The 71,655-nt window shown below is 44.8% G+C and overlaps 2 protein-coding genes across 2 annotated transcripts; both read right to left on the bottom strand.

Moving 5' to 3' along the window:
• Positions 1-32,747: 32,747 nt before the first annotated feature.
• Positions 32,748-34,913, bottom strand: LOC129206127 (homeobox protein HMX2-like). The gene is made up of 2 exons (XM_054824841.1): positions 34,718-34,913; positions 32,748-34,129 (listed from the first exon to the last, which is right to left on the bottom strand). Exons 1-2 carry the CDS (start codon positions 34,911-34,913, stop codon positions 33,546-33,548), a joined length of 780 nt encoding a protein of 259 aa, XP_054680816.1. The 3' UTR covers positions 32,748-33,545.
• Positions 34,914-42,783: 7,870 nt separating this feature from the next.
• HMX1 (H6 family homeobox 1) lies at positions 42,784-45,752 on the bottom strand. The gene is made up of 2 exons (XM_054824422.1): positions 45,230-45,752; positions 42,784-43,513 (listed from the first exon to the last, which is right to left on the bottom strand). The coding sequence occupies exons 1-2, from the start codon at positions 45,489-45,491 to the stop codon at positions 42,939-42,941; spliced, it is 837 nt and encodes a 278-aa protein (XP_054680397.1). The 5' UTR covers positions 45,492-45,752; the 3' UTR covers positions 42,784-42,938.
• Positions 45,753-71,655: the final 25,903 nt, after the last annotated feature.

Here is a 71,655-nt window from a genome sequence, read left to right as displayed (position 1 = left end):
GAAGAGACCAGAGTAATTCATTACAAATCTGCCAGGAATCCCTGAGTAAGTAACCAGCAGGAGCATCCACTAACGTATCCAGCATGAGCATCCACTAACGTATCCAAGGCTGGCTGTAACCCATCCTTTTGTTTGAGAGGAGGAGAGTGGCTCGTGCTCTAGAACAGCCTTCACGCCTTAGGAAAGCTATAAAGTTTCTCAGATACTCAGCCATATATATAAAAGCAGAATTTGGCTTGCTAACATTGCCTTCAAGCCTCAGCCTGTAAGAACAGACACATTTAAGTCGTTGGAGAGCTAAGTCGCAAGCTAAGATCACACTGGTTTTATATTTGTGACTGAAGCACACCAATATCTTCAGTGTACAAATTAAGCCATAACTGACTGAAGGGACCACTGAGACCATTACAAAAGCTCATGGGAAGACACGGTCCCAGCGTATCAGCCACTTAATCAATGGCAGTGTTTCATTTGTATGCACCACTGAAAAGAAATATTTTAAGGAAGGCTGATATGGAAGACAGTAACTGGGCACATATTTTACAGAAGGACCCTAGAATCCAAAAGGGTTCCATTTCACTGGTGTTTGCCATTACATCCTTTGCCATCAGAGTTGCAAAACACTTTCAGGAAATTCGAAATATATGCCACGGAAGAAAGGAAACTGGGACTGGGGATAGAGTTTGGAAATGAGAACATGTCTTACAAATTGTCAGCTCAGACTAAAGGGCGTGGAGACCGTAACAGTGGAAATCCTGAAAGAATCATGTTTCCATAAAAAGAACATACAACAGATTTAAGTTAGAAAAAGGCATTTAGAAATGTGGCGTACCTGTGCTGAGGAAAGGTATAATCATGTTCTTCCTACGTAACTTCCCACTTACTCAGTACCCTGCAGAGGATGCATTTGAAAAATACATTCTTTTAAGTATTGGATTCTGATTAAAGTCTCTCACACATGAAAAAAAATAAGTGATTTCTAATTTTGAAAGTATTTGAGGTATCTGAAGTTTTTTTGTAAAGGGACAATAATAACAGTCCATAAGCAGCACATCATCATTTGTCACTAATCAGCAAATTCAGCTGGCACATAAATTGACAAGAAATGTCATCAATGTAAATTAACGTTTTCAGCCCATTGGAAAAGAGCACCAGCTTCGTGTTACAACTGAAAGAATGGCTCCGTTTTGGAAAGTCATTCACTATCATACTATAGACAATGACCCCTGTCAAAAGATTTAACAAAGTTCACAGGTCAATGCAGTGGGAGGATCTCTGCTGTTCTGACTCTTAGTAATAGTCTAATCATGCAGAAAAAGTTTTAAGTGTTGATAATTTAGTGAATGAAATTCATGCCTTTTGACCCTGAATGAAGAGACAAGAGAGATTCGTCTTGTCTTCAATTAAGTTTAAAGCTATTTTTAAACACCCTATCTGAGCCAAGCATCACAGGATCTCAGTATTTTTAATGCAGTTTCCAAGCTGCATCATAAATTAAATCTGCAGACGCTGGGTGTTGGGAAAACTTTTTCAAATAACAGCTGTGAAATCCTGATCCCGCTGAAGTCAATGGGAGTGCTGCCATTTCTTCAACAGGGTCTGGATTTCAGCCGTATGGTTTAAAGTCTCTGAGCGCTGTCTTGGCTATGCTGCCCACATGCTGTTCCCAATGGGTTCACTGGCAGAAAAAAACCAAAACCCAAAAAAATCCCAAACCAACGTAAATGCTGAACGTTTCAGCTGAAGAAGGGACAGTATCACAATCTGAAGTATATGTCTGACTTCAGTTATGAAATTGCTAAGATGCAGAAACCATTTCATAAGGTTAAATTAATCGATACATGGCGCACAACCCATCAGCATTGAAATTATTGTCAGTTTGTGTTAAGATACTACATGAGGGCTTCATAGCACCCTAAATGTCAGTAACCACATGGGTTAGTAGTTAGCACAGCAGAAAACTATAAAGCTAGTTTACTCTGCAAACTGCATAGATGAGAGTCAGACCCAGAAATTGCTGCCCTAAAAATCTATGGTGAAGATACTCTAAAACCAGAGAGTGCCTATCTGAGATTTCAGTAAAGACATTATAGTTAGTTGTCCATACACCTTTTCCTTGCGAGTGAGATCAGGGAGCTATACTGAATGTATGCAAAGCCATAACCAAGACTTTTGCAGACTTCAGACCACAGCAGTGCTGTGTCCCTGAAACACCATAGCCAGAGCCACAGCAAGGGGACAAGAGTGGAAGGGAACAGTGTACCAGCTCTGCTGCCCTTGAGCTTGTGGGCAAAAGCAGACAACTAGAGGGCAACAGGGACTAGAATATCTCTCTAAAGTCTTTCCTTATAGCTTAGACAAATTTGGGCCAGCAAAAATTGCCTTTGTGATTGAGTTTGTTTGGCCCTTAGGGGTGTTTTTACTCTGCCAGTGTTTCTATGCTAGCTGGTGTATTCCACTAGAGCTGCATCTGCAGAAAAGGAGATCTGCCAGGCTAGTGATCTTGTGTTCCTGTACGGGAAAGCATTCTTAGTGTAGTCAAAATCTTACTCACATGCTCATTTTAAACAGGTCCCCAGTTTCAGTGGAACTATGTCTCTATGCAAAATTAAATACTTATGTCAAGTGTTTGCAGAACAGAGCCTAAAGGTAGAAGAAAAGCTTATACTGGAAATAGGTGTGACATAAATTGTTTATATTTTGCCTTTAGCTAGAGTAGCGTGTCTCTATTATCATTATTTTTTCATCTTAACTATACCACTGAAGACTTAGGGTAGCATACCTATTAATTATATTATTACATTACTCTGTGGCTCTGAGTATGGCCCAGGTTTGCCCTGCCAGAAGTAACAGCCCTCCAGCTACCATCGACCTCCCAGCCATCCCATACAGCTTGCCAGTGGTTTGCCTGTCCTGCGCATCATCACCTGCTGTGTCACTGGTCACAGCAAGCCTCCTGCCCCCAGATGTCGGAGAACAACAAGTTCTAGCTTGTACTATTCCTTCCCTGAGACCAGCAAGCATCCCTGGGCCAAAGCCCAGCCACGTGTTAGCTGTTAGCCAAGGCTGCTTATAAATAACATAGTAATAGCTGTAAAGTTTTTCCTGGGCTAGGCTTCCTGCTTTCCGCTTTGATAGGAGCATGGTTTTGTTCGGGGAGGTTCCTCAAGTGTATGTTGGGATCTGCTGGCTGAGCCAAACTACATCAAGCTCATGACCTCTGTGTGTGTGTATCTGTGTGCGCACACGTGTGCATGTGTAACAGGCAGCAGCAGTTTAAAGCCCCAATCTGGCACACCCTCTTCAGATCATTTTCCCCTTGAAGTCTGCCTCCTCTTTGTATCCTGTCCTCTTTATTTCTTGCATGGAAAAAATATCTTCCTGACTCAATTTCCTACAGGGGAAATTAATTAGAAGTGGCTGTTGGTTCCCCCAGAGTGCATGTAACATGAAGGAAACTCTGAATGTGACATTAAAGACAAAAAAGGCCAGAATTTCGAAGGCTTTTTGATACACTGTTTTTTAAGAGAACTAACAAAGATACATCTGATCTTGCTCCATAAAAATTGGGGGGGCTGCACTGGAAGGGTCCATACTCTCAGCTTCCCAGGGCACATCTGTAGCGGGTACGGGGTGCTCTGCAGCGGTGTCCTGGGTGCGGCTGGGGGAGCACACCTGGGGGCTACGTGCTTCACCCCTTCCCCAAGCAATGCCTCCAGCACAGCGGGGCGAGGAGCTTCAAGCAGCATCCCTGGCTGTGAGAAAATCATTGCCTTCAGGCAGCGTGGGCCTGACACGGGTGGTTGTACACATCAAATCACAGGCCTTCATGGGATCATTTCCAAAACCATTTCCAGCATTGGCCTTTCTGAGAGCACAGGCTAGGCTGCAGCAAACACTGCATGCAAACATTAGGCCCTGAAATCTTACAGATGGGTGACTTCTTCACTGAGGTTTACCAGTGGGCTGCATCATCTTCGGGCAGTACACTGCCTGTCAGGACAGTTACTTCTCCATCCTGCTTTGGGAGGAGACAATTTGGGTTACGGCTGTTTCTCAGGGGCTCAAACAACCTGAGTGCCAAGAGCTGCCAGCAGGAAGTCATGGCCAGAGGAGCTCTGCTCGATGTTGTCTGTTCCACAGCCAGGAGCCAGTGCTGCCTTGGGGATACAGCTTTGTGAGGGCTTTTTTGGGTTGTGCCAGTGGAGCAGGGCACTGCCATATGGGGCAGTGAGTGCTCCTGGCTCATTAGGATTAAGGTGCTTACAAGACAGAGCCTGCTTCCTAACCCCCAAGGAATCGCCCTGCCTACCCCACAGTCCCGCTGACAGACTGACCTGCCCCGTGCCCTGGGCTACTTCGCTTTCACACCAGCACCTCTGCCCCGTTAGCCAGGCCGTGGCAGCGGCAGAAAAGCCAGCACCCCTGCGGTGGCACAGGGAAGGGAAGCCAGGCTCATCCGTGTGAGTCACCAGCCACCCGTTGCTTGTGCTGGGGAGAACAGGAGCAGCGTCCCTACGCCACCCGTTCATCGAGAATAACCTCTCTCTCACTGGCGAGATGCTCCCCTTCCTGAATATATCAGGCTTCTAGGAAAAAGCTCCTCGACAAAAGTTACGAAATGTACCCTGGCCTTCAGGCTCCTCCTTGGGCTTTGTCATTAGCCAGTGACAAGCAACTCATTAAGAAATACTCTGTATTTTTTCTGTAGGTTCCTGTCTTGGCACTTGTAAGATTACAGCATGTGACAGAGCGGATGGGCGTTAGCCTTTTCGGCCTGACAGCTACGCATAGAGATTGCTGCTTGAGCCACAGGGCATCTTCCAAAAGAAATCATCCTCACAGAGCGTGATAGATGGACAGAAACTTGAAACATCTGCGAAGGCTGTAAAAATCCTATGTTAGGAGCCCGTTCAGAGTGACGAAACGCGGTGTCCGTGAGACAGTGATCTATAGGGGCTGCCCTCTCCACGCTGCTCTGCCGTGCTGAGTCGGGGTTCAGCTGTCCCTCTCCACACTTACTTGTTTCTTTACATTAGTATGACTGAGACAAACTGGAAACAACAAGTGGAAGTTTATTCTGTCTTTTACTGTAGCCCAGGCAAATTCAAAATGCCAACTGATTTCAAAGGAGACTTTCCTTCTAGGGACTGGGCTTCCATATAATATATTTAGTATTAAAAAAAAAAAAAATTGGTCACAGCTGTGGGAGCTTAATAGATGTCTGCCATGTAGATTTCTACTGCCCTTCCATATTTTTAGCACTTTAAAATATGTTTGCCATCTGTTCCTGCCACAGCATTAAAAACAATCACAGTGACTCTTTACACAGAGGCCTTAGGAGGGAAGTTGAATGGAGCCCACTAGATCACAAGTGACATGATGCCAAGTACAGTGAATATAACGAGTGTGTGGCCAGATTTTTAAAGAGTGCTGTTTGTAACCTTCTTCCCTCCAGTGCTAAGGGTCATTTATATACATGTGTCAGTACAAAAAAGTGCCTCTAAGAACCGGGCTCAGAATGCAAATAGTTGAAGCAACTGGTGAAAAGGCCTGAAGTTCAATGCTGTGTTTTACCCTATTACACACATCTCAATTTCTAAGCTGTCAATAGGCAAAAAGACAGAAAACAGATCAGAAACAGAGGACATGTACTATGGCAATGTAGAAATGAACTTGTATCATGAGAAGAATTTTTCCTTCCCCAGCTCCGCAGAGGATAACAGCTGATACCTCGTTAGGTCTTTGCCAAACGCGCTGCACTAAGCTAATATTGATGAAGTGGCTTTCTGTCTCCTCCAAGTTAAACACCATGCTCCTGGCCAAAATATTTGTTATTACTCAAAGACGAGGTTCTCAATTTCCTTTGATTTTTAACATACAGGCAATCATCCTCTTCCATTTTTTAATTGCTCTCATTTCTCATTTTGTTGGAAAACTGGCTCTCAGCCGGGTCCTTAAAGATCCCTCAATGATGACAAACAAGTAACAGCGAAGTGAAAGCAGATGACCTCTTACCATTATCTAAATAGTGTTAGATGGCAGTTGAATGCTATTTTATTTGGAGTTGCTTGTTTGTTTTTCTACTTCTAGGTGCAACTACATTTTCAGGTAGGTCAACAACATTGAACGAACTTGCTTAACACAGAGAATACCTTTAGTCTTCATCCCTGTTGTCTTCCCAGAGTTACATATTAGCATTTCCATTCATTTTAACTGCCCATGTTTTTAAACATCTGCCACTCCCTCTTGTAGGCTGGATGATGGAGCATGCAATCATGCTGTTCAGTTCTGAGCACTCTGCAAAAAATTCCTCCCTAATTTGACATTAATGTGAATATAGAGTAATTATAATCACAGCTCTGAAGTTTCGTTGTGGGAACTAGGCAAAGATAAGAATCAGACTCAGAACTGAGGTATTTCAAGCCAAAACCTACCTTCCCCAGTTGTTTTTTGCTGTTCCAAGAGGTGATAAGCTTTTAAAGGTTCAGGGTCTGTGCTGGGTTGTTCTTCACACCGTGCACAAATGTTTTATACAAATGTACAGAAACCGTGGGAGACAGAGACTTGCTATTTGTCTGGCAATATAATATCTACTCACAAACATCTCACACCACAGAAACACAGAAATACCACATCTTACCATAACAATGTATCTACCACGATAAACACAACTGGGCTTGTGGCCCAATTCCATCTCTCTTACAACCCATGTAAAATCCGCTGTAAACAAGACCGTTAGGTTTTACCACTGAGGACCAGGAGACTTGGGTCTGACTCCAAGGCCAAGACCCTCAGCTGGTATCAACAGAATTATAGAATATTAACTAGCTCTCCAGATTTTAACAGAACTATATCATTTCCAACATTTTTTTTTCCAGTCCTAATTGTCTCAGGTGCTTATTTGGACCACACCTATTACAATCACATAATACACAATATATCTGCTTCATTCATATTACACATGATTTATTTGACGTTTTATCAATCGCTTTGTATACACTATGGAAAACACTCCCAAGGCAAATTCCCAGTGTTTGAAGCCTTGCAAACACCCATCCCACGTTTGGAGATGTCTTGAACATGACTCCACATTTCAACCATCCCTTTCTGGACATTTAAACTACTCTGACACTGCACTGGAAGTATACAGGCCATGCATATAATTTTAAAAGGCTCTGGAAAGTTTCTTGATGAGAAAATCTTGATCTCAATCATTTTTTTAGACATGAGGTTTGAGGAATGTAAAAGTACTGAGCAAATCTGTCACTTAAAGCCGCAGATCAAGAAATGCATTCGTCCTCCAAAATTCACTGGCATGTTGCACCATGGCATCACTCCTGACCACGGACTGCACTCTGTGCTATCACAGAGTCCTAACCACCCAGCGGCGCACACAGCTCATTCCGTAGGTAACTTTCCCATGCAATGCCTGTATTTACTTTTTGAAAATTGTTCACAAGCTATTTCCAAATTTGTGTCTTCATAGTTCCATGTTTAAAAAAAAAATTGGTAAAGACTTATGTTCAGCAAAGCAGTGATGTTTGTGAAATGGCTTAGAGCCTACTTTTTTTGCAAGATAAATTTCCTAACATGTTCAATTCTTCCATTTTGCTGAAGGAACCAGCCATTTCTTTTTAATGCTTTTTTAAGTGGTCTTTTCCTGGTGGTCAACAGAGGGGAAGTATGAGTCCAAGTAGTGTGCAATCATATCATTATTTTGGTACTCCCCTGCATATGGGAATTGTGGATGTGCCAGATTTTGTACGGACAGAAAACAAAATTCTTGCAGCCATATGTTAGACATGATGTGTTTTGAACTAAGTGCTGGGCCTTTGGTGTGAATACTGATGCTGATGGACGAGTCCTTTTCTCTGCATGCTTTGCTTGCCAGTATGGACTCCCATTTGCAAGGGCATCCTTGTGTATGGGGTTTTTTTTCTCCCAGGTGTTTACTATTAACTCCTCCAGATTTTTTGCTAGAAGTTTTACTCTAGTGCAAAACATCACTTATTAGAAATGTAGACTTCTTTATTCGGGAAAAAAGGAAAAAAAGCAGAGAATGGAAATAAAAGTTATTTTCATAGCTCTCTATGGTTTGCATGAATCCAAAAGACATTTGCCTGCAAAATATCACTGCTGAATCCCCCAATAAATTATATGTAGCCTGATTTATTCTTCCAGTCTCAGGCAACTTGAGTGCTATTTTTAGTTGAAGCTCAAGTCTGGAATCTCATCTGTCCAGGAAGACTTTCACGTTTTTGCAATGACATAAGCCTTATTTAAATCAACAGTATCAAAATAGATGCTCAACTGGTTTTGGACATTCCTTGATAAATTTTATCTTTTTGCAGAGAATAATCTGTTGCAAACCTTTACTATGCAGTTTTGTTCTTTACAGAATGATGCAGCACACTTAAGGGAAAACCTAATCTTTTCATTGGTATTTGAAGATCTGTTTCTTGTTTTTGTCATTACTGTGTCAAAGGTTATTAAAATGCGTACAGGTAGCGTTAACTTATTGCTGTAAAGTCACCCTCCTACCATCCATCCCCCTTTAAAGAGCAGCAGTGAGAACAAAATCTGCTCTCTGTTATGCAGATATGGCTTTTACCCAAATAGCTCACCCAGCTGAGGCATCTGGTTGCTGCCTGCACTAAATTTCATTTTACAGGCCAGGTGCCTGATAATTAATAAATCAAATCTTTACTAAATCTTTCAGTTGATTTTTTGTCTTTTTCTGAAAATTGAGCTGTTTAAGCCTGAAGTTCATTCAAGCCATTAAAATGGAGGACTTGCCGTTTCTACTTCATACTCCAGCGGGTTTTTAATCAGCCATGAAGGTAGCGAGGAGCCAGTGCTAGAAGCAGACCTTTCTGCACAACGTCTGCTGTTCGTTTTGGGATGGGGTCCTCTGCAGATGCTCCAGAAGGGACTGCCCAGAGTGCTGCCAGAGGCAGCAGATTTACAGGCATGGTTGTACTCTCACTTCTGCCAAAGACACTGAAAGAACAGACACCTTCCACTTCTGCTGTCACCACAGGGCAAGCTTTCATTTACTCCAGTTGCTTCAAAAAACCCCAACCTATTGCACATATCAGTGTGTGAGTTCACCATTATCAAACAGTTTTCTGAACTGCTCTCTCTTCCCTGTCTCCACACCCCAGACACAGAGCACTGCACCTTGCGATGTGCAGGCAGGTACATGAGCACGACAAGAGGAAGATGAATGAAAAAGCTGCCAGCCCAAAGTCAGGCTAGAGAGAGTGGGGTGGAAACCTGTATGCCTTCCACTGATTTGAAAAGGAGAGTTGTTAATGCTCTGAAGTACTCTGAGAACATCCACTTGTTCCTGTTACTATTGGGAATTGTTTATGTTTTCCCCCGGTTTCGTAAAGCACCTCTGACAGCTGCAGCTTCCAAGTCTTTGCTGCTTCGGGTACTGTCTCACCCCCAAGGTCAGTGACAGAAACCCTGTCTGTGATCACACAGCCACTGCCCTTCCCAGCCTTCCTGCCTCATTTCTTATCTTGACATTTTGTAATTTTAAATAGGTCCTCATGGACCTAACACCTGTTTTATCTTAGTGTGGGTGATGGCCTGTTTTTTGGAAGAGATATGAATCTATCCATAGGTCTAAACCTGAGTCTGTGCTTAAATACATTTCTGGGCCAGGTTCTGATTAACACTTGCAGAAAGTTCTGCTGAAAGGTAACAGGCAGCAACAATAAAATCCATTAATAATTTTCATTAATTTTATAACTTTTTCTTTTTGAACATTTTCTACCAAAACCAGTTGGTTTCATCTTCTTAGGCTTAACCAGGAAAAGAGTTTTCCTTTTTAGCTGATATGCTTAAGTGTAAAACCCATGTCTGCTGAAAATATCCCATGTATTAGGTCTGTTCATCTGCAAAGTGTGGAATTATTATCTTTTCCTTTAGCTCTGACATATATTTCCATGGCCAAAACTCACCTAAATACTTGTCAGTTAGGCTGGCTTTGAGCACCTACTCATACCAAGATGCAAATAGACAGGGCTGTGATGATGCTGTCAACTCTGAAGCAGGAGCTGAACAGGAGTAGAACAAAAATACAGTGCTTAACTAATAGACATCTACTCCATAATAACACTCTAAAAGTGATGCAAAATGTACAGCTACCAGTAATAGTAGCAACCAAGTGCAAACAGACTCATATGGGAGATGTGAATAAAATTATAGGTTTAAACACCTTTCTTCCGTTAGAGGGGTTGGGACACTTCACCAATATAACAATATATGAAATTGTGAGAAGATAACTATAACGTATAACAAGTGGCACTATTTCAATCATTTTAAAGGAAGCTTGCTCAAACGGAGCCTTTGAAAGCTACTGTGGAAGCAGAGGGGTGGGAAGAGAACGCCTGGAGATTGCAGATGGGAAATCTGATGCTCAGGTTTAAGAGTGAACAGTGTCCGGTGTCTATAATAGCTACAAATGAAGGCAATCAATACTACGTACGAAATACCACCATAATGCTCTGTAGTCTTAGATATCGCTAAATGAATACAGATGGCATGTCTTCATCTGAAGTACTTTGATCGGATGGAATATAACATAGATTTTTGTCCCTAACAGAGCTCGACTCAAAACAAGACACAAAATGGAATGGGCCAGAAGGTCATGTTAACCTTGTGGTTTTATAGCAAAGTGCAGTGGGAGACAAAAATGGGCCAATGTTTAGAAGTTTTGCACATGGGTAGAGCCAGAAAGTCTGGCAGCTATCTGTTATCCTAGCATTAGCAGGCAAAGGAAGAAGCATTAATGGGAGTTTAAGGCAAAGATTGGTAACCTAATATTAGTGAACCAATATGTCTGTCACTTTTGTGTTCATTAGTTTGATCAAGCTGTCAAAACTTTAGGAGACTGAATGATGGAAATAAATCTAGCAATTCCCATTTAACAGCCAGCACTATTTCTATGTGCGTACAGCCCGTTTCAGCATTCTCCACCAGTGTGGGACCGCAGCAGTGTGTCAGATGCTGCCGCATTTCATACACAGGCTATGACAGCCTGTTGAGTACTTTGAAGACAGCAGAAAAAGACTGATCAGTAGGCTGTATGTTATGTAGGGAAAACATTGAGAATTCAGATATATCTTCTGAAAACATCAGTAAGTTTAATAGGAGTATTTCTGTTCAGTGCAAACTCTAGCAATAACACAGCTACTTTAGTTTCATATCGCTTTACAACCATCAGTGGATGTACTTTCTCAGCAGCCTTTCAGGATAAATCAGAGACATATTTATGGTTCTCTGGCAAACACAAGCAGGATTCATTTTGCCAAAGACAGCAGTCCACGCTTGAGCTTACGCCACCCCCCATTTTTGTACCAATCCAACAGCGAAGTGCCTGGCAGAGCCTGCTGTCTGCTTGCAGGTGCAAGGCTGGGGTCTGGAGACTCCTCTCATCCCAACGTTCATTTCCAAATCAGGATACTTTGCAAATGGGATTTATTCTTCCAAATGAAAGGCCAGCCTTCACCGGAGGATATAAGTACCATCAACTATGACCTTGATGCTTAGGTCTGCCATGTGTATCAGACCCTCTTACTGTCCCTGATTGGGATCGAGTAAGGTATTTCTGTATAAATACCATCATTATGGTCCTGTGAAAATCAGTCCCCTGCACTCCACAACTTGATGATCTTTGAAAACAGGTTTTCCCTACTTTTTGTGGAAACCCATAGATGTCAACAAGCCTTGGTGCTTCCACAGAGTGTCATTATCACTGCTATAATAAACAATCTTTATGGCCTTGAGCTAAATGTAATATTTCAAAGTTAAAGAGCCCCGATCAATACTTTCATTATCTGCGCTATAAATTATCCATTAATGGAAGCTCATTAGGAAAGGCACTGTCTTTTTCTCCTGCACCTCCGAGTGTTGCTCTGGGCTCGCAGCTGGCATCGCAGGCTGTACAGCTTTATGGAGAATGTCTTCCTCAGGAATGGCCGGGAACCCTGCTGGTTCAGGGCTTCGGAAAGCAAGCAGGGAAGAAAGCAAGGGAGCAGCCAGAGCTCTTTTCGTCTTTCCTTTAGGCCCAGCAGGAAGATAAGAAATAGATCATGGCAGACTACTCACCTGCTTTGCAAGCTTCTAGCAAGAATGAAGCTGATTTGGACATTTCTCTTTGAAAAGGAGCGAGTGCACCGGGAGCACATTCTTCCTCCTCGTTCAGACAAGTACTTAACTCAATTGCCTCTAAGAAGCAGAATTTGGAGCTTGAAATCCACGAACTGGTCACCATGGCTAGATTAAAATACCAGAGGATATTTAATTCTGCTGATTTTACTGAATCGTTTCTCAGATCTCTGAGGTACCCACTAATTCCACCAGAAAAGCAAACAATAGCCAAAGTTGGTAGATTTGAGTATCAGATGACTTTTTATGCACATTGAGTTAATTAAGGTAAAAGGGGAAGTAGATTACCTTAATCAGCTATTTTCCCGACATGAAGAACCCCAATATTTCATCTACATTAATAATTTAGCTGAATTTTAAAAAAAAGTTTAAAGTTTATTGGGATTAAACTAGTTTATTTAGTAAAGGAAGATAAATCCAGAATATAACGATGTTAGTTCAAACCACAGTATTGAAGGGAGCCTTTGCTTCCTGAAGCCTCCTTTGCTGGTACCCATGGGCACATTAGTTTGAGAGTTCAAACCCTTCATAGCTCTGACGCATTCAAGAAAACTGGAAACAAGTAATATCACGTAACCATATAATCGGATATTTTGCATTACCTTCATCTGTGCTTGACCTCATCCTGACTGGTCATATACCAGCTAAACAGAAAAAAAAAAACATGTAAAAGGAAAAAGTAGCAGATAACACAAAGCTGGGGAAGTGACAGGAAAACTCACTTCAGCAAGTTGTATTGCCTGGTTAAGACACAATGAGAAAATGTGGGAGCAAGTCTGCATTTTTTAGCCATCCATGTGCTGCCCAGACAGCATACAAATGTGCAAGTTCATGGTCTGTAAAAATGTTCCTAGGAAGCATTTGTATTTGGTTTGGGTTTTTTTCCAACTTGCTATCCATGAATGTGACTTTTAACATATTGCTGATGGAGAAACTGGAGAAAATAGCTGTAATACAGTATGAAAGGCCTCTGCACCCCCCAGAGCATCCCAAAGGATGGGTTTCTAGGACTGTCAAAAGGAGAAGCACAGCAATGGACATTCCTCTGGAGCGGAGGACCATGGCTTCTTCAGAGCCAGCGCAGGCTTCAAGGATGTGGCTTCCAGAAAGCCACAAGCTCCGAAAGACTCGGAGAAGCACATCAAAGGTATTTATAACTGTTCGACATTTGACTGCAAGTCAGAGATGCAGCACGTTTGTTTCAGCTGCTCTCCTCGGAGCGAGGGGTGTGAGAGATGCTCCTGCTGCCATGTCCCCTTGGAGAGCTGCCCCAAGGACAGCCAAAACTGCAGCTGCACAAGTCCCCGGACTCTGTTCTCCCTTATGCAAAAAATAATTGATGGAGGTGGGGGATCAACTTCTTTTTTTTTTTCTTATGATATTAATAAAATGTTTTACTTTCTTAAACTGCTGCACCATCCAAGGCAACTCAGACATTTTAAAAGTCTCTTAATTCTCGGCAAACTCTTCAGCCTAGACTTGATGCCAAATGGCCTGACTATATCTAGGAGTAGATTTCCTAACTATGACATGACAAATCCATAATTTATTTATATTGTCATAGCGCTTACAGTTATGTCCTTTGTGCCAAGCAAAGAGAGAAACAAAAGTGCCACAGAAGATTTTAATTTGAATGTCGAAAATAGAGCTGAGTCACCTCTGAAATTGAGTTTCTAAGATAACAATTTCTTGGTTTATGTCAGTGACATACCAAACTTTCGATCAATCTTCTTGACTGTGTTTCAAGTGTTTCTCAGGAAAAAAGTGCTAAAATTTTTCTTTGTGCAGAAATCCATGTTGAATGGAAAAATGCTTTTCTCAAAGTCATTCACCCCAAACTTCTTCATTTTACTTGTATCAAAAGTAAAAATGAATTGCAGATCCGCTTCTCTAATCTAGCTGCTCAAACCTGCCTTTTTGGTTCCACTCTCTGTTTGTCATCATAGCCTTCAACTTAAGTTAAATCAAAGGCAATTTGAAGCAAATACGGTCACTGTGTGATACATCTGTGCAATTACAGTCCAGCCATAATGCATAGAAGGGATACTTCCAAACACATATTCAGACTGAAGTCAGGAAGACAGGATGTGCAGAGGTCCAAGCTCTTTAGAAAGTTCGTTCCCGGTGACGGAGGGGCACTCCAGAGGACTGCCATGGGGTGCATATTCACCCATGGACAGGGAGGACAGGAGCTGAGCAATTTGTCCTCCTTCCCCGTGAGTAAGCGGCAAAGCCAGAGCCTGCCTTCAGCCTCTCACCTCCGGAGCTCGCTGCCAGCTGCCAAAGTCATACCTTTCTTCCTGGTGACACAGAAAGTCTTCAAAGTATTCAGTGTTCATATTTACCATGGGTAAAGAAAAACAACTGGGAGGAAAACCCGTCAGATTTGGTTCTTATGTCCAAACTCGCTCTTTCGTCCTCTGTCTATGCCTCAGTGACATCAATGAGTTGAATATGGACTTTATGGGAACCTGGGTCAGTGAGGTCATAAATACCCCTGGAGCAGTTTGAGTAAGTCAGGTTAAGAGCTAAGAGTGCTCAGCACCTTTGCAGGAGTCTCAGCATGCTGCCAAATTTAGTCTTCTCTTTTTTAATTTCCACCTTCAGCTATTTCAAACTATTCTTAGCTGCATCCATGCTTCACACCACAGTTTTACTGTTATTCTGCAGCCTCAGAATATTCTGGATATCTGTGTGTTGATCTGTCAGCTCCCTTTCTGCTTGGTTTAATATTTCCTTTCCTTGGTGGTAGTATTTCATAACTTTTCTCCCATCATTTCCTTTGGTTCTGAATGGGCTTAAAGTTCACAGGGTTATCAGTACAATCAAAAGATTTGAATCTAGCTACCATCTCTCCAGCAGGAATGTTTCCTCTGCAGTTGACCACCCAAGCTGGATCTTCATTGCTGTCCTATGGCACTCCAGTCACCACCCTGATTTCACTCTCACTGTAGGAAATTCTTACATGCTTACATCCAGCTATTTCAGAATCGATCTATACCTTCAGGTTTCATGAGCAGAGACACTCTGGGGAAACAAATGCTGAGAATCACCATGAGTGCTTGTGGGAGCCAAGTTTTCTATTTGCATTCATAAATCTTCACTGGCGTACACAACCATGAGCTCAGTATTACATTACTCACCTGAGTAATTAGCACTGATCAGCACAGATTCTGTGGAGAATTATTGTGTACGTGTGAACTGAACACAACGCATGAACCAAAAGCCTCCAAAGTATTTATTTAGATGGGAATAGCAGATTTCTTACAATGAATTTTGAGGAAATCATGGTGTCTTTCTATACATCCCTCTTAAAGGAAAAATACGTAAATTGTCTTGAGATATTTGTGAGTTTCTCTCTGTTACATTTGGAAGTACATCAGGAGGACGTTGTGGTAAAAACACATTACATCTTCATTCCATAATTCAAACCTGAAGAAGCAGAGCCAGATGGGAAAAATTTTCTATCATGCACTGCTAAATTGTATAAACTCAGTATTAATCACAATAAAAGGGAACACTGTAAAAGGGAAAGTAGTAATGGCAGCTACAAGTTGCATCAACCCACAAGCCTTGTCTATTTTATTACTTCCTTAGCATAAGACAGTAAGAAATATATATTTCATTCGCTGCTGCTCTTGCTATTATGGTCAGCATTACAGATGGGAGGTCTGTCATTGAGAGAAGTTGATGAAGGTGGTAAAATACCAGTCTTGGCTGGCAAATGTGAGAAAAAACTAACCTCTTATTGAATAACTCTGGTAATAGCTTGACTCATCTATCCCCAGTAAAAAAACTAGCACCAGGAAAAACTGCTAGGTGGATAAGAACATGATAATTTGAGACGTAGACTATAACTTTTCTGTTATGATTAAACTATTTCATATTCCTTCATGCTCTTATCTTCTCCTTGACTCAAAGTATGACATAGTGAGAGGCCAGAACAATGTCAGTGGAAATGTGCATTATGCAGACCATCACAGCCTCTCAGCTTTCTCGCAAATAATAAATCACTGCAAAAGGTAGATGAGAGAGGATGGGGAATCCAAATGAAGAGTATTCTCCTGCACCCATGAAAAGCAAAAAGCCACCTACAAATGACAAACTTAAGGATGAGGGTGGGCTGGAGGTTAAGGCACAGCTTGGTATTCACAGGGCTTGTTTCGACTCTTAGTTTTGGCAGAAATCTTCTTTGTTCCTCACCCCCTTACAGATTAAGGAAAACACTATTTGTCTCACTTATTTAGATCGACAGTGATGAGCAGTAAAATCTGTTTTATGCTGTGAGCACAAAGCCACACAATTGAATCCCTTGGGTAGGCTAGTGCCTTTAGATATGCTGTAATACAAACACATCGCTGTGCTTTAAAAAAAAAAAAAAAAGAAAAAGAAAAAGAAAAAAGACAGTCTCTTATATTCAACTGTGGGGAATAAAACCCCAAAACTCAGCAACAGTAGCTGTTTTTTGAAACATCTTCCAGGAGAAATAGCAGGCCTGCAACCATTTTGTTATTATTTGTATTATTTTCATTGTGCAAAGAACAAAATATTAAGAGAAAGATAGAAGTGGTGCCTGCCACCAAGCTATCACTTCACTGACATCACCACAGAAGACAAATTAACCAAACAAAACACACTTTATTGTGGTAGGTTGAGTTTTGAGTCAATTTTCCAGTTGAAACACTTGTATGGAAGCAACTACTGGCCTGCCTCGGAGGGCACAGTCCGGTGCACACGGAAGGAGGGTGAGCTCAAGACAGGACTAACAGGGCTGCACTGAATAGGCTGAGAACAAAACCAGGCAATCCTGTAAACTGCACTCTGCTTTCAGCATCGAGACACAGGAGAACTTTTTCTAGGAAGCTTGACTGGGAGTCAATGTGAAGAGCATCTCATGGCTTTAAGGCACAGCAAGAGCAGAGCAACACAAAAATGAACATTTACTCAGTGGATAAATGGGTGAACCAGATTAGATGGAAAGAAAGATAAGGGGGAAAGAGCATATAAGTCATAGCAAGATCTTTAGAGTCTGTGCAGCCTCTGGAGCATGGCAAATATACCAGATCTCATGTGAACTGAGACTTTCGGGATTTGTCTCATTAGATACCACCAAGTTGTGTGAAAATAAGGCCTGAAATCGTTCCACAATTGGTCACATTATACAGAGGAATATGACAAAATGGCACAAAAGGATCTTGATGCCATGCAAAAACAAAGGGACTTCTAAAAGTTATCTGAATGGAAGCTGTTTAGGACTTGATCCGGTCCTTTAGCCATGAAAATGGGAAAGAAAAAAATATGCATACACTTTCTCTGATGTCTTTAGTAAGACATTAGGGCTTTAACTGGTGAATGGACAACACTGATATGGCACCACATGTCTCATTCAGCTTCAACATAAGACACAAGTTATTTTTGTTTGTATTGGGTTGGCAGATGCATCCATTTGAAAAAATATGCAATGGGAAACCTGCACACGATGTGCAGTGCCAAAGCAAACTTTATGTCTGTTTCTTTTCACAATGACATTAAATGAATTGGAAATAAATCCACTGAATTGACTGGAAATACACTCATCTAGAAACCAAGCTCAAGTGAGTCTCCCACATAGCATCTTTGCACAAGCGGGGAAGCCAAGAGGTGCTTATTCTGCAGGTCTTCTTTTTCCCTGCCTCATTAGGAGTTTTGGACAGCGCTATGCCACTAAGCATCACCAAAGCATATTCTCCTGCCTTTGAACATCCTGACTTTCACAGGAAGGAGATGATAGGGTACTTTACTCTCTTAGAATGGTTTTTACTCAAAGCGATGTACACTAAAACAACATAGAATATAACCCACAAACTTTCCAAGTCTTACGCAAGAAATCTAAAAAGTAAAGCACCTTTAGACTCCTTTCTTTGTCACAAACTTTCTCCCTTTAGCTATTTCAAAGTAGCCACTATCAACATCATGTGTGCATGGAGGGCCCTCCAGCCAAGAGATGGAAAGACCTGCCGCTATAACTCACCCTCAGCAAGGCTCTACACCAGCGAACTTCCCCTCACCCAGGACCTGGCTTCGCTCACCTCTCAGAAATAACAGAGCTGTACAGTTCCTATGCTTTCTACCCAGGAAACTTCCCTGCAGAGCCCCTGTCAGCAGAGGCCTTTACACTTCACTAAAGCACACAAGAGTCTTTTCCCCTCTCTAAAGCTTGGCACAAGTGTGTTTATTAGATGGCTACTACAAATGCTACTGAGTCCCTGGAGAGGTAGTTTAAGATTATTCAAATGTATAACCAATTTGTAGGGCTTTTGCCTTTCTTGCAGACATTTAGCAATTACAGTTGCTTCTTCTTTTGGGAAGCATGCAAAGATGATCCATATGAAGCTTTATCTTGTGCTGTTTGGGGCTTTTTTCTGTTATTGCCAGTCAGAACACTGAGCCAGAGCTAAAGAAACGTGAGCAGAGCTGAGTATTTTTGTAGGATAATGGTTGGATCATGTAGGATAATGGTTCATGTATGCTGTGAATCTCCTTGATGTATCTTCTTATTCAGGATGAAGTTAATTTATAAAATCTGTAAAAATCTTATTGTAGACTTTTTCCAAGCCAATTTCAGGCTGTGAATCTAAAACCACTTATTCATATGTTTAACTTGATACACATGAGCAGTTCTATTGATTTCTCTTTATACTGAGTTCAGTGGAGCTACTCACATGTATCAGGGTAAGCAAAAGCATAAGTGTTTGTGGGACAGTGATTTAATTGCTCTGATCTCTCTCTCTCTTTTTTTTTTTTTTAAGCTATTATTTGTGAAGAATTGACTGCTAGAGGAAAGCGCCAAAGGAGAGGATAGTCAATTTTCCAGCTCTGGTATTTGCAAATTAAGTTTCCAAGCAAGCATCTCCTGAAAATATGTTTTAACTAGCTCAAGACAACCTAACTGAGAGGTAACTGGGTGAAAGAGAACATCCTGAAACAGGCAGAAAATCAGACTAATGGAGTACTCTTTTCGTCTTAAACATAGTGATTCTCTGAAAAAAGTCTTCATCACTAAACATCTCTCTCTAGCATCCTTTTCAATCTAACTAATATCTTTATGTTTTATACCTATATGTGCACATATATGCAGTATATAGTGAAATATATGATGTGATTGCACACATATTTCTACATAGTTACGTACGTACTATGTATATTTGCTTTGGACTGGAGGTAAGAGGCAGAATATTGCACATATTAAAGAATAATCTGGTAAATATTTATGCCTTTGATTTTTCTTTCCTCTTTCAAAGCAATTACATATTTGCTGTCACAAAATATTGATAATCCAGCACAAAGTTCTACCTTGCCCCCATTCCCTTATAACATCAAAGACTGCTGATGGCTTTTTCTCCCCCCTCACTAGTTTGAACATTAAGGGGAAAGACTGAACACTGAATCTATTTCTCAGTGTGTACCAGCCTACCCTCATGCTGACCATGTTCAAGAAACTGCACTAGGAATTTTCTTTTTTCTGCTGAGAAGGAGAGGATGAAGGAGGAAAGAATGACCAATTATAAACTCTGTTGTCTTTAGATGAAAGAACCTTTTTGTGGTATTCTTCAATCTCTTGTTTGGGCTGTCAACAGCAATTTGATAAAGAATGTTCCTATGTCTGACCTGTTTTTTCAAGATAGTAACCTATATTGTGTATCATCTAAAGCCAGGGGATAATCATCCATTATACTCTGTACTGCTGTTCCTGCAAGCTGAGCATAGCCTTTAAAACCCAGATAAGTTGATTGATAGTTGTGTTGAGAAAGCTGCTGCTAACGATATTTTAGTTAAAGGGGGAAAAAAATTAAAGTTTCTTTAATCTGATTCTCCCCCACCCCCAACACCACACTTCAGAGGCCAAAGCTCATGATAACTGTTTTGTGGTGAATGGTCAATTGTTACAAAATTCTAATTGGTTCTGGGTCAGTCCCTTTGAAATGGCTGCTGTGCTCTAGTAATTTTTTCAATTAATTCTTAACAACTGACAAAACTTTGGATCTTGTCAAAAATCGTTCAGATTTTTATAGTAGGTAAGAACACGGAACAAGATTAGCCTGGATTAAGAAAGATTCCTACATACATTATCACCAAGGTTATAATTATAGTTTAGCTCTCTTTTTTTCTTTGCTCTCAAAATAATGATTAACTAGCTCAGCAGGGTTTTCTTCCCTGTAAGTACTTACTGAATACTTTTATAAGGATAAATTGTAGAAATGCATATGTGTATTCCTTGGTTGATTTATGAATAAATTGGGCAAATGCAAGGTTCAGCTAAGAATCTTATCAGACATATTTTCACAGAAGTAGATTTTTGGACAGAGACAAGTCCCGTGCAGAACAGAACCTGTGTTAGTCAATCTTATGCCATCACTGACATAAGTCAAGAAGTGACCCAGGACCGGTTCTCCAGCAGTGTTACTTAGAGAAGCCTCAAGACTAACTTTTTTTCTGCTGAGTTCAGAGTTCAAAGAGGTGGAGCATGCTGAAGGACAAAGTCAGACCGCATCTTCTTGTTTCACCAGAAAGTCCCCAGACAATGAAATTATCTTTAAGGTCTCTTTTCTACAGCAAAAATTAGCTCTGAGTCTAGGGGCTGATTATATCAATTGTTTGCCTGTGAAACAAGCAGATAAGTATGAACGGCTGTCTGATTGTTTTGTATTGGTCCTTCCTTCAGCAGAAATCTTAAAAATATACAGACGGACATATCAAATCACAAGAGACATTAAATCAAGAGTTAATTAGTAAATCAGATGATAGACACCAAATTATCTAACTATTTTCACAGTTTTTCTAAATTCTCAGCAAAGCTTAATCATTTACACAGGATCTAGTTCATAGCTCTGTCATTTGTTTATGAAGCCTGAAGAAACGAAGTTTGGGGCTTCTGCAACTCCGGACTCTGCTGCAAATCCTTCTGCCATAACTCAGGCACAGACACATTGGCTTAACTGACCTTATCACAGCTTTACGTCCTTCCACCTGATCATAACTGGTCATCCACTACACTGAGAAGAGATCATCTTTTAATCCACTTCACACATTTTCAGCCAGCTTGACCTGCTCCACACTGTCTGGACAAAGGTTTCATTTTAATCACATTCATTTAAAACCAGAATCTCACCATTGGTAATATCTAATACATAGGTTATTATGTAAATTAAACATGTTTTAATCTAACAAGAAACAAAGGTCATTGACAATTCTGTTAACTGGTAACATTCACTGAATCCTTATTCTCCAAATGCTGTAACTACTCTGTTCCCTTTCCCTACCTTGGGTTCTCTTTCCATTCTTACAGACCCAATCAAAAAAAATTGTGAATTTCTGGCTTCTTTTTCAGGGCTCAATTATTTCCTTGGTTCCTGGTGGAATCACTACTTTACTGTTGATAGTAACTTTTCGTGTTGTTGTTATGTCTTATTTTGATTTATAGGCAAGTGGGATCCTGATCCTAGAACATTTTTCTCAGAAGACTCCAACAGGAGTTTTCCATCTGGAGAGCTTGTAGAAAGGAGCCTTTAATTATGAAAGGAATCTGGTTTCCAGTGGCAATGTGTTGTCTTCTCAGGATGTACGAATTGAACTTAGAAGGTACTCAATCTGTTATTTATAGATTCCAAGACATTTTGAAACAGTCTTCAGTCTCCTCCCCAGGAGTGTGACAACTTCTGCTCAGTTCAGTTTCTGTATTCCAAGTTCTCAAGCGTTTGTATTACCTCAACTATTTATAAAAAATGCGAGTATGTGCTATTTCTTCAACGGAGTGGCATAAATCATGGAGAAAGAGCATGATTTCTCACTCTTTTCATGGAATGATAAAGTATGGTGAAACATGCACACTGTTAGCAGAGCTGCAGTCACACTTTAGACTTTTATTTCATGCTCCAGAGAGCAGTTGTGGAAGTCTGTCAAAGTGCACAAAGCTGGGCTATTCAGAGCTAATTCTTGCCGGTCATGTCAGACTCCATTTGTTACACTTGCACATGTAATGTTGCAGTCCTCCTCAACCTTTTGCTTGTGAACGAGCCATGGAGTACTTCCAAAACATAATTAAAATCAATATTGATTTCACCATGTTGTCATTGGAAATACTGCTTGAACAGTCTGCACACATTGACTTGTGCAATAGAATGGGGCTGGGGGCTGGGGGGTTGGATTTTGTGGGTATCCAGGTGTCTTCAGAGCCCAAAGCATGACTTTGGGTTGGTTTGGACTCTAACATGACAAGAAGCCAGCCTTAAATCCAAGAACCAAACACAGCTTTGAATGGTGAAATTAGTGAAAAATGTTCAAAAGGATCTGAATTTTGCTCCTTTCTAATCCTTATTGATTTTTTTAATCTGCTAATGAAGTGATTTTCCAGCCCCACAAATAGTGAGATTTTAAAAATACTCCTATTCCAAATAAAGCTGTCAAAAAATAGAGAAAAAAATCACAAATATTTGAAAATCAGGTTCTCTAGTTTGCCAGTATTTCATTTCTGAAATTTATTCAGTTTGTCTGTAATTCTTTTTCCTCTTTTAGAAAAAAAAAAAATTATTTCAAATCACTAAGTTAGCACTTGTCATTTTGAAAATGTTGCCTCTACCAATCCTGATGATTTTACAGAATGCCCAAGAGCCAAGTTTTTCAGCCAAATACTCCCTTTCGGATGAATCAGCATTTGCAGTTAAAGAAATATTTTGCTGAAAAACTTCTTACCAGATCTAAAGCCAGTATTCCTGTCTGAAGGGAAATAATAACATGAGAACATGAACATTCAGATTCTAGTTGTGATAGCCACTGAGATTGTCTTTCAGCTGTGGGAATATCAAATCTCTGTAGGCCTGGGGTCTCATCCTCACCCTGTCACAGATTAACCACATAACCCTGAACAACTTGATTAGTTATCCCTCTCCTTTAATTGTCCCCTTTTCAGTGTTTTCATCCCTGGGTCAATATTACCTACCTAATGCATAGCAAGGCAAGATATATTATTTAGGGCCAAATTAGAGCACTGAGCCACTAAAGTGCCCTCAGGTTCCGGTGGGGACAATTAGATCTGCTGGTCAGAAGCAGCAGTGGTGGGAGAACACTTGCACCAGCTCTGACAACCTACTAGAGTGGTGAACAGGTTATACGCTTTACATGTGATAGCCCACTTCTCCCACAGCAGTGGTATAAGGAAATTGGCACAAATCTGAGAGCACACTACACCCTTCCTAGAGATTAGACAGCCCTCGTGGTGTGTATGTTCCTTTCACATCTATCTTCCACGTTCTGCCCTAAGGAATTATACTGCTTTCCCAGTCATTCCCATCTGTTCACGCATAACAAAGATGCACAGGCAAACTGCTCATGAATGTGTTACATGCAAATGTAATAGAGATTACATATGTAACTATAGAAATCTTCGCGGATAGAAGGCGTTTCTGTTTTGCCTTTCTGTATTAAGTGACATCCAGGCTCTCCCTAGCTGGACTGTTCTCCAGTGAGAAAGCTGGAGTAGATTTCACATTACTTCATGTTTACTCAGCAGAGAATCTCTAACCACACCATCAGCATCATCACTGATGTGTGACGCACTTGTGTATGTCAGCCTTAAGATCACTGCCAAGATGGGTCCCATTTTGCTATGCTAAATACATAATAAATTATATTTCTTCTTTACCATTTTCCCTTGGACATAATATTTAGGGCAGTGAGGTCACTGGCAAATGCTCTTGAGAGAGGTGTTGCTTACTTGAAAATAAGGGTAGGAGCCATAGATCTGCTTCTGTGAGCAAAATATGTGGTGATATTGATATACTGTGGTTACACTGCACAGTGGAAGTAGAAGTGAGACAGATATATTGACAGACAGATAGGTGGATGGGTGGGTAGGTAAAAGGGTTCATTCAATAAATAAAACTAAACAACATATTAAAACTGACCCTGAACAAAAATAATAGAAAATTGTCATTGTATTGCAGTGTATTGTGTTACTGAAATATGAAGAAAAAGGGATATAGCAAACTTATTTTAATCTTTGATTGTATATCACCAGTTTAGGTTCTACTTCACTGTACTATGAGTTTTCCTGGCCTATGTTTCTTCCATTTTGGAAGAAAACAAAGCAGAATGCAACAATAAAGACTTCAGGGAAGGGTAAAGAAAAGCCACATCAATGGTAGAAGGATTGGACAGCATCCCAGTTCATAAGGCTGGGGATGGAAGAGATTACACAAGTCTTGATGACACTGTAAACCTCTTCAAAGTGGAGATTTCAAACAATGTGAAAGTGATCAAACCAAGGAATATAGTCTAAAACTCCATGTCGGACAATGCAAGCCATTCATCACGGAGTGGGAGGGAATCGTATCAGACAGAGCAGTTAAGCATTGGGAGAGACGTAATGGAGGTAATTGAGGCACCATCGCCAGAACTATTCAATAATAGATTAGATAAGTAGTAGAAATAATGTAGGGGAATATCCTGCGTGATGCAGGGAGTTGAGCTAAATCACCCAGGAGGAGAATAATTGCAATTATAGATCTGTTCCACCGCCACTAGAAATTGGTGGTGCCAGGTGCAAGTATTAATTTTATTAAAAACTGAACTGGAATGTATGTACTCTCAAACATAGCCAAAAGCCATATATATTCTATTTAAGAATGAGCCTCAACCCCATTTCACAGCCCTATATATTATTGTGTTAATTTTAATGTTTGCAAAGTTGATGCTGTCTGACACAGGAAAAGGACTTCACCTACAAAGTCTGCTGAAGATTAGTCCCTGCTCCCCCATTTCATTCATATTGGGAGAGTGTTATGTTCGATTCGTGAATCTGACAAATCATTGTAGTTTTTTGTATGTTCATAAAGACAACCTTGGAATAATCTGAATGTATAAAACAAACTGAGAATATAAACAGTATATTCCTCTGGGGATTGCAGCAGAAAGTAAAAACTGCAGTGGAAAATTAGCACACGTAGCCTTTCACAAGATGCAAGACCTTCTCATTTTCTTTAGCTAAGAGCCTGATGTATGACACATCTCAGGTCTTGCCTCCAGTAAATTAAGCCGTGGTTTTCTTACCATTTTTATTGAGAGGAGCACTCAGATTCTCTTTCAGAAAAGACTCTTTCCAAGACACTTTGCTATCATACCCCCATAGCTTCGCTAGGTGTGTTCCTCAGCTTCCAAGCAGATCTGTGAGGCTTAGAGTAATCTAGTCAAGGCTGACAATAGTGCTTCACCAAGACATAGCTTCAGAGTGAAAAGCCATATGTTTAAAAATGAATGCCTTTCAGAAGTTCCCAGAGCCTCTCTCCAAATTGCTTTCACTTACCACGTTTCTTGGTGTTTGCTTACAGTAATCCCTGGCAAGACTTACGGTGGAAAGCGTTTTCAGTCCATCGAGTGCAGTCCCCTGCTATTACTGTCACCGTCCCAAGTAGCCCCTTCATAATATGAAGTCAGTGAATTCAACAGAAAACATGAGAAACCATCGATCCTGGCATCTGACCCAGGGCAAAAGATTATACAATAAAGGGACAAGTAGACATATTAGAGACATTTCCCCATTGATTTAGATCAGAGTCCAATGATGTGGCGAAGGGGACTGATGTCCTAACTGTATCAGCCATCTGCTATTTCTGATAGTGATGCTTATAGATTCTCCGTCTCTCCTGATGCAGGCGAATGACTGAGAGATCAAGTTTCTGTAATTGGGAGACTTCATAAAAGCTGGGATTTGCCTTAATAACCGAGTTGTTAGTCTTAATACTTATTTTCAAACTATTTTGCATTTCTAAATCAGAAATCTTCTTTTCAAGAAAATACTTATTCTCTCAGGATAAAATTCATCCAGCAAAATAACACCATGGAAACTTTAGGAAACAGTTGTTGCTTGATATGTTTTTAGTTCTGTGAGCTCCTTAATATGACAATATAACTTTATTTTCCAGGTACAATTTCACAGATTTCATTACACAATCTGTAAGCTCATGATGCTAAGCATACTTTTATACTTTTTTACTTTTTTTTTTTTTTAATTTAGCTGCTATCTTTTCATCTGTTTTGCCTAGATCTCAATTTTACAACTTTTACCACATGGTTATTAAAAGCTTTTTGACACAAGGATATATAAACTAGTGTCATTCTCCTTATCCATTAAAAAGTCAGGTTTGGGAGTCTGAGGAAGCAGACGCATATGTGAAGTAATTATCTAATAATGGAAATTGAATGCAGATATTTAGCGGCAAATCCACAAATTACAGGCTCTTTTAAAAACATATGCACATCCTACCACATAACATTTCCTACAGAGTAATTAGAGTTCTTTGCATCTATAATTTCACATTAATGACTGTGTAAGCAAACATTGAAATTACACAGTAATATACCCTAACAGCTCTAGATCACTTCACTTGTACAAAAAGATGGAGAGGATGCATCAGAGAAGTTGCCAAACAATCCTACATGTACAAAATGTTACAGACAGCTATAGATAAAACTTTTTTAACCATGTAGCATTTTGTAGTGTCCCATTATCTGCTAAAACACATACAAATGTATCTGAAAATACATGCACAACAGTTATTTACTCAGCAGATGACTAGGAATCAGTGTACAGATACTATAAATGTCAGTTTGCATGGAAGAACATGGGGATGCTCAGATGTTTATCTGCTCACCCAAAGGATTCACTCCAACTTCAGCAACAGACAGTGAAAGATTCAGTAGACATTGCAACCCTAAGGAAAGAATAAAAGACTTTGGCCCATGAGTCCCAGTATTGATTTGCAATGTAGATAAAAAATTGTTACTTATTTACAAAAAGGAGAAATAAGGAACATTTATGTTGTCAGGAGTAACTTAAGGAAGTGCATACTTCATAGTTAGTGTAGTCTCTACATATGTATATTGATATACGTCTCCTAGAGATCTGGAACTCAGAGAACAGTATGGCTAGCTGATAGCCAAATCTTTCTGATTTGAATAATGTCATTACTTTAAAAAGACTTAATAATCACATATAGAGATTATTCTTCAGTGAAATACTCCATTCATAATGCTTAGAAAGAACTAGAGTTCACACCAATCTTTCCATTCATGTTGGCAATGTGGGTAGCTTTGCTTTTCTCACTGATGGTCAAAAAAAAACCCCTTTGAAGTGTTCCTAGAGAAAATCTACAGGCTGAACAGTGGTTCTTATAGCTGCCCTGTAGATGGCTGTTGAAAGAATTGGAGAGCTGGATCTGGCAGATTTGGGGAGGAGAGCCAAGATGAAAGCTGATCTAGATTCAACCAAGTGCTGATCTTCATCAATTGCTAGGTTGCCATCCCTACTTGAGAAGAGCCATGCTAGTTCAATAATTTAAACCCAAGATAGAAGACGACCATGAAGAATTTAGGATGTTGTCTCATATTGGTGCATCCTTTATAAAGGTCCTACTTCTGACCTCTGTAAATCGGAGTATGAAAGTAATGAAAAAGTCAAAACCGTGGGAAAGTATGTATTGCTTAATAAGGTGTCGTTTCTTCCTGTATAATGATTCACAAACCCCTGATGAAAAAGCTTTGAGCAAACTAGGGTGGCTTCTGCTCCAACCAGACCAACTCAGACATTGCTTTCCCAAAGGACATGCATGACTGAAGTAGACTATGGAGAATTCAAATCCAGATGTGGGTCTATATAAGGTCTTTACTCAAAGCTCTGCCACTGCCTTTGTCCTCAAGCTCACCCATCAGTTCTGGTCTGACACAACACCCAATTGTCCTGGTAGACTTGTGATTTCTGTATCTGACATATTGGGTTGTTGACTCCAGATATGGCTCCTGACCCTCTGACCACATACCTGCTTGTAAAAGCAGCCTCCATTGTCCTCTAGGTCCTAAAAGGCTCAAAGCAGGGCACAAAATTTTACTTGAAAATCTGTTATGCACTGCCATGTTACAGCCCTCTTTTGAGGTCTCTTCAGGCATGTCTGTGTCTTCCTGTCCTGCTTTTTACCTTCTAGGTTACTGCAGATTTTCTGATCTTGCAGACTTTCTGTGCTTGTCTACTCTCAATTGCTTTTTGTGCAAAATAACTTGATTTTGATGATACAGTTGGGAATGTTGTGCTGTTTCATACCAGACATTCCTTTATATTTCATTTTTCTTAGAACGCCTGGTAATGTTTTCTGGTCTCTGTTGGATTTTACATGAAGACCAGTACCAATGTAGTTGATTTGCTGAGAGGAGAGAAGAGGCAGGTATGATTCTCCCCTCCGTGCACTGATTATATTGCAATCACCATTTCCCGTGCCAGAACACACTGTCTTCTCTAGAGTTAAATTCCTCTCTGAAATAAAAGGCTTCCTGCTTTTAGGGGCAGAGCATTTTCCAGGTACTGCAACACAGAACGAAACTCAAGATAAATGTTCCTGATACTATACTGTTTGGTGGCCTTTATTTTTAGTAATAGGCAGTTTCCAGGGTTTTATTTTAAGCAATTTATTTATAATCTTTTCGTTAAAGTGACAGATTAACTGGTCAGCAATCACATCTCATGATGTAAGAGTGTGTTCAACATCAGTGTCAAGGGAAACACAGGTGCACAAAGCAATAAGTTTCACCCTTTTCCAAGCCTGTCCAGTAAATCCGTACCTCATTTTTTTCGCTATGGTTACTATTTCCCATCATAACTATGAGTATATTACTACTTCACATACACTAAAAAGGAAAAGATCTTAAGGGCTCAGTCTGACAAATTCATCTCCAAGTCAGGCATATTCTAGAGGTCACATCCTTGCCTTCTAATCATATGTTTGTAAGGGAAAAGAGAATCAGGCCCAGCCCAAGTTTAACCTGCAAAATGAGCCCACTCCATATGTTCACACGGCGAGGCAGAGAAGAGACACTACTGGCTTTTCAAGAAGAAAGTGCAGCTGGACCTCCGCTGTACAGAAGATGCACAGAAAGCATTTTTACTGTGTCTTCCTCCAAACTAATGTTTTCTTGTTCATGATGATTTTGGATGAACAGTGTTGTGCCTCTTCTGTGATGCTGGGATTAATTCTTCCTTAAATTTGATTAATCTTGCCTAGATTCAATCGAGTCTCCCCTGGGAGGTAAGGCTGTGACTCTTCTTTCTCTGCCTCATTCCAGTAACACAAATCTGTGGTGGTTTCCTTGCAGAACATGAAAGATTACTACATTTTTGGGTAATGCTCCAAGCCTTGCTCTAGGCAGATGAAGCACTATTTCTGCTTGTGAACATACAAAATGTGTAATAAGTTCAATCCTTTCCTAAAAAAATGAAAGGCAAGATACAATTGCAGGTTAACCACAATTGCAGGGGGGAAAAAAAGGAAAAAAAAAAAAATGAAGCAACTCCAGGAGCAAGGGACCAGAAGCAGAAGAGTTTTCTGTACTCTAGATCAACCTCTGGCAAGGCCAAAGAGCTATGCTGATTAACTTTTCTCTATATAGTCTGCCCCTTACCTTCCCTCACCTTGTGGAGGTGAGCACCAGCCTGATTAGGAGCAGAATTCCAAATAGGAGAGGAGTTGACAAGAAGGGACGACACAAAGTCCTCGTGCTAGTCCATAAAGCTGTCTATGTACACAGTGATTAGAGAACAGCAAAGCAAAACAAAATGGTAGCAAGTGCCTGGGTCAGTCTCCCAATCAGGAGACTCCAGGGGAAAAACAGTCCCAGGGGAGTTTTGCGAAACCTTCCAACAGAACAGACAAGTGTAAAGACTTAGTCTCTAGCACAAATAATCAGATCTTCTAGTTCTCAGCATGCTCTTGAACAAGAAAAGCTGCCACATGCAGCAATGTGACGGATCATCCTAATCCCAGGGAATTTTACAACATCACAGGTGAAATAACAATCAAGTTTCCTGGAGCTGCTGCACTTAGGATCAGTCATCTGGGGCTTTGACGAAGAGATGGAGAAGAGAGAGAGATGGAGTGGCTTTTTTAAGCCTTTGTATTGCACTGTTTCATGAGCAATACATATGTATGTATCTGATGCATTTATGTGTGTATGCAACTGCTTTTCAAATATATTTTCCTGTTGAGAAAGGTTGTCTTTGGTTACAATCCTTCTTCTGGAAGGTTCTGGGGCCATATCTTTTTTTCTGTTCAGTTTATGGAGTACTCTGGAGCAGACTGCCATTTCATATGTGCCATGCCTAAGACAAGAGATCTCCCAGTACAGGTAGGGCCTCTAGCTATTCTTCTAATGAAAGAAAGAAAAAAAAAAAAAAAAGAAAAAAAAAGAAAGAAACCCCACCCACCAACAAACAACAACGAAACAAAAATAAACCCCCAAAAAACCCAAGCCACAGCACTGTCTATAAGTGTTAACAGAGAATCCCTTCAATATGGAAGCAAATCGTGTCTTTCACCCACTTCTCACCCAGCTGCACTATCTCTTTCCATCGTGTCAAACCTTAACAGCACGTTTTTAAATCTCTGCTCCAGCAACTAATCAGTTCTAGCACTGTTTGGATTTGGGGGTTTTGGTGGTTTTTTGGTTGGTTGGGTTTTTTGTGGTTTTTTTTTTTTTTCTGAACCTGTTTGCAAGCTCTTACAGAGGTTTTTTTTATTTATTTTTGTTGCAGTTTGTTTCAATTTTTAAAGTATCCTATCGATAGATTAGCCGGTACTAATCTGCTGCACGGTAGCCAGTAACAATCTCTTGTAGTAAGAAGCGATTTGTAAATTGCAAACGCGATTGCTTTGCGCTCTAAAACAAATGTCAGCAATATTCAGTACGATAAGCATTGACTGCTCAGCTGGGAATTCCAATATATCATGAACTTGGTTTTCTTCAGAGAAAGCCACCTTGCCATTGGCCGTGTTACAGTGAGTAGCTACAGTTTGGTTAATATTTTTTGGCCAATGATCTCGATACCAGCAGTTATATCTTGATGGCGGATGAGTATTTCGGGATGATTATTTACTTTCTCCAGCTACCCGGGTGTTTCAGGCATCCACCGACGGCAACATTAACTCCTAATGATGGTAGCTGCTGGAGCTGGTCGGCAGCAAGTTGTGAAATCGGACTGTGCGCTGGAACTACGGCAGGCAGCAGATCTCTTTCCGGTTTTATTCTAAAATAACTCACTTCAGGTTGGGGATCCGTATTTTCCCTCAGTTGCCTCTGTAACTCCAGAAACAATTCGGAAGGCAAATTGATAAAACAGAGAGAAGAATAAGACTGAAAATGGTTTGATAAATGCGGTGAAAAGTAGATTAATTGCCGAATAGCGACTTCTTACATAATTAACTTACACGACGAAGACATCTGAGGCTGCAGTTGTGTGGAAGGGCAGTTTCTTTAACTGAATTTTAGTTAAAGAACTAAATAAATGGACCTTTATACAGCTTTATATAGACCTTTATAGTGTATAGCTGCTACATCTCATGAAATTTCCGTTACTAGGGATTTGGAAAACCCAGATTTGCCTCAACCCGGATTTGCCTCTATTGTTATTGATTAATCTCGTAGCAATAATCGAGTAAGGGTGTATCGACATTGGAAATATTAGAAGTATCAACCAAAGGGAGATTCCAATATAGATCGTCAGTTATGAAAAAATAGGCACACGAGAACCGTATCACATCATCCTCGGAAATAAGGACATCATCGCTTATGTGTCTCCGTATGTTTTTAGCCACGGAGTAGCTCGCGGACTCAGGGGATCTTAATTTGTTTCACTGTCATTATAAAGTTAGAGGGAATGGTCGTGTGACCCAAACCGTTAATTCGTCGCCTGCACTTTCCCGGGAGCTGCAGTTTGGGGGAACCCGAGCTGTGAAGTGCACCCGGCAGGTCCCCTTCAGCGTGCCCACTTCATTATACTATCCCCGCAACAGCCTCGATACTGTTTGTTTTTTTTTTTTTTTTCCAGAGCAAGGGCACCCTGTGAGACTCCTCCTGCTACTTGACACTAATTCAAGACCGATTAAAAAGCGAGAGGAGAGGTCAAACAACGCTCCCAGATCATCGCAACCGTGAGAAAACTTCACACAGCTGCCGAAGCCGCTTTCCAGAGCTCGGCTGGCGCAGGGACTGCCTTGACCCCGGCTCCCCGGCTGTATTACACCCTCCGACAGTCCCTGCAGCAGCACTTTCCCGGGTGGGAAGTAAATCACAGCAGCGGCTTTGAGCCGAGGGGGTCCCGCTTGCGCGGGGGTCTTCCCGCCGGGCTGGCCCACGCATCTGCCCGGAGGTTCGTTGCACATCTCTATTAATTGCCCATAGAAAGACAAATGGAACAAGAGTGGGAAAAGGAAAGCAAACCCGTGTTTATCTAGCCGAAACACCTATCGCGCTTTTTTTTTCCCTCTAGGAAACTCGACAAGTTGCCCGTTTTCGCACACACGGGTGAATTTCGTAATGTCACGATTGTGTTTTTAACCTTTATTTTTAAAATAAAAACCTTCGATGCAGTCTAGGCAATATCTTTTCGTTTGATACTGCCTAGTAGTAACTGTATTGAAAAGGCATGCATTTCAGCTTTCTGAAAAGGTTTATTTCCAACCTTTGAATATAAAGCGTGTGACCTTGGAAACCAAAGGACGACAAATGCGTTTGAAAATCTATGAAAAAAAAATAACACTTCTTTACTCTAGGATAGCAGATAAAATTGTCCCACGAGATTTCGGGGAGCGGGGTTAGCACAAGAAGTATGAGAGACAGCTTGTCTTGTTCTGCAAAAACATCGGACGAGCCACAGTTTTAGAACCAGTTAGCACAAAAAGTGTGAGAGAGAGCTTGGAATTTTTCAGGAGGGGAAAAAAGTTCAGAGAAACCACAGTTTAAGAACCAGATCTGAAGAAAGGTGTCTACATTTTGGTAATGTCAAAGATGGGGAGAAGTTAATCTGAGGGATATTAGAGGTGGAAAGTTCGAGACAGAGGAGCACATCGCGGCCTTCGCTTTTAGAAAGTTGTATTAAAAGTGACTCGGTTCATGGTACAGCGATGGCCACGACGCCGGGGCAGAGGCGGGGACACAGTCCCCGTGGGCTGAGGCAGAGCATCGGCTCCTCTCAAATACGGGCACGGGATAATGTGGGAGGGAGGCCGAACACATCCCGGTTTCTTTGATGGCTCCGTGTTATCTCCTCCGTCCTGACCAGCCAAAAAGCGCTGCAAGAGCGAGGGCGGGCTAGCAGCGCCCTTTGAAGCTTTAACAACGTGTCGGCGGCCCACGGACACGAGTGGGGGGAGCCCGGGCGGCCCCTCCGTGGGCCGGGGAGCGGCTGCCGCCGGCTGTGGCGAAGGCGGACACCCCACCGACACGGGGGGGGCATAAATAACATCGGGGCGGCCCCCGGCAGGAGGACGGTCGGGGGCCGGGGGGAGAGGCTATACGTCCCCGTCCACCAGGCTGAAGTGTTTGCCCGGCCCGGGGAGGCAGAGGTAGGGGATGGCGCTGCCCGGGTAGAGCAGAGGGAAGGGCAGCGGCAGCAAGCAGCGGCTGAGCAGGGTGCTGTCCTTGTGAAGGGTCGGGAAGGAGAGAGCCGCGGAGGCGGCGGGAGGCGGCGGCTCCCCGGAGGGCTCCGCCGGCCCCGGGCCCTCGGGCTCGGCCGACATCTGTCTCTTGAGCTTGTTGCGGCGGTTCTGGAACCAGATCTTCACCTGGGTCTCGGTGAGGTGCAGCGCGGCCGCCAGCCCGGCCCGCTCGGCGCTGCTCAGGTAGCGCTTCACGTCGAAGGTGGACTCCAGCTGGAAGACCTGGCTCTTGGAGAAGATGGTCCGCGTCTTCTTCCTGCTGCCCGACGACGACGACCTGCCGCTCTCCCCGCCGCAGCTCCCGGCCTCCCGCGGCGGCGCCTGCCGGGGGCCGCGCAGCCCCTCCGCGGGGAGCGGGGAGCCCACGCCGCCGTCCTCGGCCTCCGGGCGGAGGCCACGGCTCGTCCCCTCCGCCCGGAGCCGGCGGGGCTCGCTGCCTGCAACGGCAAAGCACAGCATCAGTCCCCGCCGCCGCCCGCGCCCCCGCCCCGCACGCACGGCTCAGCTGAGCGCTAGGGAGTGGGGCCGAGGCTGGGGGGGGGGGGGGAATAGGATGGGGAAGGGGCTGCCGAGAGCTGGCCACGGCCCCCCACCACCCTCCAGAAGGGGTGAGGAGGTTCCGGTAAGGATCTAAGGAAATCCCTCTGTTTGACAGAGAAGTGAGGGGCTCCTGGACACGGGACAAGCAGGGAAGGAGGCCGGGAGCGGGTAAAACGCCCCGCGAAAGCCGCTGGAAGCAGGTTGGTGCGTGTGTGTTGCGTGTGCCGGTGGCATCTCCTCCCGTCCGTCCGCGGAGTCTCGGTTCCTCCTCCGGCTGCATGAGGGCCGCGGCTGCGTGTGCGTGGGTGTAAGTGTGTATGTCTGCGTGTGCGTGTGCGCGGTCCCGGTCGGGCGGCTCCGGGGAGGCCCGGGGCAGACCCCCGCCGGGTGCCGGGCTGCGGACCGGGCCGGGGGCGCCGCCTGAGTGGGGGCTGGGCTGCGACCCGACGTGCGAGACAGCCTGAGGCGGGCTGCCAGCTCTGTACCCGAGTTGCCGGAGCCTTTACTGGGGTCTTGCTCCGCAGGCCCCTCTTCCTCCTCCTCCGGCAGCGTGCAGCGGGCTCTGCCCTGCTCCCGGTCCGGGCGGCGGGGGCCGGGCTGGAGGATGCTGTCGATGCTGAAGGCCGGCGGCGCGGCCGGGGCCGGCGGTGGGGCTCGGCGGCCGCCCCCGAGCTGCACCATGGCGCGCTGAGCCGAGCCGTGCCGCGCCGCAGGACTGGCTGCGGCGGGAGGGCGGCAGCAGCAGCCGGGGCGGAGGGAAGGATGGGTCGGGAGGGGAGGGAGGAGGGGTCGGGGCGGTGGAGGGAGGGGATGGAGCTAGAGGGAGCCAAAGGACTGAGAACGGGGGGAGCGGTGCAGGGGAGGGAGAGATGGGGGGGAGGTGGCAGGGAAGAGAGAGAGCGGAGAAGGAAAAGGATCTGGAGGAAAGCGGGGAGGAAGGGATGGGGGGGGCAAGCGAAGGTCCCCTTTTCCTCGCTGCCGGTGAGGTGTGCCCCAAGAGGGTGCCCTGGGCAGCCGGGGCAGGGCAGGGCTGGCTGTCCTCCTGCAGTTAGCGTGGGGAGGCAGAGCCAGGCCCAAGAGAGCCCACGGGAAAGGTGAAGAGGAGGTGGGATGGCAGGAGGGAGATCTCTGGAGTGAAGGAGAAGGACGGAGGGAGAGGATTGGATATGAGAGGAGGGGAATGGGGTGGAGTGCGACAAGGAAAGGCGGTGATGGCAGTGAGAGAGGGCAGGACGGAGAGGGGAAGCTGGGATCCGGCGAAACCCTTCCATGTGTTTGTACAGCACCTGGCACAACCCCAGACGGTCTGCTGAGGTCATTTGCTGCAGATTATCGATGCCGTTGTAAGGGGTGGCGGGCCCTGGGGAAGAGTAATTCATACAGCCCAAGTCCCATCCCTGTGGTCCTTCCATCTGCAGACTCTCAGGCCGAGTATGCAGAGTTCCCCCTGGGAGAAAGGGACACTCTTTCCTCCCGAGGAACCCCGTGTGTCAGGCCACTCCGAAATCCCCGTGGTGGGTCTGCAGAGCTCTTCTGTAATTTTCTAGAGCTAAAAGTTGTACGAGATCCTGCACTTGGTACCAGAATGATGAGAAAGTGCTGGCCTGTGTGTGTGAGTACGTCTAAGGTGTGCCTTTTGGAGGATGGAGAAGTGCTTACCTGTGCTGTGGGAGATGCTGTAGGATGTGCTGTGGGAGATGCTGTAGGACCTGGGAAAGGCTCGGTGTGTTTATGTATTATCTGGAGGACTTTTGCTCCCCACTACCTACCAGCACTGCAACTTTAAAAAATCGGTTTGTACTACTCAAGGCAGGGTGTCCAGCGACGTTAGAGCTACCATCAGTTGCGGATTGCAGGGAACCGTCTCCTTCCCTGCACCCCTGTGTAAAGCCTGGGAAATGTTTCCAACTGGCTTTTAAGAGGCCTTTTAGTCCGAATCTCCATGTTTCCACCACGAAAACCGCTGAGGGCAAGCGAGAAGCTCTTGAAAAAGAGTTGACAATAGAAGTGCTGACATACTTTTAAATATTGTGATGCCAGAGATTCCATGAGCTAAAATCAGGGCATCTTAAGATTTTGGACTGTGTTAATCTTTAACACACTGGTCCTTGGGAAAGCAGGTTTTAGCTCTTTTTCATGAAAAAATGTTTCACTTTATAAATGCACTCATATTTTAATGTAGCCGTCTGCTAGAAAGCTGTGCATTTTCCACCAGGCAGGAAAAAAAAAAAATCCATCTTCCATCAACACGATTATTGGCCAAATGCCCAATTCATTGCATTTGTCTTGCAATCTCCTGTACAAGCTGGTGGTTCTGGTGGAGCGAAATGTCCCATTAAGAGAGCGATAGGGTGAGAGAAGGGACAGGGAACAGTGGTACGAAGTATGAAGAAACAGCTGAAAAGATAAATTAAGAAATTCCGTGGGAGCTGGTAAAACGAGGAGCATGGAGGACCTGGATGCCAGGTCGGTTCCGTCTTTGCCCCTGCGCTCCTGTCTCGGCCTCCCTTCCCTCTGTCTGTGAGTGAGGCATGTCCTATGTGCTCACATCTGTTCTTGCTGCAAACCATTTCCCTTTTAGTCCCGAAAAAATCCATCTTAAAACGCAAATGCATTGACTCAGTGTGTTTTCCTAGAAGACGTTTTTTTGGAAGAAAAAGGAAAACTTGAAGAGGGCGGAAAATAAGAAGGAAATTGAAGAAGGAACCATACGTTTTATCTCCTAATTTTTTTCACCGCGGCCCCCTCCTCCCCCCCGAGCAGTCCAAGCCCAGCCCTGGGAGACCCGGCCCGGTAACACCCCGCCGGGAAAGGTCTGTCGTCCTTTTCCAGCCCCATTTGGCCCCTTTACAAAACCGATTTTTTTTTTTTTTTTCCCCCTGACAAACTCTGTGCAGTGAGGGAGCACACTACAGTGCCGGATCTCCCCAGCCGCTGAGGCAGGTCGGAAGCAATTCACTGGCAGCAAGAGGATGGGGGGGCTCCGGGGTCCCCCCTGCAGCGAGTCCTGCAAGCCAAATCCGTACCGGGCCCCTCATGCCCTCTGCTAGGGCCCCCCTTATCTTTAGGGGGAGTAAAGACTTCTCTCCGCATGCCAACAGGTAGAGCCGTATCCTGCAAAAACTCAGACAACCGCCTGCAAAGTGCACCCCCCACGGAGGGAGCGCTCTGCAGCGGGGCTGCCGTGGGGGAGGGCGGCGGAGCCCCCCCAGACCCACTCCAGGCCCCCAGCAAACCCCTCCGAGCCCTGGCCCGCCCGCATTTGGCCCCGAGCTGCTGGGCCGGGGGGGGGCGGGGGGGAGCGGTGTCCGGCGGGGCGAGAGACCTTGCCAGAAGTCAGAGGCTTGTCCGAGTGACTGGTTCCCGGGGCGTGGGGAGCGCGGCCCCGGGCAGAGGCTTGGCTGAGAGCGGCCGTGGGGAGGGGGCGGCTTTGGCCGGAGTCTCCGCTTTCTGCGAGGATCAGCTGCCCGGGGCTGAGCCAGCAAAAGGGGTCTCGGTGCCTGAGAAGAGTCCAGCGCGGCTCGTCCTCCCCGCAGCACTGCTCCGCACTATCGCAATTCACTCCCCAGGCTCGGAAAGGCCGTCGGACAAGGTGCTTAATCACTCCGTTTAAAAGCAACAATTTTCCTCACACTAGGTAGAGATTTTCCGACAGTGGTACTTTTTAATCCCGTGCTTCATTTGTATTTTATCTGGGAGGAATCCTGTCGCCTGGGACATGTCGTGACACGGAGGCCGGTACCGCACAGCGGCAGCGCAGGAATAGTGAACCTTTTTCTTTGAATAATATATTCCTGTATTAGAAGCTAGCATCATGCTGAGTGGAAACCTTTTACTTGGGAAAGCTTTTTACCAGAAATCACCCGGCACATATATCTTTATTTCCATTTTAGCTCAGAGCACAAAAAGTCTCCTACTCTAAATCTAAATCTGATGGAAATGAAATATGATTAGATTCTACAGAATGGCCAAAGAGTCCCGTTTTGCTTGGCTTACGGAATCGGATTGGTTTATCCCCCGATGCACTCGAGGGTAAAATAGGCCCTTTTTGGATTTCACATCCCCTTGCAAATAAGACCCTGGTAACTACGGACACACCGACACTTTGCAGAGGTCTTGGGCACCTCGGGCAGGGAGAGACGGGAGAAAACGGTTTCACTAGATGGAAAGCAACTTTTCCCGGAGTCCCACAGGAAGGCAGCTACAAGTGTCACATATAAACAGGGTTTTCGGGGGAGTTGGGCACCCTAAGCCGACACCTTCATCCCAGAGGTGCGGGACACAGGCAGATCTGGCTGTGCTGTGATCCCAGGACACAGCATCCCTTTTCGAAACCGTTTGTTTCCCTCTGAGGTCAGTGCAAAGTCCTCAGCTAAATCGCCTCCCCACAACGTCTGCATTTGATACGAGAGGCGTGTGGTAAAATCCTAGAGGGGATTTCTGAATAAAGCTAGTAATTCTCGGCTGTCTAGTAGACTGGAATAGCTAAAGAGAAAAGGAGAGGAGAGGAGAGGAGAGGAGAAAGAAAAGAAAAGAAAAGAAAAGAAAAGAAAAGAAAAGAGAAGAAAAGAAAAGAAAAGAAAAGAGAAGAGAAGAGAAGAGAAGAGAAGAAAAGAAAAGAAAAGAAAAGAGAAGAAAAGAAAAGAAAAGAAAAGAGAAGAGAAGAGAAGAAAAGAAAAGAAAAGAAAAGAGAAGAAAAGAAAAGAAAAGAAAAGAAAAGAAAAGAAAAGAAAAGAAAAGAAAAGAAAAGAAAAGAAAAGAAAAGAAAAGAAAAGAAAAGAAAAGAAAAGAAAAGAAAAGAAAAGAAAAGAAAAAGAAAAGAGAAAAGAAGAGAAAACAGTCTTTAAATTTTAGGCGCAGATCTATATTTTCATTAATATCTTTTTTAATGGACATTCATATATCTCACTACATAGAAATTAAAACGTAGGATCCGTGAGAGAGTTGAGAAACTCAGGATAGTTAAACGAAGCATTAAGAAATCCTCCATAAAGTTATATTCATCGGGAATGGGACGGCAAACGTAATAAAATTGCCTGCCTCTAGTTTAAGGCTGAAAGCACTAAATACTGCGAGTACCCTCAAGTCTGGAGCGAGTCTCCGATCGATGGTGGGAGCGGGGCGTACACCCCGCCCGCCTAACATGTTCACGGACTAGTCCAAGGTAATGCAGTATAAAAGAAAAAAAAAATCGATCCAAATATATTGTTCAACAGTGGAGCCAGCGCGCACCTATGAGATTTATCAAGTATTGATTTGCATGAATATTTTAGACCCATGCCTACGAGAAAAGTTATAGGCCATCTTAAGCCGGTGAGCAATGTACCATTTGCAAAGTAGCCATTTAACAAGGTGCTTTTCAGCGTATCGATCATTTTCATTTAAAGTGTAATTAATAATAACATCTTATGGCAGCTATACCAGGAATTTATTTCAGGTCAGTTCAGATAATATTTTGATTTTCGTTTGGTTTGCTTAAAAAAAAAAAAAACAAACTTTACACTAATTATTTTTATTAGCGTCCAATAAACACAAGTTATCTTTGTGAGTAGTCTGGCAAGGTTTTCCTTTGCCTCGCCTCTGGAGTGCCATCTAGCTAAGCTGTTGTAGCAACATTCATTAAATAAATGTCAACATACAAGGATTTATGCTGCATAATAATATTACAGCTGTAGTATAACTGGATTTATTTTAAAGCTATTCTGAGGTTGCTTTGATCTTTAAAGCAGCAACGTATGTCTCTATATGTCGCAAACAGCCTTTGCGAAACTACTTTGAGCTTTACAGTCTGCCAACATTTTTCTTCTAGCAGAAGAAGCACAAAGCCTGACTCTTACCTCTTTGATTTGTTTAATAAAAAATATACACAGGGAAGAAAACTGTGAGGAATCTGCTGTCCTGATTTGCGGGGTGGGCTAGGGGTTTTGAGTTGTTTCTTTTTTCCCCTGCTTTGAAATCGTCAATGTACATTCATCAGGGACTACGTCTTCTGTTAGCTGTTTCTCTGCATCCTGCAGAAATTTCTTGCCATCAGATACAATGAAAAGCGTCATTAAAAAAATCTACGAGATAAAGAAACCTGAGGTGTATATGTTCCTACTTTCAGCACATACTTTTAATAAGCCACTTGTAAAGCACTTTCTGCATGTACAGAATAAGGCATAAGTAAACACTTCTTCTTAGATGAATTCACGTCTTGCACCTTTTTAATATTTTACTATGATCATAAGTTACAAATACAGTGTATGAAAAAAAATCTGTTTATTGATATAATCAGCACGTCTTTAAAAAACAAACAAACTAATGTCAAAACACATTTTAAAAATCCGATTGATCATTTAGCCCTGCCAGTTCCTTAAATTCAAGAAAAGAATATTTAGTAGAATCAGAAGTATAATAATCTCATATGTTACTCCAAAGAAAAGGCATGTGGAGAATGGCAGGTGTGTTAAGTTTCGCGTTGGATTACAATCTACTCTGATATGACTGTAGTGAGTCAGGATTTTACTCCAGTAGGTAACACTGGGAGATCTGGGGAGCTGGATATGGCGGGGGAAACGGTCTGGCCGCTTTCTTCCAGGAGCAGCCAGGCTCTGAGCGGTATCAAATCAAGTGTTTGCGCCCCGAGGAAGAAACATCGCCCCAAGTCACCTCCTCTGCGCACGGGAAGGCTGAAGTCCACCCCAGCCGCTTCCCCCGCGGCCGGTGGGTCCCGTCCGGGGACCGGCACCCCCAGCCCGGCCGCTTCCCAGTCCTTCTTCCACTGCTTGGGGACCAGGCTTTAGAAGTTTTCGCCCCAAACTCGGGTGTTTGACGGATATGCAAAGAAAAACAGCTGGCGGAGATCTCCCGGAGTGAGACGAGGGATTTCAGAGCAGTCGAAAAATCAAAACAACAACAAAACAGCTCCCAGAAACGGGACTCAAGTCGAAACGAGCATCCCGTCAAGTTAGCACTTTTCTCAGGAACCCGGAATATACATATTTATTTCATTCTCGAGCGGTTTTGAGGCTTTCAGCGTCCTGACTTCAACTGTGCAGGCTGATGCCCAGAGCCGTGTTTCAGGCCAAAGCGGAAAAAAAGAAAAAGCAGGGGAAAAAAAAAAAAAGAAAAAAAAAGCGCGGTGGAGAGGTTATAATCCGCCCCTGACCCTTCTTCTCAGGTTTCTTATCAAAGCTGAAGCTCCGCCGCATGTCGCCGATAGATTTCATAACAAGATACCGTGAGATTACTCCAAATATAATGCAAAGCATAGGAAAAAGTAAAAATTAGATCGCTCTTCCTTCACTGGGGACTGGTCCGCATGCACATACCCCAACAGATCCAGGACCGGGCTTTCCCTGCGGGGACATGGAGTGCTCCGAGCTGGTCGGTTCAATTACATCTGATTTTGCCCTAAAACGTACGATCAAAGCTTGACCTTCTACCAAGGCTGAGTTTTATAAGGTCATTTCTCCCTTAATACTCGGAAAAAGGAAACAATAACGGACCCGATATTCATTTTAGCAGTGGGTAGAGAAGGGGAAACAAAACAGTTATTAAAGGAAAAAAGTAGCTTGGCATGCAGATACTTCATATAATATCACATTACAGGTTAGCTTGCATAACTAGCCATACAGTTCCCCAGCCTGTCCCCATTCGATTATTTTTCTTTCCTTCCTTTTTAATTGCCAGTGCGAACTATTAATCGATTACACAACCGATCCCATAAGAGACGGACAAGACGAGGTGCGTTTTCATCAGCCTCCTCAAGAGACCGAAATAAGTGGCAAACTCACTGGTAAAATACAGTATGTTGAATTATATATATATCTAACCGTGTATTTTAGTTGATAGTTTATCAGGGAAATAAAACGAAAACAAAGAAATCAAATCCTCACAGCTCGGACTTCAGCGAGGCGAATTCATTCCAACAATTTGCCTTCAAGTTGTTTCAAAACAAAAAGCCTGCATCGAGAAGGACCAGGGGGCATCAGCACATGCTTGGGTATCGATCGTATGAAAATGAGAGTAACAATGGAGCGGGGGCGGGGGGGAAACCTGTACGAATTAAGTGACTAAAACAAAGGGCCCTGGAGAAGCTGCTGGAAGCCGGGATCCGCAGGGTCCCCCCGCTCTGCACGGAAAGCAGCTGGGTCAGCGGGAAAAATGAAAGGTTTCCCCGGCAGGATCCCTGGCTCGGGGCAGCGGAGGACCCGGGGAAGGTTCCCTTGGCCGCGGCGGGGGCCCCGCGGCTTCGCCGTCCGTGGGGCGGGGGTGGCGGGGCCGGGAAGCGCCCCCGGCCCCGGCAGTTCCGTACATTCGTCTCACGCTCCGCAGCTCTGCGGGGGCGGGGGAAGGTCTGGGCGGCTGCTGCCCCCCGGAAAACGCCGGTCTGTGTCACCCCGGGGCCGAGGCGGCGGTGAGGGCTTGGCCGCTGCCACGGGGCTGCATTTTCTTTGGATGCGCGGCGGGGGGAGCCCCGCCGACCCGCTCCCGGCTCATGGCTGGGGTCCTCGTAGTCCTTTCGGTTCCCTCCGGCTGCTGCGCGTCGCTCCGAGTTAACCCCAAAGTAAGTTTATTGCACGTTTTTTTAAAAAAAAAAGTCAAAAAGCAGAAAATCGAGAAACGTGTAAGTTGGAAATAAAAAGTCCAGGGAGGAAGGGGGGTGGAGCTGGAAGCCGGGGGAGGGGGCGAAGGGGCCGCAGTCCCGGCACAGGTGGGCGCTCAGACGAGTCCTGTCATCTGCGACCGTAGGAAAGGGAGGGAGGCGGCGGGGAAGGTGCCCAGGGGGTAGCTGACGCCGCTGGAGAAGCCGACCAAGGGGGGCGACATGTGGGGCAGGGTGAAGCCCAAGGCGCTCGCCGGCGAGTTCTCGTGGTACAAAATGGGGACCCGCACTATCCTTTGGGCGGCGTGGGAGAGGTTGGCCGCCTCCAGGTCGGCGGCCAGCTGCCGCTTCCACTTGTTGCGGCGGTTCTGGAACCAGATCTTCACCTGGGTCTCGGTGAGGTGCAGCGAGGCGGCCAGCCCGGCCCGCTCCGAGCTGCTCAGGTAGCGCTTCACGTCGAAGGTGGACTCCAGCTGGAAGACCTGGCTGCGGCTGAACACCGTACGCGTCTTCTTCTTGCGGCCGGCGGCGCGTTGCTCCGGCTCTCCCGGCTCCTCGCCGCGCTCCTCCTCCTCCTCTCGGCCGCCCGGCCCCGGCCGCCCGCCCGCCGGGCCCCGCGCCGCCGCCCGCCCGCCGTTGCCCGTCCGCTCCGCCGGCTCCTCGGGCAGCTCGGGCGAGTCCCGGTCGCTGGCTGCGGAGAGAGGCAGAGGGCTGGGAGGTGGGGCCGCTGCTCCGGGCAGCGGCGGGGAGAGGAACATCGCCCAGCCGCCCGCTGACCCAGCCGCCCCTCGCCCCCGCTCACCGGGAGAGGAAGTAACGCGGCTGCGGAGAGAGCAAGGCCAGGGTGCCGGGGCGCCTGACGGGCGGGGAGCCCGGGCGAGGGTTCCTACCGCTGCTCTGTCTCTTGTGATAAACTCCCAAATATTTGTGAGTATGTACACACGCGTGCACGCATACTCACACGTAAACACCAAAATTATATCTCATGTATATATACATATACTCATCTGTGTACATACTCATACATGTGCGTATGTGTATACATATCTAACTGTACGCACGTACCTAAACACACACATATGTATATATATAACGTAATTATACTTTTAGGTGTGTTTAGTACACATACAAGTGTACGTGTGTATGTATACACACACGTATATATGCATATAAATAGATATACTTTTTCATATATGAATGTACACATATGAATACACGTGTACTCTTATTTTTACACATGTATACATTTACACACACATATATACACAAATATATTTACACACATATGTACACATATACTTACAAGTACATACGTAAGTATATTGGTGTGTGTAAACAGGGGTAAGTATAGTACCACGTGTGTGTACTATAAAGGGAGGTGAGAAAAACATATTTTTGCCTCACGTTATTCTGAGCTTGATAAACCAAATGGACAGGGTCAGCTACTGTAATATCGGGACATTGCCCCCCAGCATGTCTCCGTGGAGTTTCCAACACTGTGCTTCCCATTTGCGATTTTAAAGGGGAAAAAATATTTCCTAATCTTTATAGAACAGAGGAAAAAAGAAAAGAAAAATAAAGCGTTTGTTTCTGGAGTAGTTTTCTGTTTCTAGATGTAGTTTTGAGAGAAATTAAAAATATTAATAAAACCATCACTGTAAAAAGAAACTCTTTGGATTACAAATCACGCCTCTTTTCCTTATTGAGCAATCGTGCGGACTCTACAGGCTCGTATAGAATCAAAGAGATGCGCCGACGGACAATATTTTTTCTACCAGGATAAAAATAACCACCGATCACAGCCCATAAACTTTTTCAGATGTTAATTTCTGCCCCCCGAACCCAGGCTTTTCCTCCAGGTCCCTTTCCTGAGGGATCCCCGCAGTGACAGGCCGCTGCCTGCCCCAGCCCCAGCCGGCGGGTCGCCTCCCCGGGAAGGGGGGTCCGGGGCGCAGGGGACCGAGCCCAACTGCTCCCCAGGGTTTCTAAACTCTCCTCTGCGCTGCTAGGGACGGTGGTCCCAGCTTTCCGGCTTGCTGGGGCGTCAAAAAAAGCCAGACGTCCCTCTTTTAAAAAGAGAAGAAAAAAGGGATGGGGGGGGGGGGGAGGAAAGGGAGAGAAAAAAAATTCCCGAGCAAGCGAACAGCCCCTGTTTACATTTTGGGCGGCGGGGCGGAGGCTCCAGGTGTCTGACACACCGTGAGCATTTCCGGAGATTTGCCCTGGGCGGCCGAAAAAGGGGAGGCAGGGCGAGGGCTGCGGAGGGCATTGCGCGCATCCCCCTCCGCGCCTGCCCCCAGGGGCTGCGGCGGGACCGGACCCCCCCCCGGGGGGGAGCGGAGACACCCCCCCTCCCTCCCCAGCCCCAGCCGGGCCCGGCGATTAGGGGTAGTGAAAGGCGACTTACTGTCGGGGCTGGCGCAGCCCAGGAAAGCGGCGTGCGCTCGGCGGTACCAGCCGACTGCGGCGTCGCGGAGGGGGCAGCCCGGGGCGCCGAGGCGCAGCGGGGAGCGCGGCCCGCAGCGCGGACCCCCGCGGCCACCGCCGCCCGCAGCCGCCCGCCGGGCCCCGCCGCCCGCCGTGCCCTCGGTGCCCAGCAGGTCCTCGATGAAGAAGGACGAGACGCGGGCGGAGGTGGAGCCGGCGTTTTCCGTGGCTTCGTCCGGCATCGTCGGAGAGAGCTGCGGGAGGGGGGTCCCGGCTCCGCCGGCGGCTGGCTCCTCGGCTCCCCGCTGCCCCGCGGCCGCGTCCTGCCTCTGCCTAGCCCCGTGGATGCTCTCCTGGTATAAAAGGGTTTTTTTCCGGAGTAATCATTTCAGATCGCGGTTTGCCATCATTTCCTGCAAGCTAGGAGGGGAGGGGGGAGGGGGAGGAGGGGAAGGGAACGGGGAAGGAAAAAAAAAAAAAAGCAACCCGACAACCCATCGGAGGCGCCAGATTCTGCGCGAAAACGATAATAACGAAATAAAAATGTCATGCGAGTTAAACGCTGGACACGAGAGAGGGAATCCTGCGATTGGAGGAGCGCCGCGGCAAATGGGATTTCCGCAGGGGAAGCGCAGGGCGCGGAGCGCGGCGGGGCCGGGCGCTGCCGGTGCCTGGGCGTGTGTGTGTGTGCGTGTGCGCGTGTGTGTGTGTGCAGCGCGGGGTGTGTGTGCGTGTGCCGCCCCGGGGCTGCCACTCACGAGCTCCTTATTTAGGTCAATTAGGAGCAAAGCCGGCGCGGGGGGAGCGGCAGCGCCGGCCCCGGCACACGGGCCGCAGCCGCGGGGGGGGGGGGGCTTGGCCGCTCCACGTCCCGGCCCTCCATTGGCTGCAGAGGGCTCAGTGGGCAGTCCAGCCAGCCAATCCGCGCCGCGGACATCGCGGTTATATTAATATCATTAATAATAATCAGCCCCCCTCCCACCCCCCGCCGTGCCCTTTCATGTCGGCGGCGGCGGCGGCGGACGGAGGAGATGCGCCCTCCGCCGCCCGGAGAGCCTGCACCGGCCCCGCCGGCCCGGCAGCCACCGCCGCGGGCTGCCGGCGGAGCGGTGAGGTTGCCCCTCGCCCGCCCGAAGCCCCCGGGATGGGGCCCTGAAAACGGTGGGAGGGGGGAAGCGGCTGAAGGACACGGGCCCCAGTGAGCCGGCAGTGTCCGCGGCCGTGGAATGTCCCGCCGGTGGAAGGGAGGGTGCCCGGCACGGGAGGGCGGGGTCCCTCGTCTGCAGGGTCTCCCGAGACCCGGTTGGTGACATTTAACCTTTTCCTTTATATATATATATATATATGCGCATATACATCTATATGCATATTTTTATATATATGCATGTTATGTCTGTATAGTTTATTTAGAAAGACAGACAGCTCCCGCTCATCGAACACGGGGCCCTTCACGACGCCCCGTCTCCCGCCCCCCCGGGCGGGGAGGCTGTGCCGGCGCGCTGCCCGCTCCAGCACCCAGCCCGTGGCTCCTGGCGTTACCCCTCTGCAGCCCGCCGGTTTTATTATTATTCCTGTTGTAATTCCGCTTCATGGAAAGCCGTAAAGCCGCTCTCCGCCTGCCCCCTTTTCCCGAGCCTCCTGGATCCGCCCGCCTCGGAACAGGGACCCCCAGCGTCCCCACAAAAGTCCTCTTCGCTGCAGGGCACCGGGGGAGGAGAGTTATCCTCTGCCTTTTTCCCCGGGGCCAGGCGAGCCAGGTTTGTAGAGGGACGAGTCGATCCAGAGTGCGCGCCGGAGACCCGTGGAGGTTTGGGTGAGTACACAGATGCCTTTGCGATGTTCACCTGCAAGTCAGCTCTCTCCTCCCGCTCTGCTCTGCCTCTTCTGTCGGGATATCCCCACTTCTTCCCCTGTACGGTACTGCTGGATAGGCACCCCTTTCCCAAGCCCCGCCTCCCCCTCCCGATTTTGAACGGGAGCACCGGTCGCTGCCCGGCGCGACTGTCCGGCGGGGTCGGGGCGCAGCCGGGTGCGGAGCCGGTCTCCCCGGCACGGAGAAGTCCTGTTCCCTTTCCCGAAGTGGCGGTGCGGACCTTTGAGGTCAGGGCCTATTTCTGGAGGAAAAAAAAAAATCCACTTCCAAAGACTCCAGAAAAAATGCAAACAGCCAGAGCTCTGAAATGGACTCTGGAAAAGCAGGAACATACAGGGACACGTTCTACTTTCTCTCCTACCTGGGCAGAGACTGAGAGCAGTCTAGTGAATTGTAAACCGGGCAAAAGGGCATTCGTCACTTGTTGCACAGGAATGATGCTAGCGAACGTTGCTTTTATCCTCTGCGCATCTTGGTGCGTGTTGCTGGATAGGAAACACGAGTTTGACTTATGTCTTAAGCATCCATAAGCCGTCAGCTCTGACTGGCAGACTCAGAAAATATATGTGTTCTTTCCAGTATAAAGAGAAAATTGTGGACCCTGGTTAATTCTATACATTTTATATACAATGGGCAAACGATATGCATGTAACCCGTTCATATTTTATAACGTATTACTACAGTGTGGTCATGTAACTTATGTAATATTATTTGCTTTCCACTTAGAAATAGTATAATAAAATCAATAAGAGTAATTTTGTTCTTGCTTTTTTCCCCCTCTGTATTTCTTTAGTGTAATGTATAACTGTTTGGCGTGCAATAATGTTGAACCGTGTTTGTGAAAAGTCATGTATACTTAGACTTATTCCTGAAACGCAAAATTAGGATGTGTGTAATTCTATACCTGCAAATACAACACTTGTACATACATGTCCGTGTGTATGGGATATTCTTTTAAGCTTGTAGCTATGTTTACGTACCTTTTACATTGCTATGGTGACATAACTATTAACACTTGGTGCTCAATACTCTTTGTGCTTATGACGATGAGGAGAAAAAAGGAGTGTGTTTACTGGATCTCTCCCTGCCGGCACCCAGCAGGGCTCCGTGTGGGGAGCAATAAAGCAGTCAGTGACAGTATTTTCGTAACTTAATGTTAGAAAGACATCCTGGGCCCCTGCCCTAATTCCTGTCAGTGTCACTTGCCGGCAGTAACGCGGGACGGGGGGTCCTCTTGTGCCGAGGGCATTGCCATCGCCCCGGGCTAACCCCCACCTCGGGCAAGGGTCGTGCCGGCGCGGCTCCCGGGCTGTCTCCGGCGGGGCTCAGGGTGGCTTCTCCTTCCCCCACCGCTTTCTCTCCCACAGCGATCTCCTGGCAGCACGGTAAACCTTTATTTTTTGCAGGCTGAGTGGAGAGGCTTTCCCTGGACAGCAAGCTCCTGCCTACCTCCGGCGGGTCAGAAGGGATTTCCCCGTGTTTTCGGCAGAGGTGCCTTTAAGACCAGACTTAGACATAGGTGGCGGTCCCCTTATTTTTTCCATCTCTGGGTCTGTTTCTCTCCCAGGTACGTATTTTTCTCCGAAGCTTCGGAGACCTCCAGATCCGGGGCAGCTCCGGGAGGTGCGGGACGGCTGCGGCCTGTGGCCCCGGCTGCGCTGCCCGTGGGGTCTCTCCCGCTGAACAGTCCTGGCTCCCAGTCCGAGCCGATCACTGGCGTGGGATGCCCGCCGGTCACATGGCGTGGGATGCCCGTGGGATAGACCCCCCGTCACCACCTCCGACGGCTCCTGAGCCTTTGGCAGGGTTTGCTCGACGTGGGTGCAAAGCACGGCCAGCTGCCACGCAGGGGGGCAGAGAGGAGTGGAGATTTGGGGCCGGGCTCCGGCGGGAATCAGCAGACGAAGGGCTACTTTTGGGGCCGAAAACGTATATACGAGCGTGACAAGTGCCTCCAGTGAGCCGCGATGATGCCGGGCCGGTCGCTCCCCGCGCTGCCCTGCCGCCTCCCGCAGGAACTGGAGCGGGCCTGCCTGCAATGTGAATGCAATTACAGTGCTGGTGTTTGATGTCTCCCCTTGCTCTCCCCCCACCAGCACTGCCTCGATGTGTCGTAAAATAGAAATGAAATGAAAGACAGGCTTTAGCGCTCGCTACCTAACCTCTGCTCCTCTCTGCTTTTAAGGGCCCGCGGTACGTTTGGAGCCCGGATCTTTGCAGGAGGCGTTTAACCCCCAGCGCTGCGGGCAGAGATGGCTTTCTGGGAAGGGGAATCATCTCTCCCTTCTCCATGCCGATCAGATCGCTCAGTTCCTGTCACCCTCCTAACAGATCAGACGGCGGGTAAGGAAATTCTTGGCCAATATTTGCCTCTGGTTGATATATAGATACATATATAACTGTGTGTGCGTATACTTAAAAATAAAAATAATTTTTTAGCCAAGTTCGATTTAGCTATAAAAATAAAACAAATAAAGACCATATTCGCATCTTCAGTAAACCGTCGGAAGCCACCAAAACACAAAAGCAGATACAACGATGCAAAGGATTTAGAGGAGCAGAAGTGGTGACGGGACGGTTTGGATACCTACTTTAAAAAAACATAAAAGATCACCCAGAAGATGGTTGCACCGCCTCTAAACCTCTGTGCAACATCTTCCTCTTCCTCCTCCTCCTCCCGGCGAGTCCTGGGGGAAGATGGTCCACTCAGCTCCCGGAGGAGCCGCCCAAACCTCTCCCGTCGGGCACCTCTCGTCCCTGCGTGGAGTTCGCCAGATCTCTGCTCCGGCTCCGCCGCCCTCAAGAAGTCGCGGATGCGGAGTGGGACCCGGAGGAGGGGGGGTCACGTCCCGCTAGACCTTGCTGGGACAAGCGGAGGGGGCGTTTCAGAGGGCTGTCCCGGCCAGCACCCCCCAGCCCGCCTGGGTGAAGGTCCTGTGCGCATCTCACGGGGATACCCCACTTTGGGTGGCCTTTCCAGCAGGGAACCCTCAAAGGACAAGGACAACTCTGCAGTGGGAACCCCTTTTTTCCTGCAGGTATAAAACCCTAAAACCCTTCAAATGTGGGTTAAACAGCACTGAAGTGCAGCAACACTTTATGGAATTCCTTTCTGAATTTGCAGTAATTTTAAGGGGTCTCCGAAGAGAAAATTATAATTATGGTGGGGGTTTGTTGTTGTTGTTTGGGTTTGTTTGGGTTTGTTTGGGATTTGGGGTTTGTTTCTTTGTTTGTTTGTTTTCCCCCAGTAAATTATTTCTATAAACCCAATCCTACTGAGTTCTTCACCTTCAGTGATATTGGCAAGGGACTTTTCCCCTTTCAAGGACGCTGCACAACGCATGCTGATTCCCACGAATGTATTCATTATTCACAGATCGTCACTGAGTGCTTTGGATGGAAGCTTCCAGCCCGTAGCATGTCCTGACTGTCCGTGATGCCGATTTATTGCTCGTTATAGATGTCATAGAATTGGGAGCATGAATCTCATCACTTAAGTGCTGTTTCCTTGCTAAGTGAGGGGTATTTTAATCCATGATAAATTATCAAACTGGGGAATATCCTTGTGTACGTGAATATATTAACAAAGAAAACACTTCGAGAATGATTTTGGGGAATATCTATTCCCATGTGCTAAAATTCCAGATCTCTCTCAGAAATATTTATTAATTGTCTGACTGGAGATGGGGAGAGAGGGAGAAAATGGATCTTCAGCAAATTATATGATCTTTTTTTAAAAAGGTAGTCCCTACTGAAATGAGCTAACAATTATAATACAGTCCTGTTTTAAAGTGACTTTTCCAGAAAGGTCTTTGGCATTGATTTCCTTACACAATTTTAACTTTTGTGTGTGTGTGTGTGTGTGTGTATGTATGTACAGTGAGAGAATGCATGGTTTTATTGGTACTGGTTAGGGTCAGCCACAGGAGAATTATGGAAGTCATGTGAAATAGGTGCCAATAAAGCTTTTATTATTGTTATACAGACAAAAGAGCATTATGGAAAGAGATCCTTACCAGACCCAACCATGGATATTTTGTTCTGCTAAAAATCAAGTTGGAAAATACAGGGACACAGTTTAAAAAAAAAAAAAGTGACTTTTCAGAGCTATTGAACATTAGCCTATTATCCATAAGACTTTTGGAATTATTTTCCCTCAGAAAATTAAGGTCTTCTGAAATGAAACACTGCACACAACTCTTCATTTTGCCTAAAATAAAAGATTGGGGGGCGGGGGGAATGCACTATCACAACAGAGCATAACTGCTAAAATTTTGAAATAACAGTCAACATTTTATTTTTATATTACATAATATAAGAAAATCAAACTATTTTTTAATTAGCAAGGTAGATTTTATCTCTGGTTTGTATGTACCTACAGTTTGAATCTGAAGATTTTCTGCCAGAGCTTGAAGTTGACAATTTTGAAGTAAAATGTCATTAAAGAGCTGTTCTCCTTCCCTCACTGTATCTTGAATGGTTTTAGTGGAGCTTTAAACCGCTGTCAAGGACTGTCATGAACTTCCCCACGTGTTGATACATTGGACTCTTAGATCAAACTTCAAAAACAGTTGGAGCTTAGTGAATTTAGTAAAAACTCATACCTTCTTAAATCTGATTGACTCAGGAGTTTTAGATTAATTCCAAGACAGAGCCAAATTCAATCAAAGAAAGTATTAAGAACTTAGAGTACAAAACTTCCTTTGTATTTTTACAGTTGTGTAAAAGGAAAATTGATGCATGGATCAAAGTTAGCCTCCAAATAACATTAATATTGGGGTAAAAATTATACTAGCTTTTGCACTTTGATAGCAAAATGATTCAAACTGTGTGTATTCTAAGGGAAAGCTTTAAGAAAACTTGTGAAAATTACATGGAGCTTTATTATATAAAAAAATCACCTATATTTGTGAGTTATATTAATAAAAAGCAAGCAAGCTCTGCACAGGTAGAAACCAGAAAGTATCTCCTTTCCACTGACTTGTAATTTGTTTATTGTGAAAAGGGACAACATATCAAGCTTTAGAACTGCCATTAGATGAAGGAAAGTATTTTTCATTTTCACATGAAAATTATACCTTTGCAAATCATATTCGAGTGAGGCATATTGATTTTCCCCCCCAAAAAAACCCTCTGTCACCAATGATATCTATAAAAATGTAAACCCATGAACTTTTGAGTCAGTTCAGAAATAATTTTTATAGAAATCAATGAGTAGTTAGAGTTTATGTGAGTCATTAAAATCCAGGAATGAATGCAATTTTCAAATGGTCCTGTAATGTATTATAAATGGTTTTGCAATGCTCCAGCATATGTGGAGATACGTATCTGGAGATATATACAGTTACATAGATATGAATATGTTTATTATGGTATACAAAAATTACGTTTTCATGGAACATGAAAGTAATGTTGAAATGCCTTTAGAAAGGACTGGACCTAGTCAAAATTAATATTGTAATGAACTCAGAGCCTAATGCAAATCCATGGAAACCCCAAATGCATTCGCTTTCTTGTTCTAAATTATTTTGTTATCAAGTGTGATTAGTCTTAGTAAACCCTGAAGCAGTAGGAAGGCTGGGTCAAACACTGAGTGAACTCGGTGGTAAAGCTCTGTTTGCTTTCTCTTGGCAAGCAGCACTGGGATGTGCTATCTTCCCCAGCATCTCAGTGGGGCTCGGCAGGAAACCCAACCGTATCAGCTCCTTCTCATAAGATTCCCCTTTGACTTCACAGACTCCTCGAGTTGTGTTAGGATGGCGCGAGCCAGTTCCCACAGTAATTCCTCATGAAACCTGAACACCACAGCCCACATTCTGCCCTTGTGAGAACATGAGAAGTCAACCCAGAAATTTACACAGGCCTCTGGCTATGAATAATAAAATCTACACTGCAGTTATCTGAAATTGGAGCGATAAGTGGACTTGCTGGAGGAAAATTTCCATATCACACTTTGTAAATCCATGTCTTACCCAGAGGAAGCTACAGTCTTGATTTAAATGGAGACAGTACTGGAGAGATGGGCAAGGAGAGCTGAAGGTGCACCTTTGCTGTGCATCACATCACAAGGGGTATGTCCTACCAGCTAAGTAGGAAGAGGTGTCAATGCCTCTTTATCTCCTTCTCTCATGCAAAATTCTCCTCCCACACCTACTGGGGGGGATTAAATAAACTAAGCAGAGACCTCTCCATCTAACCTTTTCATCCTATGTTCCTCTTAAAGACAAAGCATATCTAGCCAATATTGTCCACGCATTCAGGAAGTAACTGTCATACAAGAAAGGTCAGATTAATCTCTTCTCATGTCTCCTACCAACTCTCTGGTCTTGGGGAGGTTTTCTGGCTGCTTCATGACAATGCATACCATGGTGCAGATGGGTGAAGGGCAGCTCTGCAGAGAAGATGCAGTTAACTGAATTTTATAAGGGGAAGGCACACGGCTGGAGATGGGACTGCTCTCTTTAGCGATACACTGTAATGGTGTGGCCTCTCCACTCCAAGTCACAAATTACTTGGTCTTCCCTTGCCCTGATCAAAAGCTTCATGTGACTTGGCTTTCTTGGCTGAGTGTGTATAGGCAAGCTAAAAAGGAGCATGGCACAGGCTTAGGCAAATGCCTGTTCATCATCTTCACTGTAATCTCATTCCCTGGCAGATTTTGGCCTATCAGTTCCGTTCCAGACCATGTCAGGGCATTTATAGGATAACAAAGTCCATGGACTGCTCCTGGTAGATATCAGACCACCTTGTTTCAGAGTGGAAGAGCACACACTCTGCAGACTGAAGCTGTGCCATTTGCACTTGGGACTATAGGATGGGGCCAGCATGGATCCAACCTGGAGCACCCAAAACCCTCTTGTTCATCTGGCGAGGGACAGCAATTTCCTCAGATAGTGGGAAGAAAAGGTGCCCTGTCGTCATGGTGTTCAGTTATGGCATTTTGGGTAGGTGATGTGTGTTTCGCAAAGGAGAGTACCTCTTGCCTCCATGTCCTCCTCTCCCCAGCATCCTTGCAAAAGCCTGGCAAGCACTAGCCCTTTAGCAGTATTTATAGCTGTATCTCTATCTGATGAGCCACTCTAAAAGTAGGCTAACTCAAAACATACCACATCGCTGCTTGGAAATGCAGATGTGAAGGGATATCTGGTTCTAATATACAGATCACCTTATGGTGTGGCAGGTTTCAGTTTCCACAATAGAGAGTGCATTTGTGCTAGGAGTGATTTAAGCCATTTGGGACCTTCAAAAGCAGAAACCCTTCATGAACCTTATTGGAAATGACTACACTTGGTGAAAAAAAAAGGAAGAGAAACTAGAGGGGTGATCCAAGATCACACACATCTAAAGAGTGGAAAGGAAGCCTTTTTGAAAATGTTGCTCTTTCTCACAGAAAACACTTAAGCTGAGTGTGAGAGAGGTATCTCCGTTCCTTTGTTGAGCTATGAAGTCCTGCTAATGCTGATGGAACTGACATCTTATTGCAAAAAGCCACAAGGTTCAGTTCAAAACAGTCAGTTTATTAAATATTAGCAATATTGGCCATCATCTTTTCTATTGCATTCTCCTTTTGGCATTTCTCCTTTTCCTGAGGGAGGTAATGAGGAAGACAACAAAGCAGACTTTTCCTTTCAGATACACCTGGTGGATTTGAGCTCCGATATTTCTCTTTACCTCGCTGCACGGAAATCCCTTAGGAAGAGCAAAATATCAGCATAAAGATTGGCTGCGTAGATTGGAAAGAAGGATTTTGCCCTTGGGTCCAAAAGCTGGAATGTTTTCTGCAGATCATAGACTCCATAAAACATATGTACTTAATAAATAAGCAAACAAGGCTTGTGCTTGAATGGGGCTGCTGTGCAGTAAAGGAGAACAACGCTTGGCAAGTTGGGGTCAGGGGGATTGACACTTCTGTCCCTTGTGTCCCAGAGCCACTTTTTTGCAAATATCCACTTTTCTTCTTCACACCAACTGTGCTGTTGAGGTGCACGAGAGGAACATTTGAGAAGCTTATTCCAGGTGATCTGAAATGGTGCTTCCTCAGAGAGCTGACTGTCCCCATGCAGAAAATGGAGGGAATGTGTCAGCCTTGTCAAAGAGGTAAACCAGATGAGCTAAGAAGGCTTTCCCTCATTCGCATCTACTGTCTCGCTGTCTGCACAGGTCAGCAGGGAGAACAACAGAGGGGAAGCAGCTGGCACCACGCCAGCACTCGGGGCTTTTGGCACCCCTCCGCAGCAGAGGCTTGGGGTCCTTTTGTATCCCTCCACGCTGTAGCTGTCAGTGAGTAACACACTCTGTTGCATATCTCAGAGCTGCTGAAACACCGTGTGCTCTGTCTCCACCTTTTGCAGAGCTTGCCTGACCCTGCCTTGCTCCTTGCCTAGAGTGAGGTGGTTTCAATCCCCTTGGCAGCCCCAACGGGTCATCGAGGCTTGGTCAGGCCTAAGAAGCTGTCTTCTTACATTTAGCAAGAGAGAAACATGTCCAGCATCTGCTTGCAATTGCTCTCTAAGATGCTGAGCGTAGCCTTTGCTTTCGCGTGTCTCCTGAATGTTTGACAATCGGGATACTCAGCCTGAGTGAGATCTTATCAGTACTTTTTGGTTGTCAGACCAAAGGCCTGAACACCGTCGGGTCTCCATGGGGTTCAGCCAGGATGGAGGACACGTGCGTTCAACAAGGTGGCTGTCCACAGCAGCAAGCACATGTTTTCAGTGTGCCATGGTCCCCACTTGGGGCAGGAGCCAGCCAGAAGTCAGATGTCAAGTCTGATAGACTTATCTTGGCTTTTTCTAAGCAGAGGAGCAAGAAGGGCACCTGTGGAGGCTGACACATCTCCCTCTCTGCGCACCCCGCCTTGGCAGGGATGGACGCTACTGCAAGCGCTGCCAAAGGTCACTGTAGAGGACAATGACATTAAACAAAACACCTAACTTGTAGCTGGTTGACACTGGTTGAAAAGAAGCCTAGCTTTATTTTTTCATTTTCTGGCTGCCTGTAGTTTGTCTAGCTGGAATAATCCTTTCCCCTTCCTCCATTTGTGCCTTTTAGTGTGAAGAACAGCAGAAGCAGACTGAGGACCTGACTCATCACTCCATCTTTTGCTTATCCTTAAAAATGTATGCATATAGTCTCAAAACTATACCATACAAAGATGCATGACGACCATTCCCGTACATAAAATGGCAAGTTTTGTGTGATTGTGACCAAATTATTACATGGTACAGTGAAGTCAAAGTCAAGTTCAGCTGAGGATAAAACCCAGTGTTTGCTTAGATTTGTTGTTATTTTAGTCCACAGGGATAAAAAACAATTGATTCATCTGGAACTCTTCATTTCCAGCATAATTTTAATTGTCTTATTAAGCACAAAAATTATATTATTCTGAATTAACTATGTTTGGTTATGTGTATCTTAACCTCACATTGAATCCAGAAAAAAAAAAAAAAAGATTAAGTGGCAATGAAATATTTCCTTGGACTTTGTAATGGTCAGTGAAGTCTTGTGGGCACCTCTGGGATCAACAGTGGATTAAAAAGAGGCTTTGAGTCTGAGTCAGAAACAGCAAGCATCTTTTTGTCTCATGTTGGGTGGTTGCTTTCTGTCCTGTGCTGATATTCCAACTGTTCCCACATATAGGTTTGCCCTTTTGATATATCTACTAAAGCCAGTTTAAAAAAAAACCTGAAATCCATGGAGTTTTGGCTCGAAAATAGCCACCTTAGCCTTATGAGATACAAATTTAAGTGTGGATTATCCTTGAGAAAGCTGAGTCTGGGGAATCTGAACTTTTTTTCCATAAGGACCAAGTCTACAGCTTGTATGAGGCACGGGAAGGATTAATGGGGATTTAAGCAGTACTTGCATCTTGCTGATCAGAAGTAACCATCAATATTGTTTAGAGAGCTTTGGGAACCTTTTTGACACCTAATGAGGACCTATATAGATTCTTTAGATTCAATTTAAATTCAGTTTAATATTCCAGTTTAGATTAATACTACCAATTTTGCAAACAGTACTAAATCCTAAAGATATTATCTCTACATAATCAGAAATTAAGCAGGATATATAGACACAGACTATTTAAAATTCTATCATAATTAACATGTTTAAGAAAAGAAGTATAAAAATCTTGTCTCTCACAGATTCTGAATCTGGGGAAATTATTAGCTGGTCTGTGAGTTTATATGGCTTTCATTTAGCAAGAGTAGTTTGGATCTGGATGAGATCTGAGGAAAGTAATCCAAAATCTGTGCCTTTCCCTGAGTTGGGAATTTTCTGAGTAAGTGTCTGGATCTGACTTATTTTAAGACAGTGATCCTTGATCATAGGCCACATGGTCTGTGTTCTGGGCTTGACTTATTTCTATTCTGCAGTCTTATCTGATGTTTTTCCCAGGTGCACATTTAGCCAGACTTCCTTGGTATGAAACAGTACACCTGTGAAGCAATACATGGGAAAATATTTTTGCTAGCAGGAATCAGCATTTTGCATCTTTTCCTTGTGTAAATAAAGACAACAAAAAAGTGTCTGATGACTCTGCACTTGTTTTGAAAGAGATTAAAATCTTTCTCTCCTCTCCCTCCCTTTAGTTTCCTCTTGTACTAGATTGCGCTATCAGGGTGGTTTAATTTGCTTTCAAAATGTGTGCCTGTATTTACTTGTATGGAAGAAAACGCGAATATTAATGTAAGCGAAAGATAAGTGAAAATAAGATGACGTAGAAGAACATCTTTGTTAACCCTCGCCCATAGATATGATGCGTAGATGTGTTTTAATCGCCTAAACACTGGGGCAGAAGGCTACCTCGCGGAGTTATTCTAACTGAAACCCAAATCGGCCTTATCACGGTGCCACCTCGAGGCCAAATCCCTCCCCGGAGCCAGCACAGACCTCTGCAAAGTGCTTTCAGCCCGGACCGAGGGTTGCGTTTTTCTCATTTCCCTTACTAAAAGTTTGGTTAAAGTGAAACATAGGCGAGGTCCGTGGTGTTAAAGGGCTCCAAAACAGTCCTGGTACTTCCAAACCCATCGGGACGTTGACAGATGTTGCGAGAGCATAGTGCATGTAACCGATCGCAAACAAAAATGATTGCTGTGGTCTAGATGGATTAAGATTTTTCCTAGCAGTTCTGTATTGCACAATCCAAATGCATAATAAACTTAGACCTGTACTTTTGCCAAGTTGCAATTTATAAATAAAAGGGTTCAGAGCAAGCCAATTTTCCTATTTAATTTTAATAGCTAATACTCTGAAAACCTCAAGGCTAATTAAACTGTTCATTGTCCTGCTGCATTTAATTATTCAGATATTGATCTAGCATCTTAACACACAAGACAAAACAGTGACATATTTTATATTTGGAAATGGAAAAAATAGGAAGCAGACCTGGTTTAAAAATGATTTAGCAGTTAGTAACTGAACTCAAAGAACAGTGTTTCCAAGTGTTGATTTTTTCATGAGCCACACAGTCTTTATGTCTATGAAAAAAGAAGAAAAAAGAAAAATGAAAAAAGACAAAAAGTTTTTTTAAAAAAACCTCTACAGAATTTCGCTATAAAGTCTGCCTCAAATTTCACATCTAGTTGAAAAAATTCTACACAGCACATTGCCAAAACCATGTGTCTATACAAAGATGAAGACAAGTTAATTTGGCTAGGAAAGTCAGAGGAATCCTGTGTTCAAGTTCTGACCCTACCTGAGACAACCCTTGACCTTGGACTAATAAATATTTAGCCTGCCTTATTCGAGCACTGCCTGGAAACTAAGCCTCATATGTTTCTTTCTTTTACTGCTTTCTTAATTTAAGTCACTGTCTTTCTGATAAGAGACTTGATCTTACCGGGTGCTTAGTCTTGTTCTAAAATAGAAACCCCACCACAACACAGAGCAAACCTCTCCATACGGACAATCCACCAATAAGGTTCTTCTGAAAGAATGAGTTTGTGTTCCTCCTTAGGTTTTTCTTTTTCCTTTTTTTTCCCCTTTTAATGCCTTGGAAACATCATCACATTCTTGGGAAGCATTCTCATGACTTCTTTGGAAAAAGCTATTTTCTCTCTCCCAACCAGAATCTGTGAGGCCTTTGGAGAATGAGGAACACAGATGTTTTGGGTCCACCAGCATCACTTCCATTTTTATTACTGCACAAAGCAGATGAACAGAACCTGGGTTATTTGGAGTGGAAATCATCTATAATTTAGCCATTTTCAGCTAGCCTAGACACCCTAAACTGCACGGAAACATCTGAATCCAGAACACAGTCTGTCTTATCCAAAGGACACATTTATCAGGTGCGCTGTGCCCTAAAAGTGCCTACTACCCTCCACCGACTGAGGAGATCCCATGGCAATTGGCTGAGGTACACGTCTAGAACATTGTTAGGTGGCTTAAATGTGGCTACTTAGTGTCCCTTGATATTCCCAAAGACACCCAAGATATTTTCATAGGACTTCAAATATGACACAGGACCTCTGGGAGACTCAGGCAGTGCCAGGGCAGGACCTTTTAATGCAATGCGGCTCAAACGACAGTAGACACATTGCTTTGGCAACTGTTTCCCACCTGCAAAGACAATGAGACAAACGCCGTCATTAATGTCTGTATTTTGTTCAGACGACACACTGAAAAGCAAAGTGATTCATCAAATCATACTCAACTATTCACTCCGGATTTGATTCTGCCTGCTGGATGCAAGCCCTGTGGCCAGAAGCTCCTTGGGGTGAGGGCTACATGCTCCCGCTATGGATCAAGAAAGCAAACAACCATCATGGAGCAATTTAGTTTTATTAGCTGTCTGTTTACAGTCCCTCTAGTGACAATTAGAAGGTCACCTTGAACTTGGTTTGGGGAAAAAGTAAGAAAGATAATGAAATTACCGTAAGACAATGAGCTGCACAGGCAGGCTCCTATGCAAACCTCTCAGGTGCTGCTGACTCCTCTGAAATGGAGACTTCACTGCAAGACTAATGTGGATTGCTGACCCTGCTCTGAGAACTTCTTCACACAGGGCAGCACAGACCAGGGACTTTGATGGGAGAGGCAAAGCCAAAGCTGTTACAGTGAGGGAGCACAGGAGATGTTAACGGGCTGTAGGAAGGGCTTCCTATGCCTTACTCTGTGCCAAGGTTGCACTTCTATTTGAGACCGTGACCCTAAAAGCTGTTAAGGTGCTATGACTGGTCATTAGATAATGCTGGAATAATATTTTTCTTGGGAGGAAGTAAATTTAAAGTTCTTAAAAGCAACATGTATTTCAGCACAATGGGTCAGCAGGGGGTTGACTTAAAGCCTGCCATTTGGGAGACATTTGCTTTATGCAAAATGCAGTGTGCTTTACTTTGTATCAGGAGCAAACATGGCTTTCCCCTTAACTGGATCTAGCACACCTTATAGGTAGAATATATATATACAGGAAAGACACAAAAGAGCATATGGCATGTGGTCATTATTGCACAATTCACTGGCTGGTAACTTGGTATGCTGCATCTCCAACTTACAGTAACTGACACCAGATAATACAGTTGGGATTATTCCAGGCCTTATGAAGTGTTCCAAAAACTCAAAGCTAATTACTATGCTTGAGATTCCCAGATTGGCATATGGTGTTAAAAAGCGTTGTGCAATTTAGGAGAAAGCATAAATTCTTTAAGAACTGTATTTTGCCAGAAAGCCAGCTTTCCCCTCAGATTATTTACTGCTAATTGCAGGGAAGTGTCTTGCATATGCCAGTGCATTTCTTTTTGAATCTACTAGTCCAGTTCCTGGTGCCCTTTTAAAAATTACTTTATTAAAACCATCAGAAGAAAATCTGGTTCCCAGTCTGGCCAAGAGAGTAGAATTGACTGTCATAAACTACAGCAGATCACTCTGCATTCCCATTACAATCAAGCTTAATAGCATTAAAGCTTGTACATACTGGGAAATTCCACTTTAAATTCCTTCACCATCTGTTGAATAAAAATCAGCCATGAGTATTTCCCTTTGACTTCTCTTTTCCTTAGGGCACTCGGTGCACAGATGCAAGTTGAAAAAGGTTGTACTCAGCGTGGGGCGTCAGGAGAGTGAGCAGGAGGACTGCAGCCAGGGAGAGCAAGATCTGCCGATAGGCATCGGGGACTGAAATTTCACCTTACCAGAAATTGTTTTATCACAGTGAAATTATTCTGAAATTAAGTTGCTTGTTAAGCCTTTTCTCAATGCATCTCCACTGTTTAGATTTTGGAATCGCTGCTGGAGCAATCTGCTGTTACACAACTTTGGGTGAGCAAAATTTTTTTCATAACGTAGCACTTTACTGGAGCTCTCCGAGACCTTCCGCCATCTAAACAGCACCATCTTCAGGCACATTTAAAAACCTATCAATTACCTAGCGGCGACCCAGCCGTTCCTCACATTGGGAATGCTCTTTTTCTGGGACTGAAACTGCAGTTCTTCTCCTCCTGGTTTTTCCCTGGGCACTGTCTTTAAGTCTGGACACTTGTCAAAATTAGGCTATCAACTCAAAATGCGACAGCCAACCTCCTCCCACTTGCACCCTTTGCGCTTTGTATGATTGTATGATCGAATCTTTCCTCAGATGGACTCTTAAATTTTCTTTAAATAGTTTCACTATTATACCTGTTTCATACTGTTTATTTCAATTATTTCTTGTGGGTTTTTTTCAGTCTCCTAGGTATTCATCAGTATATATTTTCATCAGTAGGTCCAAGCAGCATATTGCAAGCCCCTGTTTTTTTAACCTTGAGAGAGACAAAGAAATTTCTAGATCAATTACGTTTCATTATCTACTTGACTTGAATGTATGTTTTTAACACAAGCAAAACCTAATTAAATCAAAAGAAATATACGAGTTATTAGGTTCTAGAAGTTGTCTTTGTTTCATATGTAAACCAAACAAATCTGAGCGTGGTGAAAATGCAACGAGAACTACTCAGTACACTTTATAATGTATTTGTAACCACCTACTGTTACTTCCCCTAACGAAATGTCATTTGCATTGTTTGTTTATTTTTCTTTTTTCTTTTTTTTCCCCCTTTTTTTTCCTATAGTCTGTAGGCAAATCAACAGCAAAGACCTGCACAGCAGAAATGTGTTCTGTTACTCTGCAGTTTTCTGGAGCTATTGGGAGGTGGAGACAGGCAGAGCCCCATCCTTTGTATCACCCACCGCCCATCCATAGTGTCTGTGCAAGGCGGTTGTAAAGCGTCTTTAAATTCTTTACGGGAACGTTTAGCCTCTAAGAAACACAATAACTGTTTCTGCCCTTTGTTTGCCGGGTGATAAAGGGAGAAAAGATGCAGTTCCTCTTTCCTGTCCTCTCGTTGCAAAGAGAAGGATGATGCTTAACTTTAGGGAAGGTCTTCACATCCAGCGTTGCCTCCACCACGTTAATCCCAAATCCATGGGAACCCTTCAACTGTGGGTACTGTATCTTGCAGCGCTGGCAGGAAAGCACACGTTCTCCTGCCTTTGCATCATTAGATAGGCCAACAACTTGATGACGCGTCCAAGTTTTCGTTAGTCTTTATTTGGGAAAGAAAAAAATCTTCAGTACTAAAACTGTTGGATTTGCCAATTTTCAGTACATACGGTTTTACAGCAAGAAGATAATTTCATCGAAGAGTTCTCATCAAAACTACGGTTAACCTCTGCACGGCGTCTGTAGGAAATATTGCAGTAGGCAGCGCGTTACAGGTTCCAGCGAGCATGTTGACACAGGAGTCACCGAGTGAAACGATCACCAAATGAAAGGGAGAGCAAACGCTATCGGGGCAGGCCTGCCCTGGGGCCCCGGCGTCCGAAAGGGGATAAGGGGTCCTGGACGGGGCCCCCCGGGTCGTGTTGGGGGCGGGGGGATATATCCCGACGTGTAGCTCTTCAGACATTGCATTTCTCTCGGGGGCATTTCTCTCGATGAAAAGGGGGTATTTCTCAACGCTGCTTTGCCTCCTCCTGCCCGCAGAGCTCCCCCCAGGGGACGCGAGCCGGGACGGGGCGCACTGGACCCGGGCGGGGGGCGCTGCTTTTCCCCGGGGCGGGGGGTGTGTGAAATGGGGAAGCGTCTCGGCCCCGGAGAGCCCCGGGCCGTGGGGAGGGAGGGCCGAGGCCGGGCGAGCCGCCCCCTAAAAGGCAGCCGCCGTCTCTCGCCGCCTTGGTCCCGGGGGTGACGTTGGGGGGAAAGGGGTGCGCAGAGGGATGAAGCCTGGAGTTAACGCGGGGCGGCAAGACGGTCCCCCGCCCCCGATAGGAACTGGGCTGTTCATAATGAAGGGGCTTTTTGATGTCTGGCAGCGAACGACCAAAATCTTCCGGATCCCCCCCCAAACTTTCCTGTGCCCTACTTCTGGGCGAGAGATCGCCTTTGTGGGTTAATTTAAGGAGACGGAAGAGGCTGCGGCACCGGCCGGGAGGGGAGGGGAAGGGTGGGAAAGCATCAGGGCACGTTGGAGAGGCCGGCCGGGGGGAGAGTGGCAGCGCACAGCCCCCCTGCGACCCCACGAGTGCAGGCGGATGCTCAGCCCAGCCCCAAACCCTCCCCGGCCGGCCGCTTCTGGGGTAGGGGAATGCCACCCGTGTCTGTCTTCGCCCCGCCGCAGGTCCCGCAGCTCCTGCAATATCGTCTGCAGGCCCGGGGCCAGCTCGGGGTCAGGGCAGGGGGTCCCCACGGCTGCGTCTCCAGGTGTCGTGTCCTTTACCCCGAGCGGAATTGCCATGGGGTGGGAGCGCAGGAGAGATCCCGAAGCCCTCCCCGACGAGTCCGGACCCATAACCGGCCCCGAAACGTCTGCGGCTCCTCCAGCGGCACCGGGGACCGGGGGTGCTGCGCCCGGCGCCCATTGCCACTCCTGAGAATAATCAGGGGCAGAGAAAAGGATTTATTTTATTTTATTTTATTTTATTTTATTTTATTTTATTTTATTTTATTTTATTTTATTTTATTTTATTTTATTTTATTTTATTTTATTTTATTTTATTTTATTTTATGGGAAACCCATTTTTCAAGTTCATTTCGTTTTGTCAGACCTTCTCGGCCCTGGAGCCCCGGGTTTCACGTCCTCCCTTAGGAAGAAATAATGAGGTGACTGCACCCCTCCCGACGCCTTTGGGGTCCCCACCACTGTCCCAGCGCGGAACCGGGGCAAGCAGCGCCCGGGCAGTCCCGTCGGCAAAGCGGGACCAGCGCAGCCCTGCGCAGCCACGGTCTTCAGCGGAGAGGCAGGGAGGGCTGGCAGACGGGAAAGTAAACTTCTGCCCCCCAAAAGCATCTTCTCTGCCTAGCTGGGAGGTGAATTCTTTCAATGGCCAGTGCCCCCCGGCCGGCCGGGCTGCCCCTCCGCGGCAGTCCCGTCCCGGGGCCACCCTTCCCGGCGGGGCCCCGCGTCCCAGCCGGGTGCCGTACCCGAGCCCCGAGCCGAGGCTTCTGGGTGAAGAGTAACCGGGTCCCGACCAGCCGGGGGTTGTTTATTCGATCGCTTCCCCTCGCCCTCGAATAAAATGATGATAATCCCGTGAATTTTGAAGGCGAAGGCAGAGCAGAGCACCTTGCAGGGCGAGGGGATACTCACAGAGCCCTCCCGAAGGAGGATCTTCCCAATAATTTTACTTCAGGAATCTGTCTCTTTCCTCCTTTCCCAAAGCAGGGCATTTCCCCCCCCCCCCCCTTTATTTTTAGAGGCGTTGCTGTCTTTATTGGCTGTTTGGAAAATGGAAAAAGAAAAAAAAGAACATTTCCAGAGTATGTGGTTTCGTTCAAATACAGATTTTTTTTTTTTTTTTTTTTTTTTTTTGGCTAGCACTCCCTGGGACTGGACCAAACAAGGTCTGGTTTTAAATTAATACACAAAAAACAGGTGACTGTCCAAGATGAAGGATACATACCCAGCTACACAGGTGTTATGTAGGAAGCCCCCGAGTCCTGACATTCCCTCATCTTTCCAGGTTTGACTTTACAGAGGTAAAGGTCTTTTAAAATAAGTTTTGACACTTTTTTAGTGTGCACATCATCAGTCATTTCCTTGCTCTGGAGCCTTGCTCAGATACATCACATAGGAAATTTCTACTTTCAGGGGTTTTTTTGAAAATCAATAGCAGAACAAGTATTTTTCTCTGTGAAAAATCCCACAGAGATGTGCCCTGCTCCCTGTGAGCTGTGATAACAGTGTCTGAGCATGGACACAGAACTTCCCATGAAATGCCAGCAAAAGATACTCTTTCACTTCTACACCCACACCTTCATCCTCCTTCCCTCACCACCTGGGCTCTGCAGAGCACTTCTACAGCAAAATCCGTTTGTTACTACCCCATGTTTTGTTTTTACACTGATTTACCTCACTCTCACTGCCTCTCACATCACTTCTCTGGGCTTCTGCTTTTCTTCTTACCCAGAAAATTCTGGCAGCTGTTTCTGAACTATGTTCTGTCCCATAATATTGTCACATCAACAATATTTTTTAAAAGGCAGATTTAAATAAAATGTAGAAAGGATAACCAAAATACAACATATACTGGATCCTTCCATTCTTGAAGGTGACCTCTGTCTTTTACCCTTCTTGGACAGCCTTCTGGAGTCTCTAAGATATCACTCTGAGTTGGTATTTAAGTTACCAGGGGGCTCAGAAGTTATATCAATATATTGCTGACAGAATTTCCTGCCCCATAGAAAACAATCACCTAACTATAACTTCTGTAGCAACCGAGACGCTAACATCATTCTTCTGTGCCAAATCTAGAATATCACTATTGCCAAAGATTAACGTTGTCTGTGCTTGCACAACTTTGTGAGACACAAACCAAAGGTCACTTTTTGGTTAGGCAAAAAGCACCTTTTTGATAGGACCTCTGTCTACCTCCTGGCAATGTGATATGTTGTTAATTGACTTTGGTATTAGGGAGATGCAAATCTGTTCATACTCTGAACATCGTTGAGGTTTTGCATTTTGGAGCTTTTCCAGTTCTGTAAGATATTTAAGCCCAAATTTTATTACTTTCTGAAATCAATTTTGGTTGCTTGGGAACTCATTAATATCAGCATGAAATCTTACCTACAAATTCACCAGAGTGAGAAAATGCTGGAATTAACTTTACAAATTTGTTCTTTATGATCATGTTTTTGGAAAGTCAGACCTACAAGCAATTAGTGTTAAGAACACATGAAAAAATTAGGGAAGACTGAACTAATTGCCCAGACTTCGGTACTCCAAGACATAAACCACATGTTTTCAGGGTCTAGGTTTGAACATCAAGCTAATTCAGATCTGATCCTATATGTAATTATGGATAACATACAGGACTGATTCCATGCCCCACTAGTAGAACTGCATGTTTGTGGTATCTGCATCTTTTTGATGAGGAAGACAAAATTAAACTTAAGACAAAAACATTTGTGTCACTCATCTGGATGAAAATGTCTATATGATGTGTGTGGCAGCATTATTTCTGGCCAAGAAATAATTTCATTTTCTTTAAAGAGACTCTTCTCTTTCTTTTAAGAGATTTGATATGCAGATGCTTTAAGCAGGGATGGCCATGCTCTTGCTCTTGAACAGTCCAAGCGCATCTCGCCTACCTGGGCCATACCACATCAGTCTTTACTTGCCTGGGGGCTACTGAATAGTTCAAATTCCCAATATAGAGAAAACAAAGTGTCTTGAGCTGTGGTGTGATCACACTCGCTGAGTCACCCTGGGGAATAGCTGCCCCAGATTTTCAGATTTTTGTAGGAATTCCAAATTTCCATAGGAACCACTTTTCACAGGAACCACATCCTTTTGCAGTGCAACTTGTTTCCAGAGCACTGGTTCCCTCCCTCCCTGCTCATCTTTCCAAGGTACGTGCCTTGCAGCTCCCAGCCTAAAGGCATTTTGGCATGCTGCTTGCAGAGTTGGGAAGCTGCCTCATACTGATCAACAGGAAAGAATCTATGGGATAAAGGAAATCTGGAAAACATGAGGGGTGAAGGATGTGGCTTTGTTTAAACTGAAAAAAAAAAAAAAGAGTAGGGGGACAACAGTTTTCTGTATGTAAAAAGTTGCTACAAAGTTGCTGGTCATCACTTGTGAGCAACCGAAGAAGAATGAGGAATCACTTAAATACACAGCAAAGGAACCCAGGAGGAATATCAGAAGCACAGCCTGTCTCTTGGTGGTATCCAAGAAAAGGGTTTGATAAAAATCCCAGGACTTGTGCTACAGAAATGTAGCTTAGAAGAAATATCCGTGAGAGATTATCTCAAGTGATTTACTTAGCTTCCACACAGGGGGTGGGATGGTGGGACAGTGGCCTGGATGATTTCTTGAATTCTCTTTCAGTGCTTTATTGCCACAAAGCTATCATCCCCGCAGGCAAGGCAACTATTCAGCTGGCTGACAGCTGATGCAGGGTAGAGATTAAATTCAGCTGAAGCCTGACTATGGCGGTAGGAATATGTTGATTCATCTGGAATTCAGACTCTTAATTCACACCCAAATCACTGGCAAAGCTGCTGCTGACTTCAGTAGCTGAGTACCAGGTCCTTAGTTGGCAGTCGCTACTGTGTCCATTTTGTTATGTTTTGAAGCACTATTGCAAAATTGGCCTCTTACCAAATCCATTCCAGCTTTGTGAAATACGATGGCTATTTCAGCATGAGCTGTATGACAGTCAGAGATCAGAGGGGTGCAGGAAGGTGGTTAGGCTATTAAGTTCACATCTATGTTACCAAATGGAATTATTAACATTTTCTCTTTTTTATTGTTTTCTTTGAATAATCTTAATCCAGATTTTGGATACTAAACTTATTGCCTGAGAAGTGGTCTCAGTAGTGCAGAGGGGATACAAAACTGAGCTGCTTGTAGGAAGAAGACCTGAATTTTTATTTCAGTCATCAAGAAGATTACTTGGAGAAGAACTCAAAGTATGAAGCATTGTACTGTCTTTATAAATTTGGTCACAGAGGACAGTTATTGCACCTAGAAATGAAAATGATGTGATGAATAACATAGGGATAAAAGATGTTTTAGGCAAAGGTTGAATGGAGTTAAGAAAGTTCCTGATGAACAAATCCCCTGAAGCTGTTCTCCAGTTATTAACGTGCTTGCTGATTCCTGGTGATTTTCAGAAAAGTAGGAAGATCTAGAAAATCCTGAATCAGAGAGGAAAGAAAAGCCCCCACTGCCTCACAGCGCAGCGAGGTCAGGGGACTCTCACTAACACCCGTCTTAGGCACTCATGCACTTCAGTGTCCAGCTGGAACAACCGAGGAGCGATGGTCCTCAGCTGGTCCTATTTCTGGGACTCTGTAACTGCCAGTCCCTTTCATGGCAACTGGGGGAAACCAGCTTTATGGTTTGGCTGAACTGATTTGCTTCATTTTACGCTGGAACGGATGAGGAGTGCTCATACAAGCAATTATGGCATCTCTGATGGGGTATGGCAATAAAAAAGATGAACTTTTTTATTTCATAGTTGGTTGCAAAGTTAGGATGGAGTGTGTACATGAAGAAGAATGTGGTGGAATGGGTGGACAGTGAGGTGGAGAGAGGAAAAGGAAATTAGGAGGGTGGATGCTGTAGGGAGAGGAGGATGAAACAGTGGCAAGTTGGGGAGCAGGAATGAAATAGGTTTGGGGTCATTGTGGAAAATCACTACCAAAGTAGCTTGTGGTGAAAAGAAAGCATCTGAGGAGAATAAGGTGAGGGATGTAAAGATCTAAGGGAGGAAACAGGCAGAGACATGGTCTTGGCATGGCTGGAATTGGCACAGCACCACTAGGCTTTTCTGCAATCATTGCTCCTGGAATGAAAGTCCACGTCTGCGTGTGCATGTTGGGCAACTCACAGCTAAGGCTTGGGGGCGGAGGCTGGGAAAGGAGCTTAATGGGGTGAGAAGGAAGGAGGAAGGGCCCAAATTAAAAAATTTCTCAGCTGTGAAGGGCAGGGGAGATCTGAGAACAGAGGGAGCAGTGCCTGCGACCCTTGTTGCCCAGCCTGGCTCTCACCATGCATCCTCTCACCGTTTCTGTACACAGCTTTGGGTCAAGGAGCCACACCGCCATCTCCTACCACCTCTGCCAGCTGTCCGGTCCATGGCCGGAGGAAGGATGCTGCCCTCGGCTGCTGCCACTCTCACTGGGAGGGGAGCAGAGCCAGTGATATTTATTAAACTGCCCTGTGAATAACACGGCAGGAGAAACCATCCCTGCCCTAGGGCATCTCCAAGAAGGTGCAGTTCAGGTGCGTAGCGCACTGGGTATCCAGTTGATGGTCACACCTTAAAATGGGGCAGGAGAAGCTGATCTAAAAGCCGCCTGTCTGCGGGGATTAAGCCATGAGGGTTCTTCTCCCAGGAGAGCACCAGACCTGCAGCTGTGGCGGAGAGAAGGTGGAGGCTGCAACAAGCCTGCTCCGAGCCCCCCCCAAAGACCGAGGTGCTTTTCATTTTCGTCTGGGAACTTTCCCCTCATTACCCTCCTGACAGGATGGGTGCAGACAGCATTAGGGACGCTGGGCTACACACCGGCCCCAGAGGAATGTCCTCCTCCTCCTCCTCTGCGGCAGCACCTCGGCGCAGGGCACACCAGCACTTCCAGCCAAACACCTTCCCTTGCAGGATTTCTTTTTCCAGCTGAAGGCAGCTGCAGGAGGGCAGGGAGCTGCCACCGCACCCTCGCCCCAGCTCCCCGCAGCCGCACAAGTGAGTCTGGCTGATGCCTTTTCCCAGGGCTAAAGGGGATTGGTGATTAAAGGGGCCTTCTGACCAGCTTTCCCCTAAAAGGAGCTTACAAAGTCCGTTTGTTTAACCTTTTCACAGCAGCTTGACCCTGTCATGAAGAACAAATCACTCTGAAACAATGTCGAAGTGTGGGACTGCTGGAGTGGCCCCCAGCCTCTTCCTCCTCTGCCGTTGCACACCCAGGGATGGGTCCAGCCTTGATGAGAAACAAGGACCCTTTCCTGCATCCCACAGCTTCGTGCCGCAGCTGCGAGTTTTGACCCCCACGAAAGGAGGACCGGGCATGCGTGGCTGTGTTGGTGGTGCAGATGTGACACATTGCCGGGGCAGCCCGCAGTTCCCCTCCCTGCTTAAAGTGAGGGCTCTCGCTTCCAGTATTTCCCATATATTAGATGCACTTCTGGGGTTGTTAATTTTTTTTTTTTTTTTCTGATGCTGAATCCTTCAGCCAACTTTTGGGTTTATATTGCCTATTTTACACCTTTTGTGGACTGCTTAGCAGTGAAACCAGAAAATAGACTCACTAGTGAAGTTTAGAAATAAATGTTTAAAATTTGTTACATTCTTTGTTTTATGGGCAGGGAAGGAACTACTCAGTTAGAAATAACCATTAAGCGCTTATCGAGATACTCAGATTTTAAATGATAGTTCTCTTTTCCCTTAATCCAAGTGATCAAAGCAAAAATGTATAAATTGGACAAAAGTTATTATATTCCAATGTTTTCATGAAGTCATTTTCTACATGAACAGGAAAATTAATCTTAATTGCTTACCACAAAAATATCCTCAGGCGATGGTAGTACAATTAAGACTTTCTTTAAATAGTATGCAAGCTAATGCAGTACATATGGTGCCATTAGCAACTTCAAACCAGTATTTGGATATTCATTTAATTTAAACCAGCATGTGCTAAGACAAAACTTAGCAGTAATAATAAATGTAAACTTGGGTAAGAAAGTAAACAATGCCATCTCTGTTGAGTGCGTAAACCATTAGTCAAAATCAACAAAACCAGATTTTGATAGCAAGTATAGGCACTACATATTTTCTTTCATAATAGCTATTTTTTTAATCTTGCTTTGTTTTTTTTAAATATTTTTTGTAAAGAATAGTAGTATTTCTACTCTTTTATTGTGTGCAGTGATTGTCTCATGACAAACTTTTCCTTTGTTTGTGAATACTGAAAAAAATCAACAGCAGCAGAACAAACTCTGTGTAAAATGAGGAAATGGATGAGCTCATGTCACTGTTACAACTGCGTGTGTAAATTTAAAGACCATACTGATATTTTCGGCATCACACTGTGCTACCTAATGACATTTGCTGCAGAAGAGCAATGGAAGCAGCCTGGTGAGCCGACGGTGGCACAGTCAATTTAAATGCCCCATGGAAAACTGGCTGTGTTAGTAGCATAGCCAGGTGGTTAAATATCCTTTCTGTAAAGCAGGTTCAGTTATTTAATCACTGTTTTAATCCAGACACTTTTAAAGTTTGTGGGAGGCTACAGAAATCAAGATCATTCATGTGTCGAGGATAACATGGCAGAGGCCATTCCCACCAGCCCTTGCAGGGGAAAAGATTAGTTATACATCTCAATTAATTTTAGATAATGGTGTCAACTGGCAGAAAAAATAGCAGGAGCAACACTGACATTAGGCTAGTAAAAGAAATAATCCACATACGAGCACTTAGGGAGAAACCAACAGGATGAGAGAATTTTATAGGCTTCCTTATGATAGGGGAAGTTCCTTATTGTCCCTGCCACTCTGTTCACAGCAGCCCCTGCCAGCCCTGGAAATCCCTGTGGAAATTCAGGTTCCCTG

The sequence above is a fragment of the Grus americana genome, chromosome 4 (assembly GCF_028858705.1).
Source record: "Grus americana isolate bGruAme1 chromosome 4, bGruAme1.mat, whole genome shotgun sequence".
Lineage (NCBI taxonomy): Eukaryota > Metazoa > Chordata > Aves > Gruiformes > Gruidae > Grus > Grus americana.
This window is presented reverse-complemented; position numbering and strand designations above follow the sequence as displayed.

What these genes read in the sequence shown, in the direction of transcription:
- LOC129206127 (XM_054824841.1), bottom strand. Translation starts at nt 34,913, where the DNA reads ATGGTGCAGCTCGGGGGCGGCCGCCGAGCCCCACCGCCGGCCCCGGCC. An exon ending in TAAAGGCTCCGGCAACTCGG is followed by an intron (nt 34,130 to 34,717) that starts GTACAGAGCTGG and finishes TTGCCGTTGCAG; the next exon opens with GCAGCGAGCCCCGCCGGCTC.
- HMX1 (XM_054824422.1), bottom strand. Translation starts at nt 45,491, where the DNA reads ATGCCGGACGAAGCCACGGAAAACGCCGGCTCCACCTCCGCCCGCGTC. An exon ending in GGGCTGCGCCAGCCCCGACA is followed by an intron (nt 43,514 to 45,229) that starts GTAAGTCGCCTT and finishes CTCTCTCCGCAG; the next exon opens with CCAGCGACCGGGACTCGCCC.